General features: G+C 43.6%; 2 protein-coding genes across 2 annotated transcripts in view; both read right to left on the bottom strand.

Moving 5' to 3' along the window:
* The window catches only part of LOC110488013 (electrogenic aspartate/glutamate antiporter SLC25A13, mitochondrial), a 115,817-nt gene extending 95,703 nt beyond the window's left edge, over positions 1-20,114 (bottom strand). Inside the window, 5 exon segments of the mRNA XM_036971473.2 lie at positions 6,714-6,853; positions 9,024-9,139; positions 18,289-18,431; positions 18,910-18,957; positions 19,943-20,114. Coding sequence (XP_036827368.2) covers positions 6,714-6,853; positions 9,024-9,139; positions 18,289-18,431; positions 18,910-18,957; positions 19,943-20,008 — 513 coding nt within the window. The 5' untranslated portion in view covers positions 20,009-20,114.
* Positions 20,115-40,185: 20,071 nt separating this feature from the next.
* On the bottom strand, positions 40,186-49,422 carry dss1 (26 proteasome complex subunit DSS1). Its single transcript, NM_001160587.1, is given in 3 exon segments — positions 40,186-40,473; positions 44,908-45,001; positions 49,314-49,422. Coding segments are annotated over 3 exon segments (213 nt in total). The 5' UTR covers positions 49,390-49,422; the 3' UTR covers positions 40,186-40,430.
* Between the last annotated feature and the right edge of the window lie 22,667 nt (positions 49,423-72,089).

The following is a 72,089-nucleotide window of genomic DNA, read 5'->3' as shown; positions in this document are numbered from 1 at the left end:
ACTTGGTAGGGAGTGCTGCAACCAACGACAGACGGCTTCAGCAGTCAGGGGCCCTGTTCTGTGAGCTTGTGTGGCCTACCACTTCGAGACTGAGCCTTTCTTGCTCCGAGACTTTTTCACTTTACTATAACAGCACTTACAGTTGACCGGGGCAGCTCTAGCAGGGCAAACTGGCTTGTTGGAAAGGTGCCATCTTATGACAGTGCCATGTTGAAAGTATAGGTCGACCGATTAAACGGAATGGCCGATTAATTAGGGCCGATTTCAAGTTTTCATAACAATCAGAAATCTGTATTTTTGGGCACCGATTCTCCTCTCTCCCTTCCTTTCCTCTCCTCTCTCCTTTCCTTTCCTCTCTCCTCTCCTCTCTCCCCTCTCCTCTCTCCTTTCCTCTCTCCTCTCCTCTCTCCTCTCCCCTCTCCTCTCCTCTCTCCTTTCCTCTCCTCACTCTGCTGCTGTGGGGTGACTGTTGTGTTTCTCTCACCAGCCCAAATCCCCCATTAAGGCACTCCAGGGGATACACACACACAAACTGACTGGCTAATCACCTAAGTGGTCACTATTTCACAACACACACACATACACACACGGCACGGCAGCTTCCTCCTCTGTGGTCCACAGAGACAACAGACAGGCTCATGGGAAGACTCCTGTGGGGCTTTGAAATTAAAAGCCATTATCACTACCTGTGACCACATGTCTGGTGAGACACACTGTAAACAAACCTCAAACACAATACCGCTTCGTCATGGCTCATACTACAAATAGCAAAATTCAAACAACTGTAAAACTACCATAAACATATGCTACTTACTGACTATATTTGAGTCAATTAGAGATATTATTGAATAATACATTCATATGGATTTTGGGACTTCCTCTCTACCATTCTTTATCATAAGAATAGCCTGCAACACAATATGCAAAAAGTACTGCACATCAAAATCTGTTAGCATGTATTCCTGCGTCTAAGTGTTTGTGACTGACATTTAGAGGCTGGTAACATAACAGGCCTTCGGCTACACTCACCAACCCCAGAGAACACTTTCAGGAGATTGACACCTACAAAAAGCTTAATAGAAAGGGGGAGAATTGCTATTGACATTTCTCCCAAAAGAGGTGTAATCCGCAAAACAGGTTTCAGTGAGAGCAGGGTGTCAACAACACTTTCTGCATATGAGCTCGTCAGCTACCTACCGCCATTTAACGATCAATTAGGAAAATCATCATTAGGGGTGGTTATACTAAAGGTACTGAGGAGGTCCAAAATGGAAGCCATCCAAAGGAACATATTGCAAATAAACATAAATAACTTGTGAAAGAGACATTTTCATAATCAGAATTTTTTTCAGTCGTTTTTTTTTTTTTTAACATTCTGATGAATAGGTTCAAATTGGGGGGTGGGGGGGTGGGGACTACCACAGAGAAAACATCAAATGAAAAGAGAGCTGGAGCAGTATAGTCAAAAGAAGAGAAGGGTGGGAAAAATATCCCTGAGCTACAGAGACTGGAGCAAGACAACACTAAGCAGAGTTAGGAGCTGCCTGCCACAACCACATGGAACAACAGAACAATTGCGGCCCAAAATGTAGCAGATTACGGTTTTAGCCGCTTTTAGCCTGTTAAAACGTAACTTATTACAACTGTGAGTGTTTTAGAGACATGGTTTTCATTTCAGGAGGAGAGATGAATGACCAATACCCAGACTACCACGGCATTTACACTCACTTCAATTGTCTCTGGATTGGATGGAATAAAAAAACATTTGACGAGCCTCCTCTGTTTTGGGTTTCAATACGAGAGGCATTGGCGTCTTTCCCGCTGTTTAAGGTCTTTAAACAATGGAATACCTGCAGGAGAAATACTGTACAGATTCCCTCGAACTGTTCCCTCTGGTTCCGATCAACACAAACCAGGTTAAAGTCATTACTGACCCTTAAAGCTACAGACTGGGATTCAGGTTTTTTGCAGCTACGTATGTGAATATCAAGCGTTGAAATTACCATTGAAAACACAACCCAAATCGTAGACTGTAGCTTTAAAAAGCTCAGACATAACATAACAAAGCCACTTTAATGCCCTCCATCCATGTTCAGTGTGCCAGCCAGCACATCTAACATAGCTATTGGCTACCATGTGCCACCTCTACGCATGGCATACATCACCAAACCACACTATGTACACAACAATGTGAAGTCACTCAGCCCTTGGTTGGCATCCACGACACAAGAGGGTAAAAAGAATGTCTGCATCCCAAATCACACTCTATGCCCTACATTGATGCACATCAAGTAATTCTGGAGAATTTCTGGCTTCCACAGTGACAGTAATTGGTGAGAGAGCCCTTATGAGAAATTTGCAGCGCAAACGTTTTCCGGGGTAATCCCATCTTGTTTGCATCTGGCCCGTCATCATTATGGATGAATACAACACACATGTAAACACAAAGTATAAGGATGAGAAACCCCATAGAGAACACCACTGAAAACTAACCTCATTATTTACAGTGCGTGTTGTATGAGAAGCATATTGCATTTTCCGGTGATTAACTGTGAGATACATTACTTCAATCTGTATTATCTTTACCATTCACAACACAAATAGGAACATCATTTATAGTCTTTTCAAATAGCAGTGTTGTCAAATAATTGAGGAATATGAATAATAGTTTGTTAAAGTCTTAAAGATCTTCACGCAGGTCTCAGTGGGTTCATAACAGCACTGTTCTCCTCTACTACTGAGAACACACTTCAATCACAAGCCCTGAATTAAATAAATTGACTAAATGAACTGAGTGAAATAGGAAATGTGTATTTCATAGTTGAGCTATGAACATTACTGCTGTACTCCTGGTATGAAGTATTGGAAACCAGTGGAGTGGAACTGGGCAAGCCATGAATGCAAAATACATTCTCTACTCTAACTGGCTGCACCTCACACAGACACAGACACACGCACATTAACACACACACACACACACACACACACACACACACACACACACACACACACACACACACACGCACATTAACACACACACACACACAAAGACACACGCACATTAACACACACACACACACACACACACTTACACAATATCAGTGTGTTCTTCACAGTGTGTAACCCATCTGGTCCAAGTTAAGTATAACATAGAAAGCTCATTCAGATATAGTGAGTGTAGATGAAAACTTGGCACGGCCGAACCCCCACTCTCCCTCTCCTCCACTCGCCCTCTCCCCTGATTTCACGTCTAGACATCATATTGGAAAATGGCTCGCACACCACAAATACAGAAGGAATGCGGCAGCAGCACAGATTATACTACGGAGGAGAAAATGTACCCTGTTTTGGATAGAAGGGTATACAGTGGGGAGAACAAGTATTTGATACACTGTCGATTTTGCAGATTTTCCTACTTACAAAGCATATAGAGGTCTGTAATTTTTATCATAGGTACACTTCAACTGTGAGAGACGGAATCTAAAACAAAAATCCAGAAAATCCCATTGTATGATTTTTAAGTAATTCATTTACATTTTATTGCATGACATAAGTATTTGGTACATCAGAAAAGCAGAACTTAATATTTGGTACAGAAACCTTTGTTTGCAATTACAGAGATCATACGTTTCCTGTAGTTCTTGACCAGGTTTGCACACACTGCCGCAGGGACATTGGCCCACTCCTCCATACAGACCTTCTCCAGATCCTTCAGGTTTCAGGGCTGTTGCTGGGCAATGCGGACTTTCAGCTCCCTGCAAAGATTTTCTATTGGGCTCAGGTCTGGAGACTGGCTAGGCCACTCCAGGACCTTGAGATGCTTCTTACGGAGCCACTCCTTAGTTGCCCTGGCTGTGTGTTTCGGGTCGTTGTCATGCTGGAAGACCCAGCCACGACCCATCTTCAATGCTCTTACTGTGGGAAGGAGGTTGTTGGCCAAGATCTCGCGATACATGGCCCCATCCATCCTCGCCTCAATACGGTGCAGTCGTCCTGTCCCCTTTGCAGAAAAGCATCCCCAAAGAATGATGTTTCCACCTCCATGCTTCACGTTTGGGATGGTGTTCTTGGGGTTGTACTCATCCTTCTTCTTCCTCCAAACACGGCGAGTGGAGTTTAGACCAAAAAGCTCTATTTTTGTCTCATCAGACCACATGACCTTCTCCCATTCCTCCTCTGGATCATCCAGATGGTCATTCAGACGGGCCTGGACATGCGCTGGCTTGAGCAGGGGGACCTTGTGTGCGCTGCAGGATTTTAATCCATGACGGCGTAGTGTGTTACTAATGGTTTTCTTTGAGACTGTGGTCCCAGCTCTCTTCAGGTCATTGACCAGGTCCTGCCGTGTAGTTCTGGGCTGATCCCTCACCTTCCTCATGAGGTGAGATCTTGCATGGAGCCCCAGACCGAGGGTGATTGACCGTCATCTTGAACTTCTTCCGTTTTCTAATAATTGCGCCAACAGTTGTTGCCTTCTCACCAAGCTGCTTGCCTATTGTCCTGTAGCCCATCCCAGCCTTGTGCAGGTCTACAATTTTAACCCTGATGTCCTTACACAGCTCTCTGGTCTTGGCCATTGTGGAGAGGTTGGAGTCTGTTTGATTGAGTGTGTGGACAGGTGTCTTTTATACAGGTAACGAGTTCAAACAGGTGCAGTTAATACAGGTAATGAGTGGAGAACAGGACGGATTCTTAAAGAAAAACTAACAGGTCGGTGAGAGCCGGAATTCTTACTGGTTGGTAGGTGATCAAATACTTATGTCATGCAATAAAATGCAAATGAATTACTTAAAAATCATACAATGTGATTTTCTGGATTTAGTTTTAGATTCCGTCTCTCACAGTTGAAGTGTACCTATGATAAAAACTACAGACCTCTACATGCTTTGTAAGTAGGAAAACCTGCAAAATCTGCAGTGTATCAAATACTTGTTCTCCCCACTGTAGGTGGAGTAGGTCTATGTTGGTGGTTACGTCACTTAACTGTAATAGAAAACTAATTCCAGCGTGTTCTAAAATATACCCTCAGTGTTTCATTGATGACTAATCAGGTTAATATGGCTGGCTGTGTTGGGGAAACAGGACCAAGTAGAATCAGGTTAATATGGCTGGCTGTGTTGGGGAAACAGGACCAAGTAGAATCAGGTTAATATGGCTGGCTGTGTTGGGGAAACAGGACCAAGTAGAATCAGGTTAATATGGCTGGCTGTGTTGGGGAAACAGGACCAAGTAGAATCAGGTTAATATGGCTGGCTGTGTTGCGGAAACAGGACCAAGTAGAATCAGGTTAATATGGCTGGCTGTGTTGGGGAAACAGGACCAAGTAGAATCAGGTTAATATGGCTGGCTGTGTTGGGGAAACAGGATCAAGTTGAATCAGGTTAATATGGCTGGCTGTGTTGGGGAAACAGGACCAAGTAGAATCAGGTTAATATGGCTGGCTGTTTTGGGGAAACAGGACCAAGTAGAGGAACCTGGGAGTGTGTATCAAGCCAAGGCTGGATAGGCATCCCCAACACTGAATACAGACACACACACATCATGGGCATCACACACACTGAATACAGACACGCACACATCGTGGGCATCACACACACTGAATACAGACACACACACCATCGGCATCACACACAGCCTAAATACAGACACACACACCATCGGCATCACACACAGCCTGAATACAGACACACACACCATCGGCATCACACACAGCCTGAATACAGACACACACACCATCGGCATCACACACACTGAATACAGACACACACACCATCGGCATCACACACAGCCTGAATACAGACACACACACACCATCGGCATCACACACAGCCTGAAAACAGACACACACACCATCGGCATCACACACAGCCTGAATACAGACACACACACCATCGGCATCACACACAGTCTGAATACAGACACACACACCATCGGCATCACACACAGCCTGAATACAGACACACACACCATCGGCATCACACACAGTCTGAATACAGACACACACACCATCGGCATCACACACAGCCTAAATACAGACACACACACCATCGGCATCACACACAGCCTGAATACAGACACACACACCATCGGCATCACACACAGCCTGAATACAGACACACACACCATCGGCATCACACACAGCCTAAATACAGACACACACACCATCGGCATCACACACAGCCTGAATACAGACACACACACACCATCGGCATCACACACAGCCTGAAAACAGACACACACACCATCGGCATCACACACAGCCTGAATACAGACACACACACCATCGGCATCACACACAGTCTGAATACAGACAAGGAGGTTATAGTAAAGGTCAAACACGAAAACTGATGTGGTTTCATTGACTTTGTCAGAAGAAAATTCCATACCATAATTAATATACAGGGTCTGAAGGCAAAATGAAAAAGACTTGACAGACAGATAGACAAAGTCTGACACGAATGGAGAGGATGAAATTGAGAGCGAGATAGAAACATTGACAGAGAGATAAAGAGGGAGACGCATATTTAAACGGACATCTGACTGACAGAGACACATTGACGTGGACAAAGAATTTGCTCAGACAGAAAGAGAGAGAGCGAGAGAGAGAGAGAAAAAGAGAGAGAAAAAATTAGAGAGAGATTTGCGAAAGAGAAAGAAAGAGAGAGAGAGACAGTCTATGTGACTGCAAGGTGATATAGAGAATTTTAACCCACCAGGAGGAACTGGGTGAACTCTCCATAGCTGAGGTGCTTGGTCCTCTCCATGCCGAAGTGCAGCCGCATGAACTCAGAGTCCCAGTTAAAGGGGATGTGCTGATGGTTTGTGGTTTGGCTGAAGACCTGCTTCACGTCCTCTGAGGAGAGACGAGACAAGCACCTTTAATGAAATCAGTCCCCTTTTCATTCAGACAATGTTGACAGACTACTGTAGATGGCTGGTTAGCTGTAGCATTGCGTCACAAGACTCGGTTACTTGCAGACATGGTGGACATTGTTGTGTATTATGTCAAAGGGTATTATTTTGTATCAAGTCATTGGAATGATCATTGACCAGTTTTTTAAGAGATTTCATATTAGAAAAGTATGTGTTAATAACGATGAAAGTTACAGGTTCCTGAAGCCACAGGGCTCAACAACGATGATGGATTGACATCTGATGGAAGCATTAGACAGTACTGTAGGCATACTGTAGCTATAAAATATGTGAAGCTATGTGATTACACACTTTTAAAATTCTGTATCAGTCTCAGCCAATAGAGGTAATGTAGGTGGGAGACATTGAACACCAGCCCAAATGATTACACCCTTATCAGAGAAACCAAAACAAACAGAGCCAGAGGAACCTACTCCTTATTACGCCACGAAACCAGAAACGTGTTTCAAACCTGCTAGTATGTATCAGTGTAACTAAGAGGGGAATAAATAACTTAAAGAGAAATGAGAGAGGCATTTGGGCCGCACACTAGAAATATGGAGTGTGATTTTTCCCCCTACCTTTTGGAACAAGACAGCTCCAACAGGTTTTACACTTTAATGAGGCAATAAAAATGCTGCATTTACTCAACAGTGTAACACTGCCGTGCCATTCCCCATTCCAGACCTGCCGTTTATATTATCAGCCTTTATGGACCTGTCGACACCCAGGCAACCTTTTATCCTCTTTTTTTATCTCTTTGGCTGCAGTACAATCCCGTTTTAACATGCATTCATGTCACGGTTTGTGGAACTCTATTCCACCAAATTATGGATGTATTTTTATGAAACACTAAGAAATAACAGTGTATTCATCCCTTCATGTAAAAATATATGTTTTTCCGTGTTCACTTAATATAAATTACACAGGTTACTAACAAACAAGAAAAGAGAGTACAAAAATGTTTGAAAAGAAATAAGAAATCAGAACAAGCCATTGATGTTGAAAAACAAACTGTCTTTAATGCAGCTAAGCCGCAGCAATGAATGCTTTTAATAAGTTATAAAGGAGTGACTTGTTATAGTGGTTGAGATGGAGAAGGCCATTTCATCTAATGAAAAAGCAAAGAGAAAAGAGATGAAATGATGGAATAGATCACAAAAAAGTGACTTTGACAAGACCATAATCTCAGACACATGAGGTACAGACAGCAGTGTATGTGAAATATTTGACTTCTTATTGCATCTCCTAGCGTAGCCACAGTAGCATTCAGGTAGGCTACATTCATTAACCTTTCAGAAGGCAGAAAAACAACAGACCTTTCAATTACTAAACCAGATATACCAAGCCACAGATAAATAGTCTAATTGAGCTTTTAAAATATGAAAATTAACATATGTGCATATATAATGAACCACAATGATCTTACTCCCTGCCGACGAGCAACAATTAGAATGGAATTTAGTTTCTCTCTGTTTGTGCCCAAGATATGTGTGCTGCATTTCAAATCAGTCCTAATGTGCTAATGTGGCACACCTACAGAAGGCAAAATTAGGGTTGTTTAAATCAATTAGGGAAATGTGAAATGAGCAACACGTACAAATGTCTCCTCTTCTAACCTCTGGGCTCGGAGGCTTCTGGGTAATGGTGCCAATCACACACACACTCTCCTCCTTTCCGACAGACATGTCTTCTCCCCCTCCACCCCTCCACCCTTCCAAAACCAATATCTGTCATCCTGTCATCTCCATAGGGGTGCTTACACTGTCACCTTCATAGGGGCTAAGGTTACTGCCATTGACTCTGATGGTTATGTTTGACAATATAATTTTTTGTCATTTTGAGAGAGTAAAACATATTTTATTATCAACTTCTTCCAAAATAACAAAATGTCCAATGAAATTTACTTTCAGTAAATAAAAGACCTCACAGTGTACTAAGAATTCTTCCTTCACTTACATATTAAAAGCCTAGCTATAAGTGTAAACATTTTGTACTTCAACGGTCACCTGCATATCACAGGTCTCTCATATGTCACAAATCATACCAGGGGATTAGAGGGTTAGAGCTAAAATAGAGCTGTCAATCAAACCAGAGGGAAGGTTAGGTACCGTAGGTGGCTGCTCCTTTGCCAGTCTTGTCAAACAGCAGGAAGGCGACCATGTAGAGAGCATCTGGAGCACACAGGACCGACTCAAAAGCCACAAACTCCTGGAAGGAGATCAACCTGAAGGAGAGAAAGAGAGAGAGAAGGAGAGGGAGAGAGAGCGAGAGAGAGAGACTGTTGTGTTGATGGTATCCTCAATGAAATTATAAAGTATACAGACCACAAATTCCAATCTGCTATACTTAAACTCTTTAACATCATCTTCAGCTCTGGCATCTTCGACAATATTTGGAACCAAGGAATAATCACCCCAATTCACAAAAGTGGAGACGAATTTGACCCCAATAACTACCATAGGATATGGGTCGACAGCAACCTTGGGAAAATCCTCTGAATTATCATTAATAGCAGACTTGTACATTTCTTCAGTGAAAACAATGTACTGAGCAAATGTCAAATAAGCTTTTTACCAAATTACCGTACGATAGACCACGTGTTCACCCTGCACACCCTAATTGACAAACAAACAAGCAAAACAATGGCAAGGGCTTCTCATGCTTTGTTGATTTCAAAAAACCTTTGACTCAATTTGGCATGAGGGTCTGCTATACAAATTGATGGAAAGTGGTGTTGGGGGTAAAACATACCATATTATAAAATCCATGTACACAAACAACAACTGTGCGGTTAAAATTGGCAAAAAAACAGGGATGCAGCTTAAGCCCCACTCTCTTCAATTTAGATATCAACAAATTGGCAAGGGCACTAGCACAGCCTCCAGCACCCGCCTCACCCTACTAGAATCTGAAGTAAAATGTCTACTGTTTGCTGATGATCTGGTGTTTCTGTCCCCAACCAAGGAAGGCCTACAGCAGCATCTAGATCTTCTGCACAGATCCTGTCAGACCTGGGTCCTGACACTAAATCTCAGTAAGACAAAAAAGGTCCAGTTCCCAGGACCACGAATACAAATTCCATCTAGACACCGTTGCCCTATTGCACACAAAAAGCTATGCATACCTCGGCCTAAACAATCCACGCCACTGGTAACTTCCACAAAGCTATGAACGATCTGAGAGACAAGGCAAGGGCCTTCTATGCCATCAAAAGGAACAGAAAATTCGACATAACAATTAGGATCTGGATAAAAAATACTTGAATCAGTTATAGAACTCATTGCCCTTTATGGTTGTGGGGTCTGGGGTCTGCTCACCAACCAAGAATTCACAAAATGGGACAAACACCAAATTCAGACTCTGCATGCAGAATTCTGCAAAAATATCCTCAGTGTACAACGTAAAACACCAAATAATGTATGCAGAGCAGAATTAGGCTGATACCTGCTAATTATTAGAATCCAGAAAAGAGCCAATAAATTCTACAACCACCTAAAAGGAAGTGATTCCCAAACCTTCCATAACAAAGCCCTAACCTACAGAGAAATGAACCTGGAGAAGAGACCCCTAAGCAAGCTGATCCTGGGACTCTGTTCAAAAACACAAACAGACCCCCCAGGACAGCAACACAACCAAATCATGAGAAAACAAAAAGATAATTACTTGATACATTGGAAAGAATTAACAAAGAAACTGCGCAAGCTAGAATGCTATTTGGCCCTAAACAGAGACTACACAGTGGCAGAATATCTGACCACCGTAACTAACCCAAACTTAAGGAAAGCTTTGATTATGTACAGACTCAGTGAGCATAGCCTTGCTATTTAGAAAGGCCGCCGTAGGCAGACCTGGCTCTCAAGAGAAGGCAGGCTATGTGCACACTGCCCACAAAATGAGGTGGAAACTGGGCTACACTTCCTAACCTCCTGCCAAATGTATGACCATATTAGCGACACATATTTCCCTCAGATTACACAGATCCACAAAGAATTTGAAAGCAAACCCAATTTTGATAAACTCTCATACCTACTGGGTGAAATACCACAGTGTGCCATCACAGCAGCAAGATGTGTGACCTGTTGCCACAACAAAAGGGCAACCAGTGAAGAACAAACACCATTGTAAATACAACCCATTTTTATGTTTATTTATTTTACCTTTTGTACTTTAACTATTTGCACATTGTTACAACACTGTATATAGACATAATATGACACTTGAAATGTCTTAATTATTTTGGAACTTCTGTGAGTGTAATGTTTACTGTACATTTTTATTGTTTATTTCACTTTTGTATATTATCTATTTCACTCGCTTTGGCAATGTTAACATATGTTTACCATGAATTGAAAGAGAGAGAGAGAGAAATAGTGAGAGAAATAGTGAGAGAAATAGTGAGAGAAATAGTGAGAGAAATAGTGAGAGAGAAGTGAGACAAATAAAAAGAAAGTTGAATGTGAGGCTATCTGGTAAAAGTATACTCAGATAATGTCATGTTCCACAATGAGAGAGCAGAGAAGGACTATCAGCATCACTAGAACACATTTTACAGCACTTGCTGTGCAATCATTTAGAGCAGAACTATAGAACACAAGTTTCATCTTATACAACACTGGATGACAAAACCAATTTACAGAACAGCCGATCAATCTATGAAAATCTTAATAAAGGTAGGCTACTTCTCAGCTGAGTGAAATGTCAAACTTAATGAGAATGATTTCATGTCAGTGTTGTGTCTGAGTTGACTGCTATAACGTTGACGGGCAACTTTACACATGTAAAAATGATTTAATATGAAGTTACACATTTTCCCCTCTGCCATGATAAACAGGTGTATATCTATATACAGTGGGGAGAACAAGTATTTGATACACTGCCGATTTTGCAGGTTTTCTGACTTACAAAGCATGTAGAGGTCTGAAATTTTTATCATAGGTACACTTCAACTGTGAGAGACGGAATCTAAAACAAAAATCCAGAAAATCCCATTGTATGATTTTTAAGTAATTCATTTACATTTTATTGCATGACATAAGTATTTGATCACCTACCAACCAGTAAGAATTCTGGCTCTCACAGACCTGTTAGTTTTTCTTTAAGAATCCCTCCTGTTCTCCACTCATTACCTGTATTAACTGCACCTATTTAAACTCGTTACCTGTATAAAAGACACCTGTCCACACATTCAATCAAACAGACTCCAACCTCTCCACAATGGCCAAGACCAGGGAGCTGTGTAAGGACATCAGGGATAAAATTGTAGACCTGCACAAGGCTGGGATGGGCTACAGGACAATAGGCAAGCAGCTTGGTGAGAAGGCAACAACTGTTGGCGCAATTATTAGAAAACAGAAGAAGTTCAAGATGACGGTCACTCTCGGTCTGGGGCTCCATGCAAGATCTCACCTCGTGGGGCATCAATGATCATGAGGAAGGTGAGGGATCAGCCCAGAACTACACGGCAGGACCTGGTCAATGACCTGAAGAGAGCTGGGACCACAGTCTCAAAGAAAACCATTAGTAACACACTACGCCGTCATGGATTAAAATCCTGCAGCGCACACAAGGTCCCCCTGCTCAAGCCAGCGCATGTCCAGGCCCGTCTGAATGACCATCTGGATGATCCAGAGGAGGAATGGGAGAAGGTCATGTGGTCTGATGAGACAAAAATAGAGCTTTTTGGTCTAAACTCCACTCGCCGTGTTTGGAGGAAGAAGAAGGATGAGTACAACCCCAAGAACACCATCCCAACTGTGAAGCATGAAGGTGGAAACATCATTCTTTGGGGATGCTTTTCTGCAAAGGGGACAGGACGACTGCACTGTATTGAGGGGAATGGATGGGGCCATGTATCGCGAGATCTTGGCCAACAACCTCCTTCCCTCAGTAAGAGCATTGAAGATGGGTCGTGGCTGGGTCTTCCAGCATGACAACGACCCGAAACACACAGCCAGGGCAACCAAGGAGTGGCTCCGTAAGAAGCATCTCAAGGTCCTGGAGTGGCCTAGCCAGTCTCCAGACCTGAACCCAATAGAAAATCTTTGCAGGGAGCTGAAAGTCCGTATTGCCCAGCGACAGCCCCGAAACCTGAAGGATCTGGAGAAGGTTTGTATGGAGGAGTGGGCCAAAATCCCTGCTGCAGTGTGTGCAAACCTGGTCAAGAACTACAGGAAACGTATGATCTCTGTAATTGCAAACAAAGGTTTCTGTACCAAATATTAAGTTCTGCTTTTCTGATGTATCAATTACTTATGTCATGAAATAAAATGCAAATGAATTACTTAAAAATCATACAATGTGATTTTCTGGATTTTTGTTTTAGATTCCGTCTCTCACAGTTGAAGTGTACCTATGATAAAAATTACAGACCTCTACATGCTTTGTAAGTAGGAAAACCTGCAGAATAGGCAGCGTATCAAATACATGTTCTCCCCACAGTATATCTTTCTATCTCTCTATATTTTTTATATCTTTCTTGTGGTCTTTCTCTCTCTCTCTATCTTTCTCTCTCTTTCTTTCTTTCTATCTATCTCTCTCTCTTTATTTCTCTGTCTCTCTGTCTCTCTCTCTCTCTCTCTCTCTGGATGTGTAACCTGCAGCATGTATGTGTCACTAATATCGTTGTATTTCACTTCTTTATGATATTACTACAAATGGCCATACATCATCTACAAAAACAGGACAAAGATACCAACAGGGTCATTTGAACTCCCATGGGAGCCCCTGGGGACAACGGCGCAATCTAGTCTTAATTCATGCGCGGTTCAAAGTTGCCTGAAGTCCATTATGAATTTCACAAATGGATACAATAATTATGCGGGGTCAGTTCTAATGAGCAATCCCCTGAGCACACATCTCTAATCTATTTCAATTTCCAGGGGAGAGATGATTACATTTTCCTGGCAACTCTAATTAATTTTGTTACTGATGAAATTCAAAGAGGGATTAATTGGGAATCTGTAGGCTTGTAGGTATGCTCTGCTCTGTCTGCCTTGCGGTGTAGAAAAATCGGAAAGAGTAATTGTTTTATTGACTTAGCTAGCTGGCGGTTTTCAAACAGGGGCCTGCTGGTGGGGTTTGGGTGGAGGTGCACAAAAGTGCCCTGCTACAAGCTAATATGGGTACAGCTCTTGTGGCTGGAACCATATTAAATGTTGAAAATTAAAATAGGTTGAAACATAAAAACTCTTAGAAGGTCATTTCGTGAGTTACTGTAGACAAACTTCAGAGGAATGCAGGAGAGAGAACAGAGACTGCCTAAAATGCAGTAGGGAAGTGCAGTAGGATTTTTTATGTGCATCTGTTTACGTTGGTGAGCATTTCAGTAGTTATGAAGCCATGGATTATGACAATGTTACTGTAACTTGTTGATTATCAGGGGTTGATTATCAGGGGTATTAAGATGACTTTGGGAGATGTGAGAGGGTTCAGGAGGTATTACACACACTATGGTGAATGTGCCAGGGATGAGGATTATGATAGTTGATTAGCATTCCTATGACTAGGGGCTCCCGAGTGGCGCAGCGGTCTAAGGAGCTGCATCTCAGTGCAATAGGTGTCACTACAGTCTCTGGTTCAAATCCAGGCTGAATCACAGCTGGCCGTGATTGACAGTCCCATAGGGCGGCGCACAATTGACCCAGCATCGTCCAGGTTTGGCCAGAGTAGGCCATCATTGTAAATAAGAATTTGATCTTAACTGACTTGCCTAGTAAAATAAATAAAAAAACAACTAGAAAACAATTACCCCCCAAAAAGAGATGCCAGCATGTTGTAATGCAAACAAACCATCTACCAACTAATATGGCATGTGACCAGATTGTACATTGTCTGAGTGCACAAAAACATATGCATTTACAAACATGAGACTACAGTATGTGTCCAGGAAATGTAAGATATAAATCCCAACATGTGCAGTTAATGCTATACTAAATAGAGAGGATTATTTTTCATTTGAAATCAGTAGCTATTCAGTCAATATGATCATGCAGTACATGTGGCCCTTTCTTAGTCCGAGTGAGAGGTCAACAAAGGTTGAAAGTGTATCTCTATACAAAGTCGATAAGTAGGTATACATCCTTGATGTCTTTGTTTGAGGGTGTATATGATGTCTACACTTTTTTGTCATCTTCAGCTGGTAAACACAGCTCCTAGAAGAGCTATCCAGGACCTACAACACTGTTTACAGCATAAACATTTGGGCGGGTTAGGCTGGAGCGACAGCTTTTATCCCTGACAGTAGAGGGGTAAGAGGACACCTTCAATGATCCCCTGTCCCTGCTATTGTCACTGACAGCCTTCCACCCAGAGGTGACTGCTGGCTAGCTGACTGGCTGGCTGGCAGTCCGGCTGTCTGTTTCGCTAGCTGTCCGGCTGGTGGGCTGGATGCTTTGGGTTCTTCCAAGCAGGCACACCAAAATACACATGTCTGGCTGGAAGGACTGCTATTTTCCCAGCATGCTCTCTTTACAAAGTTTTAACCCCCAAGAGACTTGGGAGGGTTTCACACTTGGAAGAGTTTTCCATCGAAAAAGAGAGAGAGGGGGGGGGGGGGGGAGCAAGAGAGAAAAAGAGAGAGCAAGAGAGAGAAAAAGAAAATGAGAGAGACAGGGAAGGAGGGAGGCAGGAAAAATCTCTGACACATATTTCCGACAGCAGCAGGGATGTCTACATAGACAGAAAGGGAGTGTATCTATCTCAGCCAGCCAAGTCTGGGGAGGCTGAATAACAAGAGAGAAAAGTGATTTCAAGGCAGAGAGAGAAACTGTGATGGCCGTCAGTGAGTGTATCACCTAATTTACACAGTCACAGAGGGAGGCAGAGAAATGCATTACACTGTTTACGTACACCCAAACCCCCTCTACTCCGAAAAAAACAATTACACCTCCCTGACTTATCTCTGTGAAATGGAATCCTACCTGGGGTAAAAACAGCAGCAAGACGCATTAGAGAAAAAAATGTATGCAGTATGCACATCCTGAAAAATACTGTAATTTAAGATAGAGGGAGTATATGAAAATACAATAGACTCTGTGGATTATTTTCTTAGTTTATTTTCTTTCAGGGAGCTCACTCAACAGGTTCTTGTCAAAAACAATGTATTTCTGTTTTCTGTGAACATAAAAGGGGGTGTTGTTGACACGCGCAACCATTGTCTGTTCTCTCTTCCCGCGCTAGGCATAATCATCCATCTCATTGTCTAACGGAAATCAAAACATCTTTTTAGGGTTCACTGGCAAAAAATAACAAAATACATGGCGACTAACCTACAATGTCAACTGTAAACAAAATGGATGCATTCAAACAAAGGTCTCTGATTTTGTGGCTTTGATCAAACTATCAAACCAGACATTTCTACTCCCTTGTCATTTCCTATCCCCTCCCCACCACCCCATCTCACCAAATGAGGTTTAGATACAGAGACCAAGCCATGGTTTCCTAATAGATTTATCCCTTAATAGCAGTGATGCCGTCGCCATTTATCTGGCTCCCAAATCCACACAATGCAGGAGTGCTGAATGGCACGGGCAATTACAGTGCATGTGTGCAGCCAGCCAGCCTCCACTCCATTTTAAAGCAGGCCTTCATAATGTGAGCAACATGACCGCATGCACTCTGCTCTTTGCTGGAGCCCAGGTGGTTGCCGTGGCAACACGCTTTTTCTTTTTGACTTACCCTAACATTTTATTGCCCGTCATTATGTATCATTAAAAACATACATATTAATGTAAAAAATAGGGGTGATGGGGGGAGAGGGGGATAAGATGAGATGAATTAGGCTAGCAACAACCAACAGAAGGAAGGGAACAACACCTGACAAATGGGCTTTGAGGATTTGTAGGATTCTCTTTTTCTACTAAATAAATCAGATACATTTGTGGTAGAATAAGTGGTTAGCAAAACATTATTAATTGTTTCTTGGATTGAATCCTGTGTATTAGAAAATAAGGGCTAGGGGAGTACACAGGATCAAAGCCAGATACAGTATATACACGCACTGGCCAGTTTATTAGGTACACCACCACGTTCACGAAAATGATTCACTCCTACAGACAGTGAATCATGTGGCTTGCAATATAAAGCAGGCAGGCAGGCAGGCATCGAGGCATTCAGTTACTGTTCAATTGAATGTTAGAATGGGCAAAATGAGTGACCTAAGCAATTTTGAGTGTGGTATGATCTTTGGTACCAGGCATGCCAGATCCAGTATCTCAGAAACGGCCACCCACCTGGGCTTTTCACGCACGACAGTATCTAGGGTTTCCCCAGAATAATGTAACAAAAAAACATCCAGCCAGCAGCAGACCTGTGTGTGAAAACAAGCAGTATTCAGAACGGCATCTCCAAACACACAACTTGTCGATCCTTATCACGGATGGGCTATTGCAGCAGACGACCACACCGGGTTCCACGCCTATCAGCTAAATACAAGAAGAAGCGGCTCCAGTGGGCATGCGATCACCAACAATGGACAATTGAGGAGTGGAAAAACCTTGCCCGGTCTGACAAATCCTGGTTCCTGTTGGGTCATGCTGATGGCAGAGTTAGGATTTGACTCAAGCAGCATGAGTCCATGGACCCTACCTACCTGGTGTCAACTGTACAGGCTAGTGGTGGTGGTCAACCGCTGTCCAATCTGCATCAACTGCGTGATGCAGCATGGACTAACATCCCTGAGGAACGTTTCCGACTTGTAGAATCCATGCCCCGGAGAATTCTGTCTGTTCTGGAAGCAAAGTGGGGTCCGACCCGGTAGTAGATTGGTGTACCTAATAAACTGGACATGTATATATACTGTATATAGATATATATATATATATATATACATATATATATATATATGTGCTTAATGCAAGTAATGGTGAATAAAAATACTAAAACAATCCCTGTTGTCCTGTGTTTTTCTCCACAATGTTAAATTCATACCTAGGGCTCTACATTTTCCTGACCATGTGACTTATACAAAAACCTCTAGGGCCCTTGCTAAAAGGACAGCAGGTAGCCTAGCGGTTAGAGTTTTGGGAAAGTACCCGAAAGGTCACTAGTCGAATCCCAAGCCGACACTGTGAAAAATCTTGATCTTGGCGAACCCTGGCTGTTACCCCATTCTCGGGGGGAGTTGGGATATGCAAAAAACACATTTCCAATTCACATTTGAAATATGACAAACATGACCACCCACCAAATTATCAAAATACTCCAGGTCCTTGTCATAACCAACCTATAACTAGGCCTAATGCCTATGCTTCTCATAGTCAGAGCCTGTATTCACAAATTGTCTCCTATTCATTATGATTAAAAAGCTAAACTGATCCTAGATTAGCACTCCTACTCTGATAGGCTTTGTGATAAGAGCCCTGATATTCTACACACCCATCTTTCTTCTGGTCCACTACCCCAGCCAGCAGTGAGGTGGCCTCATCAGACAGCCTGATGTCAGTGTGTGCGTGGAGGAACCGGGTCACAAAGTCCTCCGGAGACATGTAGTGCTCATCATTTTTCTGGATGCTGGCATACTGCAATGGCAAACGCATACACACACAAAAACGCATGCACATGCACACACACACAGACACACACACAGACAGGCAGACAGACAGAGACACACACAGAGAGACACACAAACACACACAGACAGAACTCATTGTTGATTTGGTAATATATGATCTACTGATTGAGGAAGACACTGTACACATGTTCAAACCTTTGGGCTGACACCTAACTTGAGATCATTCGCATGTAACTTGAGACTTTCGCATAAATCATGCATTGATGTCAATGGTAGAAATTTGAGTTGTGTGCAGGGATCTCAAGTTAGGATTCAGACAACAATAGGGAAAACCATGAATGTGCTATTGACTCTTGTTTAGGTGACTTGAGCCAGAAGAAGGCCACAAATTAATGCATTATTAACAATGGCTTTCCAGTACATGAAGTTGTCTTGTATGCAGAGTGCTAAGGCAACATTGGTGAATATATTTTTACACAACTCACCTTTAAAAAAATAGCTTTCAGCTCAGTAGGGTCAGCCCTCCTTTGTCCCTGGAGAAATTAAACAAAATTACATGAAATTACAACAAAGACCACAGTTACCTATCAACATAATCAACAACCAAGCTCTCATTAGCTCAATATTGTAGTAATAACCTGATAATAATACACTTTTTTTTTTAAATTACAATTCTATTAACAGGCATATTAGGAGAATGTTAACTTAGCCTACATGTCTTGTTAACAAGATATTTTACTCACTTTGTAGTAAAAGTGAGACATGCTATTTTGACCATGTTTAGGATTCAACAAGTCAATATTAGGCCTACTCTCTTTTTTATATACAGTGATCTAATGAAATGGGCTGGTCATACTAACAGAGGATCCAGCAGTATACAGGTCATTGGGGGAGGGGACACTTCATTCAAAACAGTGGCACGAGGCACATGACGACACAAGGCACGTGCTGAATGTATCTTGTAGAATGTTGATACATTTTCACATTATGTGAAATATCTGCGGCAATGACGCGAGTAACAACAGTAGCCTGCCTATATTACTGTATGTATATTGGGAGAATCGTCATATAGCATAAGGCTACGCAAGGTTACCAGCACTGAGCGTATAAAGCTTACCAGGCTAGAGCCGGCTTCACGTCAAATACGTGCTTGCTAATCAGCCAGTGGCTCGAGACGTGTAACGGACAGAGACCACCGGTTTCAGTGGCAGGTCAGTCTGATAACCGGATTCCGCATAGTGCATCACAGGGAAAGGCTGTATCCCATTACCACCTTGCCCCGTCCTCCTCGCTGTAAAGCCCCAATGTCATTGCCACTGGCTAATGTTAACCTCGAACATCCTCTTATCCGGCTAACTAACGTTAGTAGCTAGCTGGCTAGCCATCTGTCAATACATGGGGGAGGAAGTCAGTGTGTGAGAATGTGGTCCATGCGTTCGGAGGTGTCGTTGTATGTTCTGCCATTGCCTATTTCACCTACTGACAAAATGTTTTTTTCCTCGTACAAGGTGAACTTACCTTTGCAGCCATAGCAAGATTACTGTCAACCAACCAAGCCCACTCTGACCAAGCAAACCCGGTCATTTTATTTTGCTTGACGACGTTCCCATGGAAATCACGCGCGGCTGTCGGATGGTGCAGAGAGGAGCTTAAAAAGGCGGCTCAAGTGTTCACGTGGTATAGAGCGGTCAACAGGTAGCGTGGTATGTAGCTGTTAACCGGTAGAGGTTGTCAGTTTGGCATCGTCATCATGTAACCATCCATATTACTGTTCATTAATACACTGTTACTACACAGGTATTAGAGGAATGTGTTTCCAATGAATTACCAATTGGCCCTATGCCTACACAAGCCCTGATGCATTTAGTTAAACATCTAAAAAAAAAAGTGTCACTCCATAATAATACAATCATTATTTATGGTAGCCCATTCCTACCACTCCCTTCCAAAAAAAGTGATACGATCTAAAACTGTTGAGATATTAAGTCAACATTTTGAGATACTAACTCCACATTTCGAGATACATACAGTAGGGTATGTGTCTTCATTTGTATCATTATGTGGGGATTTCCATCTGTCCATGTTGCAGAGATCAGTACAGCAGGGCCGCCCGCAAACGTTTTGATAAAAATATTGCCACCAAAGCGTTGAAAATAGGGACAACATACTGTTCTTTAGATATGATTTGTCAACTCATGCACAATTAATCTGTGCTTCAGTCTGACCAACTCTAGCCTACTGATAACAACCACAACTGCAGGTAGCCTAGAGAAGCCAATTTTGTTTTTACCTTTATTTAACTGGGCAAGTCAGTTAAGAACAAGTTCTTATTTACAATGTGGGTTAACTGCCTTGTTCAGGGACAGAACAACAGATTTTTACCCTCAGCTCAGGGACTCAATCTAGCAACATTTTGGTTACTAGCCCAATGCTCTAACCACTAGGCTACCTGCCTCCGGTCAGGCCAGGGGAAAGTAACAGGCTGACAACACTGCTCGTGTCGTGTGCACGAGTGTTGCAAAATACATTTAGAAATCTATATTATTCAATTATTGCACCCACACTGCTCGCGTGCGCCAACGAGCGTCTGCGTTGCCAAGAGCTAAAGTTGGCAATCGCAATATAAAGTCAAGAAAAGAAAAAGCCTAGAAGGAGGAGAGATGACTAGAAACAATTCGTTTGACCTTTTTATGTGTGGATTAATTGTCGGAGTAGAGGACCTTGTGCATTTCAGGTAAAATAACAACTCAATGTTTATATCCCAGGACAAATTAGCTAGCAACAGCAAGCTATCTAAATAGGACAAATTAGTTAGCAAGTGCAAGCTATCTAAATTGCCATAAAGGTTTAATGCTTTTCGACCTGTCCCCAAATTAATGTAATTGGTTCAGAGTTTGTTTTGATATTTTAACCCGCGTGTCGTGATCGCGTTTGGTGTAGGGGGACAAAATTCATTTATGCATAATGGCGCAGTTTGGGTTCCGTGTAAGCGGTAACATCATGTATTTATAGACTAAAATAGGCCTATTTATTTTTGTTGAGAAAATGTGGTTTATTTTCAAACTTCGGGTGGCTAGGCTACCTAGACCTTATCAATCCAAAATGATTGACTGGCATTCACAATCAACACAACAGTAATGACATACTGTGTGAATAACTTTTTAATTACAGATGCAAAGGCCTACACAATGCAACCCTGCATAAAGCAAACTCAGCCATGTTAGTTATATTGTGCAATCGCAGTTGGTGTCTTTAGAAAAAAAACTAAAAAACATATGACCTGATTAGAAAATATCTAGTCTCATCATAGCCCATATAAAACCATTTTACAGTAGTATTTTTTTACAATGTTATACCCTCCAACTAGGATCCGGAGTTTTACCTAGTTAGGTTAGCCCAGTGGATCTCAAACCTCTTCTCAGGAACCCCCAGACATTTCACAATTTTGTTTTAGCCCTGAACTAATTCACCTGACTCACCTAATCAAGGACAAGTTGTGCTAGTTCTGGAATAGATCAAATGCATGAACTGGCTGGAGGTACACGAACAGAGGTTTGAGAACCACTGGGTAAGCCAACCAGATTAGGAAATCTCCAGGGCCCCAGGAAAATAAAAATAATACAAGTTAAATGGGTTTCCATTGCATTTTCAACTCTACTGATGGTTTTGTCACAAAAAACTGTTGCGATATATAGCAAATGTGCCCACTCTGGCCTTGCCACATGAGCTCTAGCCAACAGCTATTGCAGCAGATACAGTGTGGGCAAGCATAGCCGCGGGAAGCAGGGGTGCTGAGGGTGCTGCAGGAACCCCTGAAAAATCAGGAAAATAAATACATATTTTTGTTTTGTTTTGCACAAAAGTAGTGCACTGAGCCTTTACTAGTCCTGTATTAGGGAACGATATAGCCATCTGTAGTGTGGGCAGAAACAATCTCAGCACCCACCGAACATCTTCACACTACTGTGTGTGTAGGCTACCTATATTATGAGATTATTATGGATAAGAGCGATAATATTTGTATTTGTCAAACGGCAGCCAAGCATCGATCACCATTTCACCAGAATAAGACCCTCAATATTTATTGGAAAGGAGCATCAAGCTCATCACCTTGCACTTTCACCACCATGTGAAGTTCATCATAACTTATTTCATCTGCAGACTAATAATTAAACGGATAAAAGCGCATCCACCGCCATTTTTCGCATAATCCATTTTACAGACATAAAATGATCCCACCATGTCCAATGAACAAATTGACTGTCAGCATTTAAAAAATGATTCTATCAACCCGGTTGTGACTTTTTTCATCCGTCAGGTACTTCAATTAATCCATCAGATGATTAATTTTTTTAAACCACATTGTGGACCTCTCAAATTGAGTTTTGAGACACTAAAAACAATGATATTCAAACATGGTACAGGCCTCATCAATAATGCATTACATCATCTATACACATGCATAAACAAAAACAAAACAAGGTACAATGTAGTGATGTAGTATGTCATAATGGTCTTCTATTGGCTATTCCTCCCATGAGTGTAGTAGCTCTTCAATCAGTCATAAAGCTTCTCAAGTTTCAAGTTTTATTAGTCGTATGTACGGGATACGCATGGTATACATCTTCTAACTAAATGTTTACTTGCAGGTTCCTTCCTCGACAATGTAACAACAATAAGAAATAATAAAAAAGAAGAATACGAACATAAAGTAAATGACAAGGAACCTGACAAAGAACTTCTCACAGAACCTCATCTAAAGATCTGAAAAGGGGCATTTATGGAAGAGAGCATACAAGGTTTCTGCTCCCACCTCTTCCCCAGAGTAAATGGTTCCGCTACTTTATATTTCCTTTCCATTCCATCCCTCCATGCTTTGTGTCAGGGGGAAAAATAGAGGGAGAGAGGAAGAGAGAGAGAGAGAGAAAATTCCATGACTACAATAGCAAAGGTTAACATTACTCACAGCATAAAAACAATTTAAAAGGGAGCAAAAGGGCCCTAATGGCACATGGTCTTCAAAGAAAATGCATTTTGCGCTCAAAATAATTCATAGCTTTTTGCTGGTGGCTTTTCGGATTCCCGGATCACCAGCATGAACCACTGTATTTTTCTCAGCAGGCTGTCTGCTCCTCTCAAAATGGCCAACGCAGGGAATAGCCCACATCCCCCCCAAATATTGATGGCACAGTCTACCCTTTATTGGAAAATGGCTGTGAGTAACATTTAATGAGCTAATCTCATAACCTGCATTTCATTTGGTTGTATAACAATATTTAAGAAGATTTAAACATGAATGATTTGGTCCTTTGACATAGCATTACTGGGTGGTATTAAATGACTACTGGCGGTAGCACACAGAGGTGTGCTATTGTTTGTTGAGGTTATGATTTGCAGCATTTGTGAGCCATGAGACCTTGTTGTTTTGCATATGCATCCACTCTTTCTTCATTTGAAAAAACTTTATCCATAATCATTGTGAGAGATTTACATGACAAATAGGCCTTTGGGAAACAATGATGCTAAATCATTTAATTCCCTGATCTGATTTCCCTGTCTTATTTTTAGGAACAGAATTTGAGAACTAAAACTAATTTGAAAGGCCAACTGAATCAAGGATGTGGTCCTGGACTGGTCCAAGGTCCCATGAGAGATTGAATAATGGGGATAAACCCTGGAACCTCTGACCCCTCCTGGCCTGGGGAGTCACTGGGTCACCTCTCTCGGCCTCTCGGTCCCCGAGGACCCACGCGTTCGGACGGAATGAGCGATGAGTGAATGACGACCATCTTCTATTTTTAACCATCTAAACAGTGTTTTAAAAATAGACCCCCTCAGTTATAAACAAATGATTAGACCACTTTGGGCCTCTTCACCGACCACACAGTCTCTATTAACTGTCAATAACTGTAGACCCTAGAGGTCAAAGGGGGTTAAAGACTTTCTATTAAAAGTAACGGACACAAGGGATGTGTTCTTGAAAAATTGTGTCTTGGATTTGAAATGCTGACAGCTTAATGGCGGCCTCTCAAATAGCGCTGTAAATGACCAGTTTGGTCTTACTTTTATTGCCGTCGTCTGTCAGTCACTCAAAGGTCTTTTTTTTCTCTTTAAGTGGTTTCACATAGTTTTGTAAGTCATCCGTTGAAGACTTTATTCTGTTTTTGTCTCTCCCCTGGGTTATTCTCTTGTAGGATGTGACTTTGGGTTGTATTTTTCTGACGAAAGATGACATGGAAGATGTATTCATGATAAGATAATGTGATTCTGAGGGGTGTGTGGTGGATGTAGACCTGAGAGAAAGGGTCACCTTCCGGCAACAGTTTTTCCATTAATTAAGTTAAGGAACCGTTGTCTTTACACCTAGCCATCTCAATCTCTACCAGTCAGAGTGTACATACCTCATAGAAAAAATAACATTTTTGTTAAAGTGAATATTTATACCCAGATTAATTTGTCCAAGGCCTTTTAGTATATATCACTTGGAAACGTTTTAAAACCCTCTATAAGTCAAGGCCTCGCCAATTCCAGTCGTGTTAGCTATGTGACACGCAAAGCAAACATCAAGTGTCTGCAAACAGCTAAGCCTTGCATTGTACAACAACAACAAACCCTGCAAACCCACGGCTTGCCAAAATAGGTTTTATATAACTTGTGACTTGTTGGACCAAACCACAATACAAACACGCTGTCCAGATAGTGTGGGTGGACTGAGAGAGACAAATGTGTTTTGCATTAAAATAAGAAACTTATGAGAATAGACATTATAAAGCATTTTACATAATACAATATTTTACCATGCTTATCAAATTACATTTACAGTATCTATAAATCGAAAAACACATTTAAGATGAGTACATCATCCTTACTGTATACAGTATCTTACAGTGGTGAAAAAAAGTAATCGGTTGCATTACTTGAGTAAAAGTAAAGATACCTTAATAGAAAATGACTTAATAGAAAAGTAAAAGTGAAACTCAACCAGTAAAATACTATTTGAGTAAAAGTCTAAAAATATTTGCTTTTAAATGTACAGTGATCGAAAAAGTAGTGTGATGGAAAATGATGGAAAAAGTACTCAGTTGTCATACTTAAGTAAAAAGTTAAAGTAAATGCTATACATCAAATTCCTTACATTAGCAAGCAAACCATTTTCTTGTTTTGATTTATTCACGGAATGCCAGAGGAACACTCCAACATCATCTGCAAATGCAGTATTTGTGTTTAGTGAGTCCACCAGATCAGAGGAAGTAAGATCACAATGCGTTATATTGCTAGGTGCGTGAATTTGACCAAATTGCTGTCCTGCCTGAGCATTCAAAATGTAATGAGTATTTTTGGGTGTTAGGGAAAATGTATGGGAGTAAAATATTTTTTTAAATATCTTTACGAATGCGGTGAAGTAAAAGTCAAAATTGTCAAAAATATAAATAGTAAAGTACAGATACCCCAAGTAAACTACTTAAGTAGTACTTCAAAGTATTTTTCTTAGTCACTTTACACTACTAGTATCTTATTACTGTATACAATAAGACTTGTGCAATACTTTAGTATCCAAATATGTACACTTCTTTCTGCCTAGCAACTAACAATGTATATTTTCATCTATCTCCATATCTAGCCAATCAGAGGGATGTCAAACACAATGCAGGAACATCATCTGTAACACGCGGTGCTTTAAAGTGGCACCGCTGTAAACACTGCACCGGTAATAGAGCATGACAAGCGCTTTCTTGTTTACGCTGAAATAATTCTGTGTTTGAATAACATCCCAACGACTTACTTAGCCAATCAAACTCACTCTGGTTCCATTCATAGACCAGACTGATAAATAGTTCTGACATTAGACATGGGATGGGAGATGGAATAGGAACGTTTTCTACTCACAGTTGTCCGGCTCATAGAGATTGGTTGCTAAGACCTGACCCCAGAGCAGATTATTTTTTCTTTTAAAGACTATAAGAGGGAAATAAGGTGAATTGACCTGCATAGTTGAGGACGTTATTCCTCCATTATGGATTTACTACAAATTTATTTACTATACATTTTTCTACTCATTCAATATTCCACTCACGTCGCTAACCACACGCAAACTCAGGCATGCACACACACACGCACACACATTCACTTGCAGCCGAAGTCCTCCCCCACCCCTTACCACCACTGTCCACCCACTCCTTCTCCTCCAAACCTCAATGAGACTGCTGGCTTCTGGATGAATCTGTTTAACATCTTTCAGTTCAGATGAAGAGCTACACTAAACATGCTCAGGGGCATCTGGGATGGGCTGAAATTGGCCTTCTGGAGGGCTGGGCGGATGCACCCGCCGGGGTGGTTTGAGAAGGTCCAGGCGGTCAGTGGGGCTTGAACCCCTCTCCAAAAAAACAAGGGCCCACACTCAGGCCTGCAACACGAGAGGGCGTAGGGTCCCCCTCCTAGGCTAAATGAACCCAGATGCTGCCCACAAACACAGGGTCCGGGCATTCTGGTTAGAGAAGGATGGATGGAGGGAGTGAGAGAGAGAGGAGAGCGGTGTGTGGAGGCTTTAGGCTCTTCTCTTCCCTTGGCTGAGTCAGTTGTCTCTCAGATTCCTGGGCTTTCTCATAATCGGTGATCACAGGGGCCCCGCAAGGAGCATTGTGGGGAATTATCAGAGGGGCATTTGTCTTTGAACTAAACAAGTACACCAGCAAATCTTTAAGTCTTTTCCTTTTCATCTCCCTGAGGAGTTGGCCATCTGGTCCTATAGAGTGAAGACCAGGAGTGGTGTGGAATGTGTGTGTGTGTGTGTGTGTGTATGCAGTCCCCACATTGATTACATATTGGAATTAAGGGATTACACCAGGGAAAGAAGATATTGATCTGTAATCACAATTGATTGGGGACCAGGGTTGACTATGCACCACAGATTAAACACTGTCAATAAAGTTACTATTTTATCTTAACTAAATATTTGTATTACATCAACAAATGTAAGTTAGAGATACATTAAGTAAAGTAGGCATATATCCTTTGTTTATTTTAGCTTAGCCCCAAAAAGGCAACCTGCAAAACACAGCTCGGCTACTATCAATAGTGGGTGGGATGATTTTAGAAAAAAATACCATTTGGAAAAAGAGGGGAATGCCCATGTATGCATCCCCTCACCCCTCCCTCTTCTAGCCTGGGATTCAAAGCTACTTTTTCCTAGCAGGCTTTGGCGGTGTTTCTCAGTTGAGACCCCTAGAGTAACCTGTGTCAGTCCTAATTGGTCAGCCTCGCCTGATGCCATCCAGACACCCAATCGTGAAACACACACCACTTTGTTTGCATTTATGTTTTTTTCTCCGAACCCTCCCCTTTCCCCCAATCCCAAGCAGGGGAATAAACAACACATTTCCTATTTCATTTCGGTAAGCCCTCGCCTGCTTTAGTTCATACCTAAATCACTTTGCCACTCGGAAGACAAATAGTTAAATTAAGGACGACTAAACTTCCCTGAGTGAGTGAAATGAAAAAGCTCACTTCAGGTTTTGTCCCTCTGTAATTTTGAGAGTAAGAGAAACATCAAAAACTCTCTGTTTCGATTCAGAGTAGCAATAAATATGTAGTAGGCCTTCAACGCTTGAAATTGCTCAGTGAATGCACATGGCAATATCCATCAATCTCTATTGAATGTGTTGGACGTGCTAGGTGATTATGATCTGTTTGAGACTTGAAAAGAGAGCCAGCACAGTACAGCTTCTTTGAACATCGTCGTGAATAAGACATTGGCACTGAGGTGATGACATTTGTCTGATATACCTGATATAGCATAAGCACATCCGTGTGTGTGTGTGTGTGTGTGTGTTGGAGAGTGTGCGTGCGTGTGTGTGTTTGTGTGTGCATGTACTGTATGTATGATTATGTCTGTCTTTATGCTAGCCTGTCTGTGTGTGCTCATCTGTGTGTGGGGGACTGCATGCCTGTGTAGATGGCTGGTGTGCAGCCTCAGGCTCAGGCAGAGATTTGGAGCGTTGTTGTCGTCTAGCGAGCAGACAGACGCTCACACATGATTAATCGTTTCCTTGTTGGACCCAGCACCATTGACCGTGGCGGTGCCAGGCCTCCCAGGCTCTCCAACCCACTGCCGCTCGCAGCAGCTAATAATTTGCCTGTGTTTGTCTGTTTTTCTCCCATTTTATGTGTTTGTCAGTCAGTAGGATCAGTAGGATAATAAAAATAGAAAACAAACCCTAATTGTTGGTATTGGTGTCTGTGTGGATGGTGACACAGTGGGGAGTTTGTTGGGGACGTCATTGTAAACATATTGATTTACATGTTCAGAAAGCCCATTCAGGCCTATTGCACATTGAGGTTTAATGATAGCATGAAGATAATTCTTATGGAACACTGGATAAGAGTTTTTAGTTAGCTCTTAATTAAATGTCACCCTGTGTAAATAAATACAGCAATATGATAGGCCTACATGCTGAGGATATTGTAGCGAGATCCTCCAAAAGTTGTTGGCTTGACCTATTTCAACCACTTCTATCTTTTGTCCTGATACTACTGCTTTCATTGACACACAGGTTGAGACTCAGTCAATACTACTGTAGTGATCCGTTACTTACAGTATGTGACACATTCACATTCAAATATACAGTGCCTTGCGAAAGTATTCGGCCCCCTTGAACTTTGCGACCTTTTGCCACATTTCAGGCTTCAAACATAAAGATATAAAACTGTATTTTTTTGTGAAGAATCAACAACAAGTGGGACACAATCATGAAGTGGAACGACATTTATTGGATATTTCAAACTTTTTTAACAAATCAAAAACTGAAAAATTGGGCGTGCAAAATTATTCAGCCCCTTTACTTTCAGTGCAGCAAACTCTCTCCAGAAGTTCAGTGAGGATCTCTGAATGATCCAATGTTGACCTAAATGACTAATGATGATAAATACAATCCACCTGTGTGTAATCAAGTCTCCGTATAAATGCACCTGCACTGTGATAGTCTCAGAGGTCCGTTAAAAGCGCAGAGAGCATCATGAAGAACAAGGAACACACCAGGCAGGTCCGAGATACTGTTGTGAAGAAGTTTAAAGCCGGATTTGGATACAAAAAGATTTCCCAAGCTTTAAACATCCCAAGGAGCACTGTGCAAGCGATAATATTGAAATGGAAGGAGTATCAGACCACTGCAAATCTACCAAGACCTGGCCGTCCCTCTAAACTTTCAGCTCATACAAGGAGAAGACTGATCAGAGATGCAGCCAAGAGGCCCATGATCACTCTGGATGAACTGCAGAGATCTACAGCTGAGGTGGGAGACTCTGTCCATAGGACAGCAATCAGTCGTATATTGCACAAATCTGGCCTTTATGGAAGAGTGGCAAGAAGAAAGCCATTTCTTAAAGATATCCATAAAAAGTGTTGTTTAAAGTTTGCCACGAGCCACCTGGGAGACACACCAAACATGTGGAAGAAGGTGCTCTGGTCAGATGAAACCAAAATTGAACTTTTTGGCAACAATGCAAAACGTTATGTTTGGCGTAAAAGCAACACAGCTCATCACACTGAACACACCATCCCCACTGTCAAACATGGTGGTGGCAGCATCATGGTTTGGGCCTGCTTTTCTTCAGCAGGGACAGGGAAGATGGTTAAAATTGATGGGAAGATGGATGGAGCCAAATACAGGACCATTCTGGAAGAAAACCTGATGGAGTCTGCAAAAGACCTGAGACTGGGACGGAGATTTGTCTTCCAACAAGACAATGATCCAAAACATAAAGCAAAATCTACAATGGAATGGTTCAAAAATAAACATATCCAGGTGTTAGAATGGCCAAGTCAAAGTCCAGACCTGAATCCAATCGAGAATCTGTGGAAAGAACTGAAAACTGCTGTTCACAAATGCTCTCCATCCAACCTCACTGAGCTCGAGCTGTTTTGCAAGGAGGAATGGGAAAAAATTTCAGTCTCTCGATGTGCAAAACTGATAGAGACATACCCCAAGCGACTTACAGCTGTAATCGCAGCAAAAGGTGGCGCTACAAAATATTAACTTAAGGGGGCTGAATAATTTTGCACGCCCAATTTTTCAGTTTTTGAATTGTTAAAAAAGTTTGAAATATCCAATAAATGTCGTTCCACTTCATGATTGTGTCCCACTTGTTGTTGATTCTTCCCCAAAAAATACAGTTTTATATCTTTATGTTTGAAGCCTGAAATGTGGCAAAAGGTTGCAAAGTTCAAGGGGGCCGAATACTTTCGCAAGGCACTGTATGTCAAGCAGAGGTGACTGTGCTGTACCATAGCAAAGTATTGTGGGTAATGAATACTGGCAGTAATTTCTACTTTGATTTTATTACTGCATTTTTGAGGAGACCCTCACCTTCAAGTCTTAGTAAAGTAGTCCCATCAGCAGCCCCATGATGCTTACACTGAATTGTACTGTGTGCGTACCAAATAGCACCTTATTCCCTATTTAGGCTCTGGTTAAAAGTAGTGTACTCTATTCAGAATAGAGTGCCATTTGTGATGCACACTGTTTTCTAATCATTGTCTATGCAGGACCATGCATGTCCATATCACATTCACATTAGGCTGAGAGTGGCCTTTTGCTCAATGTCTGAGAGATTATACATTTATTCCACTCAAAATTCTATCCAGACCAAAAATAAGAGGAATGCTAAACTGCTCTGCTGCAGCAGGGAAGTCCATAATCCACACTGACATTAAACTAAAGGCTGTGTTTTCATAGTGACTCAACCACCACTGATGGCGTTAAAAAGAAGAATTCCTTTTGCTTTCTCTCTGTGTGAGAACATGTCAGATGTGTTTAAGGCCTGTCCGTCCTGAACGACACTGAAGCTCCAACAAGATTCTACTGTCTGAACTGTCCAGTGTCGTGTTCTACGGTCTATGACGAGTCTATCCCCTTTTAACTGAACTTTAATATGTGTGATGGAGAAACAGGTGGGAACTAGACAGGGTATAGTGTAGTGTGATAGAGAACAGGTGGGAACTAGACAGGTTATAGTGTAGTGTGATGGAGAAACAGAAGGGAACTAGACAGGGTATAGTGTAGTGTGAACTAGACAGGGTATAGTGTAGTGTAACGGAGAAACAGGTGGGAACTAGACAGTGTATAGTGTAGTGTGAACTAGACAGGGTATAGTGTAGTGTGATAGAGAAACAGGTGGGAACTAGACAGGGTATAGTGTAGTGTGATAGAGAACAGGTGGGAACTAGACAGGGTATAGTGTAGTGTGATGGAGAAACAGAAGGGAACTAGACAGTGTATAGTGTAGTGTAACTGAGAAACAGGTGGGAACTAGACAGGGTATAGTGTAGTGTAACTGAGAAACAGGTGGGAACTAGACAGGGTATAGTGTAGTGTAACTGAGAAACAGGTAGGAACTAGACAGGGTATAGTGTAGTGTGAACTAGACAGGGTATAGTGTAGTGTGAACTAGACAGGGTATAGTGTAGTGTGATGGAGAAACAGAAGGGAACTAGACAGTGTATAGTGTATTGTGATGGAGAAACAGGTGGGAACTAGACAGGTTATAGTGTAGTGTGATTGAGAAACAGGTGGAAACTAGACAGGGTATAGTGTAGTGTGATGGAGAAACAGAAGGGAACTAGACAGGTTATAGTGTAGTGTGAACTAGACAGGGTATAGTGTAGTGTGAACTAGACAGGGTATAGTGTAGTGTGAACTAGACAGGGTATAGTGTAGTGTGATGGAGAAACAGGTGGGAACTAGACAGGGTATAGTGTAGTGTGAACTAGACAGGGTATAGTGTAGTGTGATGGAGAAACAGAAGGGAACTAGACAGTGTATAGTGTAGTGTAACTGAGAAACAGGTGGGAACTAGACAGGGTATAGTGTAGTGTGATGGAGAAACAGGTGGGAACTAGACAGGGTATAGTGTAGTGTGAACTAGACAGGGTATAGTGTAGTGTGATGGAGAAACAGAAGGGAACTAGACAGTGTATATTGTAGTGTAACTGAGAAACAGGTGGGAACTAGACAGGGTATAGTGTAGTGTAACTGAGAAACAGGTGGGAACTAGACAGGGTATAGTGTAGTGTAACTGAGAAACAGGTAGGAACTAGACAGGGTATAGTGTAGTGTGAACTAGACAGGGTATAGTGTAGTGTGAACTAGACAGGGTATAGTGTAGTGTGATGGAGAAACAGAAGGGAACTAGACAGTGTATAGTGTATTGTGATGGAGAAACAGGTGGGAACTAGACAGGTTATAGTGTAGTGTGATGGAGAAACAGGTGGGAACTAGACAGGGTATAGTGTAGTGTGAACTAGACAGGGTATACAGGGTATAGTGTAGTGTGATGGAGAAACAGGTGGGAACTAGACAGGTTATAGTGTAGTGTAACTGAGAAACAGGTGGGAACTAGACAGGGTATAGTGTAGTGTGATGGAGAAACAGGTGGGAACTAGACAGGGTATAGTGTAGTGTGAACTAGACAGGGTATAGTGTAGTGTGATGGAGAAACAGAAGGGAACTAGACAGTGTATATTGTAGTGTAACTGAGAAACAGGTGGGAACTAGACAGGGTATAGTGTAGTGTAACTGAGAAACAGGTGGGAACTAGACAGGGTATAGTGTAGTGTAACTGAGAAACAGGTAGGAACTAGACAGGGTATAGTGTAGTGTGAACTAGACAGGGTATAGTGTAGTGTGAACTAGACAGGGTATAGTGTAGTGTGATGGAGAAACAGAAGGGAACTAGACAGTGTATAGTGTATTGTGATGGAGAAACAGGTGGGAACTAGACAGGTTATAGTGTAGTGTGATGGAGAAACAGGTGGGAACTAGACAGGGTATAGTGTAGTGTGAACTAGACAGGGTATACAGGGTATAGTGTAGTGTGATGGAGAAACAGGTGGGAACTAGACAGGTTATAGTGTAGTGTAACTGAGAAACAGGTGGGAACTAGACAGGGTATAGTGTAGTGTGAACTAGACAGGGTATAGTGTAGTGTGATGGAGAAACAGGTGGGAACTAGACAGGTTATAGTGTAGTGTGATGGAGAAGCAGGTGGAAACTAGACAGGTTATAGTGTAGTGTGATGGAGAAACAGAAGGGAACTAGACAGGGTATACAGGGTATAGTGTAGTGTGAACTAGACAGGGTATAGTGTAGTGTGAACTAGACAGGGTATAGTGTAGTGTGATGGAGAAACAGGTGGGAACTAGACAGGGTATAGTGTAGTGTGAACTAGACAGGGTATAGTGTAGTGTGAACTAGACAGGGTATAGTGTAGTGTGATGGAGAAACAGGTGGGAACTAGACAGGGTATAGTGTAGTGTGAACTAGACAGGGTATAGTGTAGTGTGATGGAGAAACAGGTGGGAACTAGACAGGGTATAGTGTAGTGTGATGGAGAAACAGGTGGGAACTAGACAGGGTATAGTGTAGTGTGAACTAGACAGGGTATAGTGTAGTGTGAACTAGACAGGGTATAGTGTAGTGTGATGGAGAAACAGGTGGGAACTAGACAGGGTATAGTGTAGTGTGATGGAGAAACAGGTGGGAACTAGACAGGGTATAGTGTAGTGTGATGGAGAAACAGAAGGGAACTAGACAGGTTATAGTGTAGTGTGAACTAGACAGGGTATAGTGTAGTGTGAACTAGACAGGGTATAGTGTAGTGTGATGGAGAAACAGGTGGGAACTAGACAGGGTATAGTGTAGTGTGAACTAGACAGGGTATAGTGTAGTGTGATGGAGAAACAGAAGGGAACTAGACAGTGTATAGTGTAGTGTAACTGAGAAACAGGTGGGAACTAGACAGGGTATAGTGTAGTGTGATGGAGAAACAGGTGGGAACTAGACAGGGTATAGTGTAGTGTGAACTAGACAGGGTATAGTGTAGTGTGATGGAGAAACAGAAGGGAACTAGACAGTGTATAGTGTAGTGTAACTGAGAAACAGGTGGGAACTAGACAGGGTATAGTGTAGTGTAACTGAGAAACAGGTGGGAACTAGACAGGGTATAGTGTAGTGTAACTGAGAAACAGGTAGGAACTAGACAGGGTATAGTGTAGTGTGAACTAGACAGGGTATAGTGTAGTGTGAACTAGACAGGGTATAGTGTAGTGTGATGGAGAAACAGAAGGGAACTAGACAGTGTATAGTGTATTGTGATGGAGAAACAGGTGGGAACTAGACAGGTTATAGTGTAGTGTGATGGAGAAACAGGTGGGAACTAGACAGGGTATAGTGTAGTGTGAACTAGACAGGGTATACAGGGTATAGTGTAGTGTGATGGAGAAACAGGTGGGAACTAGACAGGTTATAGTGTAGTGTAACTGAGAAACAGGTGGGAACTAGACAGGGTATAGTGTAGTGTGAACTAGACAGGGTATAGTGTAGTGTGATGGAGAAACAGGTGGGAACTAGACAGGTTATAGTGTAGTGTGATGGAGAAGCAGGTGGAAACTAGACAGGTTATAGTGTAGTGTGATGGAGAAACAGAAGGGAACTAGACAGGGTATACAGGGTATAGTGTAGTGTGAACTAGACAGGGTATAGTGTAGTGTGAACTAGACAGGGTATAGTGTAGTGTGATGGAGAAACAGGTGGGAACTAGACAGGGTATAGTGTAGTGTGAACTAGACAGGGTATAGTGTAGTGTGAACTAGACAGGGTATAGTGTAGTGTGATGGAGAAACAGGTGGGAACTAGACAGGGTATAGTGTAGTGTGATGGAGAAACAGGTGGGAACTAGACAGGGTATAGTGTAGTGTGAACTAGACAGGGTATAGTGTAGTGTGAACTAGACAGGGTATAGTGTAGTGTGATGGAGAAACAGGTGGGAACTAGACAGGGTATAGTGTAGTGTGATGGAGAAACAGGTGGGAACTAGACAGGGTATAGCGTAGTGTGAACTAGACAGGGTATACAGGGTATAGTGTAGTGTGATGGAGAAACAGAAGGGAACTAGACAGGGTACAGTGTAGTGTGATGGAGAAACAGGTGGGAACTAGACAGGGTATAGTGTAGTGTGATGGAGAAACAGGTGGAAACTAGACAGGGTATAGTGTAGTGTGAACTAGACAGGGTATACAGGGTATAGTGTAGTGTGAACTAGACAGGTTATAGTGTAGTTATAGTGTAGTGTGACTCAGTTTTGACATGAAAAAACAAGGTCCTCCTTGAAACTGATGCATGCCTGTCTGTCCTGGGGGGTCTCTCTGTGGGAACACTCAGGCTTTTGATAGGGTTTTCCTCCAGTGTCCTCTGAGGTCGTGTCAGCCTCACAATAAACAGGCGAGCCATTCTCACATGGGGAGCCCTCCTCGTTATTTTCAAAAGTAATTACACCTTATTATCGGTGTTTACTTTAGCGAGGGCGAATACAGGTGTGGGACGACACTTGGCCGTGGGTGGTAGGCAGTGATGGGTCTCTCTCTCTCTGGTGAACGACTCGCCCCCTCGTGTCTCTCTCTCTCTGGTGAACAACTCGCCCCCTCGTGTCTCTCTTTTTTTTAAGAGGTTTGTGGGGGCATTGTATGTAGCAGTACTCTGCCACTAATTTCATCCCCACAAAAGAAACGTGCAATTAGGCCTATTATTGTAGCAGCTGTGTGCTCCCTGCCTGCACGACTACGACGGCCCCGTCTTTCTTGGCTGGCGGTGGAGAGGCCTGCTGCGGTCACAGAACCCTGGAACGACCGCAGTACCCACCATTGTCTGAGGGAGAGGGAAGTAAAGTATAGCCTGGGAGGATGCTGTGTGTGTCCTCTCTTCAGTGTTGAGACAGTGGGATGGATCCATCCATCACACACAGCCACAAGGCCAGAGGAACAATATAATAAATTATATATCTAAAATGTTACAAAATATGTTCTTTTCACTGGATTTATATTGTGACATGTCTTGCTGGTTATATTTTTTATATTATCAGCAAAGAAAATGGTCAAACCCTAATCTGGGGTTCCATGTAGAGATGCTTTAGACAAAGTGGACAAAAGCAATTGTAGCAGTCTATTGATGAAACCCAAAATGAAATCATATTGCCTTCCAAAAATAAATCCTCATTGGGTCTCAGTTCAAACTATAAATGTGATTGAGTTGATACATCAATATTGGTCAAAGTGGGCAGATTGCCCATGTCAAGGTGAATCATGCGGGTCATAAATGAATGACAAAAAGTTAGGTAAATGAAAAGCAATTCTAGATGGAGATATTATAGAGAAGAGTGAAAAGCTGTGAGGCCTGTGAGGCTGAATATTGGGGGAGCCACAGAGGCCCTCCTCAAGCCCCAATACAAGGGGACAATCTTCCGCTCTCAGCACAAACAAAATGGCTGTGTGTTCTCCTCCGTTTCTCTCACTTACCGATTCTCTCACTCCGCTGCCTTTCCAACAATTAAAATAATGATCCAGCTCCTGGCACTTAGCTTCAAGGGCATAGTTAGATGTGCATCTTTGTGCAATGTGTCAGTCTTGGTTCTGCATCCTCCATTTGATCATGTGACAAATACAATTTTATTTTATTTGACATGTAAAAACCCTTAACTGCAAGACAAGAGTAGTAATGTATACAAGTACAGTGCCTTGCGAAAGTATTCGGCCCCCTTGAACTTTGCGACCTTTTGCCACATTTCAGGCTTCAAACATAAAGATATAAAACTGTATTTTTTTGTGAAGAATCAACAACAAGTGGGACACAATCATGAAGTGGAACGACATTTATTGGATATTTCAAACTTTTTTAACAAATCAAAAACTGAACAATTGGGCGTGCAAAATTAATCAGCCCCCTTAAGTTAATACTTTGATGCGCCACCTTTTGCTGCGATTACAGCTGTAAGTCGCTTGGGGTATGTCTCTATCAGTTTTGCACATCGAGAGACTGACATTTTTTCCCATTCCTCCTTGCAAAACAGCTCGAGCTCAGTGAGGTTGGATGGAGAGCATTTGTGAACAGCAGTTTTCAGTTCTTTCCACAGATTCTCGATTGGATTCAGGTCTGGACTTTGACTTGGCCATTCTAACACCTGGATATGTTTATTTTTGAACCATTCCATTGTAGATTTTGCTTTATGTTTTGGATCATTGTCTTGTTGGAAGACAAATCTCCGTCCCAGTCTCAGGTCTTTTGCAGACTCCATCAGGTTCTTCCAGAATGGTCCTGTATTTGGCTCCATCCATCTTCCCATCAATTTTAACCATCTTCCCTGTCCCTGCTGAAGAAAAGCAGGCCCAAACCATGATGCTGCCACCACCATGTTTGACAGTGGGGATGGTGTGTTCAGCTGTGTTGCTTTTACGCCAAACATAACGTTTTGCATTGTTGCCAAAAAGTTCAATTTTGGTTTCATCTGACCAGAGCACCTTCTTCCACATGTTTGGTGTGTCTCCCAGGTGGCTTGTGGCAAACTTTAAACAATACTTTTTATGGATATCTTTAAGAAATGGCTTTCTTCTTGCCACTCTTCCATAAAGGCCAGATTTGTGCAATATACGACTGATTGTTGTCCTATGGACAGAGTCTCCCACCTCAGCTGTAGATCTCTGCAGTTCATCCAGAGTGATCATGGGCCTCTTGGCTGCATCTCTGATCAGTCTTCTCCTTGTAAGAGCTGAAAGTTTAGAGGGACGGCCAGGTCTTGGTAGATTTGCAGTGGTCTGATACTCCTTCCATTTCAATATTATCTCTTGCACAGTGCTCCTTGGGATGTTTAAAGCTTGGGAAATCTTTTTGTATCCAAATCCGGCTTTAAACTTCTTCACAACAGTACCTCGGACCTGCCTGGTGTGTTCCTTGTTCTTCATGACGCTCTCTGCGCTTTTAACGGACCTCTGAGACTATCACAGTGCAGGTGCATTTATACGGAGACTTGATTACACACAGGTGGATTGTATTTATCATCATTAGTCATTTAGGTCAACATTGGATCATTCAGAGATCCTCACTGAACTTCTGGAGAGTTTGCTGCACTGAAAGTAAAGGGGCTGAATAATTTTGCACGCCCAATTTTTCAGTTTTTGATTTGTTAAAAAAGTTTGAAATAGCCAATAAATGTCGTTCCACTTCAGGATTGTGTCCCACTTGTTGTTGATTCTTCACAAAAATATACAGTTTTATATCTTTATGTTTGAAGCCTGAAATGTGGCAAAAGGTCGCAAAGTTCAAGGGGGCCGAATACTTTCGCAAGGCACTGTAAAGGGACTGCTGAATTCACTGGTGTCTATAATGATACCAATATTCCTTTTGGGCATGTTGAAATTTCATTCTGAATGGTTGGAGAAATCAGGATGGGTGTTAGGGCTTTATACACAAGGGAGAAGTTGGATTGTGGTCTGCAGACAACAGTGTTTGGTATAATCACTGGAGAAGAGGGAGCTATAACCTCTTAGGAGATACTCTCTCACCATGAGGACTTACACCTGCACAACCTCAGAAACATCAGAGAACATACCTTAGAGAAGAGAGAACATAACGAACATCAACGCACAGTGGATCACCTGCTGGCTGTCGATGAACAGCGGCGGTTCAACATAGAATGTCAAAGTAGAATCTTTGGGAAATGTGGTAAGACTATTGGACTGCCATCCGCTGCTTTAAACGTTCATCAACACGTTCCGTTTTGTGTAGAGAGGTGGTGGTTCGATAAATGAACCCTACATGTTGTTTTGAACTGAAAATCAGGATTGCATCTATAATAATATGTCCATAAATAAAAAGTACTATGAAGAGAAACAAAACAGAATGTGTATAAAACATATCTGATTCCTATTCCAACAGGAGCTATAGCATGCCTACCAGCAACACAAAGGACAATGAGACACAGCCAAGTGCCAGGCAGAGGGGGGAAAACAGGAGGAGGAAGCAGCTCTTCTCTGCTACAGTAGGCTGGCAGGCAGCAGGTCTTACTGGCATCAATTTCAGCTCATCAGCACCCTGAGTAAGAGTCCACAAATGCAGAGAAATCATTTTGCCGGGGGAGTGTGGCTGTGGTAAATTGGCCTCCGGTTCAGTGCGGGGGTCCCTGCTGTGCAGAGCCGGAAGAGTAGGGCCTGGTCGGGAGTAGGGCAGGCCCAGGCAGGGCAGGCCGGGGGCCCCCATGCTGAGACCACCTCCCTGCCCCTGACAAACATGGCAGTGGATAATCTCTCCTTCAGAGACTCAGCCCCAACCCCATGGGCTCAGAGGGAAGGCAGGGGTTGTTATACAGACAGCAGAGAGGAACTCTTCACTGTGTGGCTGGCAGTATGTGTGTGTGTGTCAGTCATACTTTAGACACAGACAAATATGCACGGCACACACACACAACTTCGCATATCTCCCTGTGTGCGCGTCTCTACCCAGTCTCTCTCTCCGACACACACCTGCTCATTTAAATGGTTTACTATGGGAGAGTGACCATGTGAAAAGTGGGTGGTAGTTTTCAAACCAAGAGCATCACAATGGAAAGATGAGTGATGCAGCACTTGACTCTTACTAACATCATGCAACATTCATATTGTGGATTGCAATAGATGTGGAGAGTGTCACACAGTCCAATAATTACTGGACCATTAAAACGTAGGTTAAGTGTTGTGCTGGCAGAAAAGCTACGTTTCAAATCAATGGCTCTAACAAAAAGTGGTATTTAAACGGATGTTAAACCCAAGCCGTGGACACAAAGTGGTCTTTATAGTAAAACAAAACATTGGAAAATATGGATTTATATTAAAACAGTAACTGACCAGCTGTTTTATGCCCAAAGAGATGGAAAATGTACATAAATAAAGAGTATGTCAACGGGTACGTGAACTGAACCACCTTTAATGTTTAGATAACTCTTACATTATCTGAATCAATACAGATCATTAGAACAATGAAAACATCCAAAGGGGGACATTTTCAAACACTTTACTCAAGTCAAGGTTTTTTGGGAAAAAAGGAGCGAGTTTAGTTATAAACATCCTCCATCGTAAGTGTGAAGTTTTAACATTCAGAACATCAAAGTCCATCCATATCTAATCCTAGCAGCTGTGTCCACTAGGCAGCTACTACGACGTCTCCATCTTGGAACCATGTTTCTCCAGCTCCGCTCTACGGAGAGAAAAAAAAGGACCAGTCAATTGAGATGATTACAAAGTGTGCGTTCCAACTGGCACTTTTTTCCTTATCTCTAAGTGCACTACTTTTTACCAGAGCCCTATGGGAAGAGTGGGTGCTGTGGTCTTAAGTTGTGCACTATATAGGGAATAGTGTTCCATTTGAGACACATCCAAGCAGTCCAATGGTTAAAGCACAAGTGTCCTTCTATGTTGATTGAGAAAAGCATTATGAAATCCAACTGAAGAAATATAATGCAGACAGCTACAGATTTATAAGGAAGTAGATCTACTTGTACAAGGCTAAATGCTTAAAACATAAATCATACCCCATGTCTTCTATAAATGTCTTAATAGCAGCCATCAAAGGTTTGAATGCCCTATTGTCTGAAGGATACTATAAAAAAAAAAATGTGTACAGACTGGCCACTTCAAGTCAATAGACTAGTTGATTATTCAACAAGCGTAGCCTACGCATGCAACTGCATAGAATACATATTACTGACAATAAAGCACACATTGTAGACTGTCCGTATCATTCAAAGCCTGCATAATAATTTACAAATGACATGCAATAATGCTGACTAATGTCTCCCCAGGTAAGAAAAGCTCTCAGTTGGTGAACTCGGAAAGACGTCAGACAACTCTTCAACCAATTAGCTTAAATTTAGCTAGACGATAAAGCTAGCAAACATTGCTAATAGCCTAATCGTTCAGTTGGCTTGCTTACTTTGCTCAATAAGTCAAACAAAATATTGTATGTAAACTAACAGGGCTACATTATGAAGGTTGTAAACGGCTTTGTTTTATCATCTTTTGGTTGGAAAGGTGAAAGGTCAGTTGATGAAACGACAAAACTCGTAAACTCAGGTACCCTACTTGGAACACAGACTTAGGAGGGTAATTCTAGTGGTCATTTCTGACCTTGAAACTATGGTCTCTACGATAACATTCGAAACACCACTATTCAATGAGGATTTTTTTGTTGATGAGGATTCCATCAACTCAATGGTCAATGCTTTATAGATGTCCGCACTAAACCATATGATCACCACTGTGGGAGAAATGAAAAGCATTTATTGAGCATAAAAAAAAAACTAGGCCAATATGTGTAGCCATAAGACAATTTTTAAGAAAGCTGCCATCCTGTAGGTTCTCACTTCAACCCTGTTCCTGGAGAGCTACCATCCTGTAGGTTCTTACTCCAACCCTGTTCCTGGAGAGCCTATTGTTTGAATCTCCTAATAACTGACGTTATCTGTGCTTGTTATTATTGCCAACTAGTACACTCAAAAGCCTGATTACATTTGCTGTGCCTAAACATTCAGCATGACAATTTTGACTGTTTTAGTTACCATTTAGCCATTTCCCCTTTGTCAAATCTTATAGCCCTACTTAAAGATCAAAGCATCACATCCCTTTAACTGAGGGCTTCATCTTATTTCTAGGGGCGTGAAGCTGAGTGGGGCACAATGATTTGTCATAAGTAAAAGGTGATCGGTGTAGCTAGCTGGCTACGAGCGCTTCGCCCACGGCCGTGTGATCTACAATTCCAACGCCGTTGTTAGAAAGGTCAATAATCATTGCTGGCTAAATGGTTTTCGAAATATATGTCCCTTATCTTTCAAAACAGCAAGAAAGAATGTTTCCAATAAAATAGATACTGCTAGCTAACGTTACAGTAAGTTTTGAACAGATCCATACTGTGTGTGCCTCCAGTTGAAGAACTACACTTCCTCCCCAGTTAGCTTACACACAGGTCTTCAAAGCACGCTAGATAGCTAATTAGCACAGGTGACTGCCTCAGTCTTCTGTAAATAAACCATGTGACATGGAGAGATGGCCATGTGGGAACACTAACCCTATAAAGTAGGGTGTCCAATCAAAAATGCAACTTTTGAATAATGGGTAGAATTATACGTTAATTGTGTAGATCAGGGTTGTCCAACCCTGTCCTGGAGAGCTATCATCCTGTAGGTTCTCACTCCAACCCTGTTCCTGGAGAGCTACCATCCTGTAGGTTCTCACTCCAACCCTGTTCCTGGAGAGCTATCATCCTGTAGGTTCTCACTCCAACCCTGTTCCTGGAGAGCTACCATCCTGTAGGTTCTCACTCCAACCTACAGGATGGTAGCTCTCCAGGAACAGGATTGGACAGCCCTGGTGTAGATAATCCTCAAAGAAAACCAACGGTCCAAACCTCATGTCTCTAGCATAATCTGTTCAAGAAAAAAAAAAATGTTTTACCCTTGTAGGATAGAAAAAATTAGAGCAAAAATCCATAGAGGCCAGAGAAGATAAAAAAGTGGTCATAAAAATCAGGAAGATAGCATCGTGTCAGCTAAGCTGACTGCTGTGTGAGAATGAAGGCTACCTGACAGGCTTATCATTGAACTCATCTTCTCAAATGTAGAGGATATAAAATAATATAGAGGTAAGATAGATTGAGACATGACATGTAGTATGTTTATATTTTAGTACACACTGTTCATATCAATGCAAAGTTACTGTTCTTTTTTAAAGATAAAAAAAAGCATCTCTCTGAACTGTCAAGGGAGCACTGAGTGTACCCACAAGCTTTTTATTTTCAAAGCCTTTTACATTCAATTCAGATCGTGTCATGCAAATTTAGCTATTTTCACCAGCAGAAGCAACTTGGAAGCCATGACTACAAATCCTCAAAAGTTGCTGGGATAAAGCTGCCGCTCTGTCAGAGCTCGGTGCTTATTATCAGATGTATTAGGTTAGAAATCCGACTTTTTGGATATGATGTTAATGATATGTTAGAGAAAGACCCCACTGAATGAATCAGGACATTAAAAATTATATTGGTGTAAATTTAACTTGATTTTTTAATTATCATTTTTATCATCATTGTAAAGGATTTAAACACTGTTTCCCATAATTGTTCAATGAACCATAAACAATTAATGAACATGCACCTGTGGAACATTCGTTAAGACACTAACAGCTTACAGACGGTAGGCAATTAAGGTCACACTTATGAAAACTTAGGACACTAAAGAGGCTTTTCTACTGTCTCTGAAAAACAGAAAGATGCCCAGGGTCCCTGCTCATATACGTGAACGTACCTTAGGCATGATGCAAGGAGGCATGAGAACTGCAGATGTGGCCAGGGCAATAAATCGCAATGTCCGTACTGTGAGACGCCTAAGACAGCGCTACAGGGAGACAGGACGGACAGCTGATTGTCCTCGCAGTGGCAGACCACGTTTAACAACTCCTGCACAGGATCGGTACATCCGAACATCACACCTGCGGGACAGGTACAGGATGGCGGCAACAAAAACTGCCCGAGTTACACCAGGAATACACCATCCCTCCATCAGTGCTCAGAATGTCCATAATAGGCTGAGAGAGGCTGGACTAAGGGCTTGTAGGCCTGTTGTAAGGCAGGTCCTCACCAGATATCCCCGGCAACAACGTTGCCTATCGGCACAAGCCCACCATCGCTGGACCAGACAGGACTGGCAAAAAGTGCTCTTCACTGGCGAGTCGCGGTTTTGTCGAACCAGGGGTGATGGGCGGATTCTCGTTTATTGTCAAAGGAATGAACGTTACACCGAGGCCTGTCCTCTGGAGCAGGATCGAATTGGGGTGATGGGTCCATCATGGTCTGGGGCGGTGTGTCACAGTATCATCGGACTGAGCTTGTTGTCATTGCAGGCAATCTCAACACTGTGCGTTACAGGGAAGACATCCTCCTCCCTCATGTGGTACCCTTCCTGTAGACTCATCCTGACATGACCCTCCAGCATGACAATGCCACCAGCAATACTGCTCATTATGTGCGTGATTTCCTGCAAGACATGAATGTCAGTGTCTGCGAAGAGCCCGGATCTAAATCCCATTGAGCACGTCTCGAACCTGTTGGATCGGAGGGCGAGGGCTTGGGCCATTCCCCCCCAGAAATGTCGGGGAACTTGCAGGTGCCTTGTTGGAAGAGTGGGGTAACATCTCACAGCAAGAATTGGCAAATCTGGTGCAGTCCATGAGGAGGAGATGCACTGCTGTACTTAATGCAGCTGGTGGCCACACCAGATACTGACTGTTACTTTTGACCCCCTCTTTGTTCAGAAACACATCATTCCATTTCTGTTAGTCACATGTCTGTGGAACTTGTTCAGTTTATGTCTCAGTTGTTGAATCTTATGTTCACACATGTTAAATTTGCTGAAAATAAAAGCAGTTGGCAGTGAGAGGACATTTCTTTTTTTGCTGAGTTCATGTTCCTTATGTTTCCAAAACCCTGCCGATTTGTCTCCCGTGAAGAAGATACAGTGAAAAATAAGTTGATGTCCCCTTGAGCAAGGCGCTTAACCCTAATTGCTCCTGTAAATCGCTCTGGATTAAAGCTTTTGCTAAATAATAACACAAATGTAAATATATGAATGGTGTGGCTGGCTACCGGAGTTGATTAGAGAAGTCATCCTCTACGTTGTCATCATCCCAGTTGTCTTCCCACACGTGGGCATCTTCATCCTCATCCAGACCCGTCCAATCTGAACACAGAGAAATACAATGAAGAGAAATTATGAAACACCGTTAGCTAGCTAACAAGTAACTCTACAGGGCCGTCCATGTTAAGGACGATACCTAGAATAAAAAATGTATTATTCTAATTCAAGTGAACATGAGCGTTCACAACTGCAATAACTACAAAAATAGTGGAGAACGATAACGAGAGCCATCGTTTGGATCACTTTCAGAGTGATATTTTCCCTATCCCTCCAACGAGAAAACATTGATAACCACTTCGATAAAAGGTGAAGGCAGAGCGTACAGTGAACTTGCCTAAATACCTGTGCATATGTGAGCATATTGGTGGCCACATAAATTATAGGATGACTTTGGAGAATGATGTCGACAAACAGCGCATGAGAATGCCATATTTTCCAACGGTAGGCCCTAGAGGTCGACCGATTAATCGCTATGGCCGATTAATTGGGGCCAATTTCAAGTTTTCATAAGAAAATCGGTATATTTGGACGCCGATTGGCCGATAAATATATATTTTTTTACACCTTTACTTAACTTGGCAAGTCAGTTAAGAACATGTTCTTATGTTCAATGACAGCCTAGGAACAGTGGGTTAACTGCCTTGTTCAGGGGCAGAACGCCAGATTTTTACCTTGTCAGCTCGGGGATTCAATCTTGCAACCTTACAGTTAACTAGTCCAACGCTCTAACCACCCGCCTCACGAGGAGCCTGCCTGTTACGTGAATGCAGTAAGAAGCCAAGGTAAATTGCTAGCTAGCATTAAACTTATCTTATAAAAAACAATCAATCAATCATAATCACTAGTTAACTACACATGGTTCAAATCATCAAATCAAATTTATTTGTCACATACACATGGTTAGCAGATGTTAATGCGAGTGTAGCGAAATGCTTGTGCTTCTAGTTCCGACAATGCAGTAATAACAAGTAATCTAACTAACAATTCCAAAACTACTGTCTTGTACACAGTGTAAGGGGATAAAGAATATGTACATAAGGATATATGAATGAGTGATGGTACAGAGCAGCATAGGCAAGATACAGTAGATGGTATCGAGTACAGTATGTACAAATGAGATGAGTATGTAAACAAAGTGGCATAGTTTAAAGTGGCTAGTGATACATGTATTACATAAGGATACAGTCGATGATATAGAGTACAGTATATACGTATGCATATGAGATGAATAATGTAGGGTAAGTAACATTATATAAGGTAGCATTGTTTAAAGTGGCTAGTGATATATTTACATCATTTCCCATCAATTCCCATTATTAAAGTGGCTGGAGTTGAGTCAGTGTCAGTGTGTTGGCAGCAGCCACTCAGTGTTAGTGGTGGCTGTTTAACAGTCTGATGGCCTTGAGATAGAAGCTGTTTTTCAGTCTCTCGGTCCCAGCTTTGATGCACCTGTACTGACCTCGCCTTCTGGATGATAGCGGGGTGAACAGGCAGTGGCTCGGGTGGTTGATGTCCTTGATGATCTTTATGGCCTTCCTGTGACATCGGGTGGTGTAGGTGTCCTGGAGGGCAGGTAGTTTGCCCCCGGTGATGCGTTGTGCAGACCTCACTACCCTCTGGAGAGCCTTACGGTTGAGGGCGGTGTAGTTGCCATACCAGGCGGTGATACAGCCCGCCAGGATGCTCTCGATTGTGCATCTGTAGAAGTTTGTGAGTGCTTTTGGTGACAAGCCAAATTTCTTCAGCCTCCTGAGGTTGAAGAGGCGTTGCTGCGCCTTCTTCACGATGCTGTCTGTGTGAGTGGACCAATTCAGTTTGTCTGTGATGTGTATGCCGAGGAACTTAAAACTTGCTACCCTCTCCACTACTGTTCCATCGATGTGGATAGGGGGGTGTTCCCTCTGCTGTTTCCTCTGCTGTTTCCTGGTTGATGATATTACTAGTTTATCTTGCGTGTCCTGCGTTGTATATAATCGATGCGGTGCGCATTCGCAAAAAAGGACTGTCATTGCTCCAATGTGTACCTAACATAAACATCAATGCCTTTCTTAAAATCAATACACAGAAGTATATATTTTTAAACCTGAATATTTAGCTAAAAGAAATCCAGGTTAGCAGGCAATATTAACCTGGTGAAATTGTGTCATTTCTCTTGCGTTCATTGCAAACAGAGTCAGGGTATATGCAACAGTTTGGGCCGCTTGGCTCGTTGCGAACTAATTTGCCAGAATTTTACGTAATTATGACATAACATTGAAGGTTGTACAATGTAACAGCAATATTTAGACTTAGGGATGCCACCCGGTTCCGGTTGCGTATTTCACTGAAAGAATAAACGTCTTGTTTTCGAGATGATAGTTTCCGGATTTGACCATATTAATGACCTAAGGCTCGTATTTCTGTGTGTTATTATGTTATAATTAAGGCTATGATTTGATAGAGCAGTCTGACTGAGCGATGGTAGGCAGCAGCAGGCTCTTAAGCATTCATTCAAACAGCACTTTCGTGAGTTTTGCCAGCAGCTCTTCCCTGTGCTTCAAGCATTGCTCTGTTTATGACTTCAAGCCTATCAACTCTCGAGATTAGGCTGGTGTAACCGATGTGAAATGGCTAGCTAGTTAGCGGGGTGCGCGCTAATAGCGTTTCAAACATCACTCGTTCTGAGACTTGGAGTGGTTGTTCCCCTTGCTCTGCATGGGTAACACTGCTTCGAGGGTGGCTGTGTCGATGTGTTCCTGGTTCGAGCCCAGGTAGGAGCGAGGAGAGGGACGGAAGCTATACTGTTACACTGGCAATACTAAAGTGCCTATAAGAACATCCAATAGTCAAAGGTATCTGAAATACAAATCGTATAGAGAGAAATAGTCCTATAATTCCTACAACCTAAAACATCTTACCTGGGAATATTGAAGACTCATGTCAAAAGGAACCACCAGCTTTCATATGTTCTCATGTTCTGAGCAAGGAACTTAAACGTTAGCTTTCTTACATGGCACACACACACTTTTACTTTCTTCTCCAACACTTTGTTTTTGCATTATTTAAAACAAATTGAACATGTTTCATTATTTATTTGAGGCTAAATTGATTTGATTGATGTATTATATTAAGTTAAAATAAGTGTTAATTTAGTATTGTTGTAATTGCCATTATTACAAATAAATTGTAAAAAATAATTAAATCGGCTTTTTTTGGTCCTCCAATAATCGGTATCTGCGTTGAAAAATCATAATCGGTCGACCTCTACTCTCTTCCAGCTGTTCTCATGCGCAATATAGGCTATAGGCTACGCAAGACTCCCCGCTATTCCTTTTCACGTGAAATCCCAGAAAAGCTATAGGACATTTATTTGTATACTTATTTTTGTTTAATGCTAGGCATTTGTGGAGTGAAGCAGGCTTGCTCTTGTTAATTGCTGAATATAAAATAGGCCAAATTAACATTCGGGGAAAGTTAAATAGTGTGAGTGTTGGTGTGATCACTTTGGCCAGTGATAACATTGTTGCACTGATGCGTTGCAAAACGTTTCAACGGAGAGATGAGCACAGAGGAAAAGAAGATGCAAACGAATTGACAACTTACAAACCACTTCAGCAACGAGGCATGATGTAAATGATACCCGGGATAAACAGGGATTATTGTTGAATTGTTAGATATAAATATGAGTTTATTATTTTTCATTAGGCATACATGTACATTGAAGTATTATTTGCAGTTGTCCCACACTGAAGCAGTGAATGGTCTGTGTTACCACCTTATTAATAGGCCTGCAGTAAGATGCGTTGATCAGTTGACTGACAGGTGTACGTGTGGAACAGTGGAACGATAAACGGTCTGCTGTTGTGGAGCCCCCACCCCAGCGTTTAGGTTATAGTTATGTATATTTTATCGTTCAAGTTATCAAACTTGGTGTGGATGGCCCTTTACTCAACTAGCTACTACTCTAGCTAGCGTTGTCTAAGTAACGTAGCTAGCTAGCTACAGTAACTAACGTTAATTAACGCTAGCTGGCTTTTAGCTAGATGCTGCGCGTTGTTGTTTACATTACAGCTAATGTTAGTTAACTAATGTTTAACTATGTAAAGTTTACACCAGCGCAATCGCTAATTAGCTAACGTTATAAGTTCAATCAGGTGAATAATACAATTCAAAGTGGTAGCTACTAAGCTAGCTAGCCGCTGCTGCTAGCACACTAGCTATTTACTTTTACTTCATTCAATGTTGTTAACATAGCTTGCTAAACTAGCTGAGTCACTGTCGGGCCCGGTTTTGTCACTAAAAGTTGTCACTAAATGAGACAATTCAGTAAAAAACGGGTGAACAATAGTAACGTATGGAAATATAATGAATTTACCCTCGGCTGGGAATTCTTCAAACTCATCGTCCTCCTCTAATAATCCCAAATCCACAGTCTGTTTCTTGTCTGACATGTTTGCTATCTTTTCGTTGCGCGTCGCTGTGATGACAGAACGGATTTCCAGTGAGGGTAGTTATGGGATAGTGGTGGTAGTGCGCATTGGCAGAGAGTGTTCCGCAAACACAATGAAGCTGTCCGCATCACCTACGCTCCACTGACTGAAGCCAGGGTCTTCTTCTTCTTTGACTGAAGCCAGGGTCAGTGCTATCCGGAATCCTTGGGACGTTCCTAACCTTAAACCTTACCCTAACCCTAACCATTTTACATTTAAACTTCAATGGAGTAGGGACCTCCCAAGGATTCCGGATTCGGACGTTGAAGCCAGCCAGGTATGTTGATGTTGGAATGATTTAGTATTCGTTAAAAAAACAAGAAATCAAGACAAAAAAAACATTAATAATATATATATGTGTGTTATAATAGGCTACAACTACATAATTGGCTACAACTACATTTAAAATCTTCCATCTTAAATCTCTTAATTTATGTCAACACATAATCTTACTCAAATCCTTCCTACTTAAAACACAAAACCCTGCACAGTCCTTCAGTCCCACAAAACATACAGAAAAATTATCCAAATTTAAGTCAAGATTTTTCATTGAGGAACAAATGTGCATTATGATCCTTGTGGCCTGTTTAAATAATGAACCAGCAGCCACAGCTTAGTATGTAGTTTAGATGAGAGCATATCTACCACAAAACCACATGCACCACAATGAAAATTGCCCCTGCAGCTGTCACTATGCTGACAGAGGGTGAACCTCAACATAGGCTCTGCTTACTTGTTCTATTTTCACATTATTTTGTAATCATCCTAAACCCTTAAACATGATGACAATGCCACAACATTAGAGGGGAGTAGAGGGAGGGAGAACAGAACAAGGAAAAGAAGAAGCCAATACTGTACTACACAATAAATTGGAGGAAATACTTTCATTATGTTCAATTTGATGTGAGAATTATTAACGTTTGATGTGAGAATAGTGTATAGGAATTGGGGAACAACAATCGAAACTTGGTATAGAATAGCTCAGATAATACAGTAGGATGATCACTCCTCTGATCCCAGCTAGGCTATAGAAGCCTGGGGAGATTGTGTAGTAGTGTCTTGCAGAAGCATACCTGAGACTGCAGTTACACTGTGGCGCCTGGAGTCTCCCAGATATTGGACTGAGGGAGGGAAAGAAAGAGGAATAAAGGGTAAGACAGCATGGCTGCCTGGCCAGAGTCAGACTGACTCCCAGACTTTCTTCTCTCTGTGTTGCGTCTCTGAGAATGCATGCCTTTCATACACCCCTTCAGGACAGGCTGGCTGGGCCACCAAGTCCTCACCTCACAGAGACAGAGGGGTTTGACTCCAACCCTGCCTGCCCAGCCAGTCTGGCATTCTGTCTCTGTCACTGCCTGGACCTTTATCACCACCCAGATCACACTATGGTCCTGAGGGTGTGCATAGAGAGAAAAGTATCTAGGGAGATTGGAGGGGGCTACCTAGTCTGAACCATCATCGCCTAGTCTACCCCCCCCCCCCCCCCACCTGACTGCCACCCCCCCACCACCTGACTGACCCCCAGCTCCCACCTGACTGATCCCCTTCAGATTAGGAACAGACTAGACCTCTTCTTCCCTGCCATTGAAAGTGACAACACACAGGAACATGAAGCTGTCTAGTCAACCTGTCCCGGGGCCCTTTGTCTGACCATCAATCCATCCCCTCCAGTCATTCAGACATTGTACTACTTGCCAGAAATGCTTCACTTCCTAAAGAATAGACCAACTCAAAGATGAACAGGAATAAGAAGATGACAGCCTGGCATGGAAATTCTGTCTTTCTTGTTGCTGCCTCGTCTGCATATTTAATAATTTCTCTTCTTTTTTTAATCTTGCTCTTTTGTGTGGATAAAATAACAGTTTAGTTGCAATAATTATTCAGTTTAATGTCATCTTTTGTTTTGTTTAGACATTCTAAGAAAATTGTGGTAGCTTAAATGTGTTAAATAAGCAATAGAATATGCCCTGAGACATAGTAAGTGATCAGTGCGGATTAGCTGTATTTAACTATCCAGTTAATACAATCAATCCCAGATTTGTCTTTGGAAATTTGAGGGACTGATATGCTTCCAGGATATGTCTGTCAAGATTCGGTATTAAACTTAATCCCATCCAGTCACTAAGTCTGGGTCATTGTGTTTTGTATGGCGACTCTCTATCTGTTAATAAACCAGGACAGTTCTTTTCAAAGGAAAATATGTGATCAAATAAAGACAACAAATATACATTTGAGTACATTTATGCTAGAGAGGTAAACATAAATGTTTGCTTTTGTCTGTTTTATTATTTTATCATTTTTTGACTTATTCATTCAAGTTTCTGTCATGAAGAATTTAAGTTTCATATTTTCTCCCCTGTCTGTCTTGAAAAGGCCTGTCATCTGGGGCTTGAGGTACAGTTTGCCAAGAGGCTAATGGTCCCTTTATGACAATACAATCTGATGTCTGTCCCAGCTAGCCCCCAGGTAATCCTGTCCTCCTCGGCGGCTTAGCCATGCTCAGGCTTAAGTTGCATATTTTGTTTTTATCAAGACGAGGTAGAAATGAAATATGGGGGGTCTATCTCGATTTCCTAAAAACGGACAGAGGTACAGGAGGACCCCCGGTTCCTCGTTTCAGATTTGTAAACATTGTGCAGGGGAACAATGACACCTCTATTACAGGGGGCTCCCTTTCCCACTGTGCAGTTTACAGTTCACATCTTGTACAGTTGACAATTTAAACTCTGTACAGTTTACAATTCACATATTGTACAGTTTAGAAGTTTAACCCTGTACAGTTTACAATTCACATATTGTACAGTTTAGAAGTTTAACCCTGTACAGTTTACAATTCACATATTGTACAGTTTACAATTTAAACCTTGTACAGTTGACAATTTAAACTCTGTACAGTTTACAATTCACATATTGTACAGTTTAGAAGTTTAACCCTGTACAGTTTACAATTCACATATTGTACAGTTTACAATTCAAACCTTGTAAAGTTTACAACTTTAACCTTGTAACATTTACAATTCACATCTTGTACAGTTTACAATTTAAACCCATGATATGGATGTCTTCAACATATTACAAATGTCACGCCCTGACCATAGAGAGCCTGTTATTCTCTATGTTGGTTAGGTCGGGGTGTGACTAAGGTGGGTCATCTAGGTAATTATATATCTATGTTGGCCTGGTATGAGTTCCAATCAGAGGCAGCTGTTTATCTTTGTCTCTGATTGGGGATCATATTTAGGCAGCCATTTCCCCTTTCGTTTTTGTGGGATTTTGACTATGGATAGTAGCCTGTTAGCACTATTATAGCGTCACGGTTTGTTTTTCTTGTTTTGTTTGGTGAGTTTATTATTTATTAAACATGTGGAATTCTACAAACGCTGCGCCTTGGTCTAATCATTATGACGATCGTGACAACAAAAGACTCATTACCCTGAATCAAATTTTAGCCAATAGCCTGTAATGTCACATTGACTTTACATCCATGCTGCTATGCTATGATCCTGGACAAATATGCTTAGCTCTGCAGTATGTGAAAAGCACTTGGACCCTCTTACCATCTTACCAGAGGTGATGTCCCCTTCTGTGAACAGCGCTCTCAGTGAGAGTACCCATTAAGCAACATGAGTCATTCCCTGTGTGTGGGTACATGGTTAATGTCTATGCAAATATGAATGTTTAATTTGAAATGCATTAGATCCTATGATTCTTTATAGTTCATTAGTTTTTAAATGTACTGTACGTCAACCACATTTCTGGTTCCATTTTTCAACTACTCCTCTCTACAGAGTGGTCAACCAAAAATAATTGTAAAACGATACACATTTTCTCTCCCTTTACTCAGTGAGACAGCATTGATCCAGGCCTGGAGTGCATCTATTGTAGGATAAGGTGTCCCATGGTCACCAGTACAATGGTGGTCTGTGTGGTGACGTGTCACATATCTGTGTTGATATCCTGGCTACCTGGAACAACCATTAATTCTATGGTTATAGTTCTCACATCATGTCCCAATAGAATATACTATACCTCTCTCTCTCTCTTTCGCTCTCTCTCCCTCCCATTGGGCCCTGGTATGACAGCGTAAAGTGGTCGTCCCTCTGCACAGGGGCCCAGTGAGGGGTGACGAGCTGCTCTGCTCTAATACCTGCTCCTAACCCGCTCCTCCTCATCTGTCATCGCAGGGGGAAAAAGAGGAAGAATTACACATGCTTCAGGTGACGGTGGCGGCTCTTTTTTCTACATACCATGGATGCATCCCAAAAAGCACCCTATTTCCTATATAGAGATGTAGGATCTTAATTTGACCAGTTTCTGCCAGGAGGAAAATAATCCTGCAGCAACAGGAAATGTGAAATTGTGGATTATAATAAATGGGCCTTTTTAGTTAGGGCAAATCAATTCAGACATTTAACGTGGAAATTACAACAGGTTGATCAAATTAAGATCCGATATCTGTAGTGCAATACTAGGACACACAGAGTAATGAACTATGTGAAAAAGTTTGCCATTTGGGACGCATCGCTTGTCTTTTAGCTACGTTGACTTCCCATCATCAGCGTGAAAGCAGTCACACACCAAGCTGTGCATCACATAGCCCTACTGTGTGATGTCATTTAACCATCCATTCTTCAACCATCCACTTTAATATGATGTCATGTTAAATACATACATTTCAGACATTTCAAGCATATATTATCTCGCTCGATTGTAACCAAGGTGTGAATTGTACAATTTTTTTTACTGTATCTTTTATGAATCAAGCATCAAATGTATCAATTATTTTAATCTAATCAATAACTCTACTGTTAATTTTATTCAGGTGGTTTTACATCATTGTGGAATTCCGACATGTAATCCCCAACATGTGGCTTTCCGATTCGTCCCTAACCAAGGAAGTGGCCTCCTGATTGGTCTGATTGATAAATGAAGCTCTCCTTGTGTTCCTGGGGGTCTGCAGCAGCTCTGAGGGCCTCTGTAGGGTCTGGACTATGTCCAGGAAACCTCTAACAGCTACTTATTAAGTAATTAGTCCCACTAGGCGGCGAGACGGCCGAGGGTGCAGGGACTGATGGTGGTCACCTGGGTTCGGAGTTGCCCCAGTGTCCAGATCCCATTGGTCACATTTTAGTCTTGTTTCTCCTCTTCTCTCCTCTCCTCTCCGCTCCTCTCCGTTCCTCTCATTTCTCATCTCTAAAGAGGTCAGTGCTCCTGTGTTTTCACAGCTTGGCTGGGTTATTTACAGAGTTGTAATTATTAGTATTTTATCAAAACCAACAACTGCCATCCCCCACACCTCTCCATGCCACCAATGTGTCTTTGTCCCCGACCCTCTAGAGCACATATGTCAGAGTCAAGGCCCGCGGGCCACATCCGGCCCGCAAGAAGGTTTTTTACGGCCCCTGGGATGATCTTGATTTATTATTAGAACCGGCCCGCAGCAAGCCGGCAGCCCGCAGATCTTTTACACGCACCAATACTACATTTCCCACAATGCAAAGGTGACGCACCGAGCAGTAGGCTGCTTCATTTCAATATTTATTGGCACAGCAGTCGTCAGCATCACAGTAAAATTAACTTTCAGATACCCATCAAAAATGGCAAAACGGAAGGTGGATACTGAGAACCGGGGGTTTCAAACAAGGTGGGAGTCGGAGTATATGTTCACGAAGGTAGCTGGAAAACCTGTGTGTCTTCTGTGTGGAGAAAGTGTGGCGGTACTGAAAGAGTATCATCTGAGACGACATTATGAAACGAAACACGCGGACAAAAACAAGAATATGGACATGGAACAAAGGCTACAAAAGGCAGAGGAATTAAAACGAGGCCTCAAATCTCGACAGGCTCTGTTCAAAAAAGCCAAATCACAAGGCCAGGCTGCTGTCAAGGCCAGTTTTATTTTGGCAGAAGAGATCGCTAAATCAGCCCGGCCATTTACGGAGGGGGATTTCATCAAAAACTGCATGATTAAAGTTTGTGACGAAGTTTGCCCAGAAAAAAGGCAACTCTTTTTAAATGTGAGTCTGAGCAGAAACACCATTGCCGAGAGAGTAGACCAGTTGTCCATCAATCTAAAAGAGCAGCTTGTGAAAAAGGGAAAAGATTTTATTGCATATTCCTTGGCTGTGGATGAGAGCACCGACATTTCTGACATTGCCCAGTTGTCAATTTTCATCCGCGGAGTGGACTCCAACCTAAGCGTGACAGAGGAGTTTTTGGCTTTACGTCCTATGCATGGCACAACTACGGGGCATGATTTGTATGAAGAGGTGTCAAGATGTGTAAATGAGATGGAGCTGCCTTGGGAAAAACTCGTGGGTTTGACAACCGACGGAGCACCTGCGATGTGTGGACACAGGAGCGGACTGGTGGCGAAGATACGGGAAAAGATGCAAGAGGAAAACGCGACAGGTGAGCTGACAGCTTATCATTGTATCATACACCAGGAAGCGTTGTGCGGTAAAGCCTTGAAAATGGAGCATGTAATGAGCATCATCACGCGCACAGTTAACTTTATCAGAGCCAAAGGTTTGAATCACCGCCAGTTCAAGGCATTTCTGACGGAGTTAGAAACGGAGCATGGTGATTTGCCTTATCACACAGAGGTGCGATGGCTAAGCCAGGGAAAGGTGCTTCAAAGATGTTTCGAGCTTCGTGAGGAGATTTGTCTGTTCTTGGACAGCAAAGGGAAAGACACAACACAACTCCGAGACGAAATGTTTCTGTGTGAAATGGCTTTTCTGTGTGACATTACGAGTCATCTGAATGCAATAAACTTGCAGCTGCAGGGTCGGGATCGTGTCATCTCTGATATGTACAGTACAGTGAAGGCATTTAAAACCAAACTGACTCTGTGGGAGACGCAGATGCGGAAAGAAAATTTGAGCCACTTTCCCAGCTGCCAGACCATGAAAGAGAAGCTCTCTACCAGTGCGTTCCCGAGCACACAGTTGGCTGATAAAATAGGTATGCTTGCCGCTGACTTTCGACGCCGATTTGCTGACTTTGAAGCACAAAAAAGCAGGTTGGAACTGCTCGGTAACCCATTTGCTGTTGACGTGGAAAGCTCACCACCAAACCTCCAAATGGAGTTGATTGACCTCCAATGCAATGATGCACTGAGGGCAAAATATGCGGCAGTGGGTGCTGCGGAGTTCGCCCGTTTCCTCCCCGGCACAATGCCCCAGCTGCGCATCCAGGCTGCTCAAACGTTGTCTATGTTTGGCAGCACATACCTGTGTGAACAACTGTTTTCTTTGATGAACCTGAACAAAACATCACACAGAAGTCGACTTACTGCTGAACACCTCCACTCAATTCTGAGGATTTCTTCAGCTCAGAGCCTTACCCCGAACATTGATGAACTTGTGGAAAAGATGGGACACCACCAAGTATCACCCTCAACCTCAAACAAGTGAACATTACTGTGCAATCACATATTTAGAGTTTTTACTCAGTTCAAGTTTAAAAGTTAAAATTTAATATTTGTTTTCACTGCATGTTACTTCTCCTTAAACAAAGTGTTGTTTTTGATTAATAGATTTTTGCACTTTATTTTTTTGTATTTCAATCCAATTATATTTTAAAAATATTTCAGTTGAGTGGATGATAGAAAATTGCTATTATTGTTTTTTCTTTGAAGTAAATTTAGCCCACTTTTGCTAAAATAGAAAAAATAGTCTACTGATGGTGCCTTGAATACCGGTTTCTTTCATTTAATGTTCATGTTATGGGGATATTTATATAAAGGAAATTTGTCTTTTGTGTCTGTTGAAAATTAAAGATTACTGACAGAGCCATAAGAAAATATTGCTTTATTTATCTGATCATATTGTAATATATTTGTTAGGTTTTCAGTAGGTTCAATTAGGTTCACTAGACTATATGCGTCATTTAAAAAATTTTCAATTAACATTCGAACAGTCCGGCCCTCGTCTTGTAGCTGATTTTTTTATTTGGCCCTCCGTCCATTTGACTTTGACACCCCTGCTCTAGAGCAATGGTTGCCAGGGGGGGAACTCAGTCCGGCTTTAAACTTACTCTTGAAAGTTGTAATAGTGGAATGCACAAGATACACTTTCTATTATTCAATCAGAAATGTCCAGATCAACTAGTGTTTTTTTATTTATTTAAAAAAAAAATGCCAATAGATGTTGTAATTTTTTGTCACTCAAATATCACATGAATACACATGTTGTAAATTTTGTATCAAGACCGTCCAAATGTGCCTAATGGTTTATTCATACATTTTCAAGTTCCTAACTGTGCACTCTCCTCAAACAATAGCATTGCATTCTTTCACTATAATAGCTACTGTAAATTGGACAGTGCAGTTAGATTAACAAGAATTTAAGCTTTCTGCAATGTCAGATATGTCTATGTCCTGGGAAATGTTCTTGTTACTTACAACCTCATGCTAATCACATTAGCCTACGCTAGCTCAACTGTCCCGCGGGGGACCCACTGATCCTGTAGAGGTTTTAAAGGCAGTCTGCAGGAATCAAATGAACACAAGTAGTCAGTTTCCTCTATGTTTCTATCTTGCAACAATATGTAAAGTTTACCATATAAAATTTGGATTCACCTCACAAGTTATTTGCACTGAGGTGGTTAATTATAAAAAGGAGAGGAAGTATGCAAGAGTAGGCATGCACGGAAGGGGCTTCCCCCAGCGCAGCAAAGTCATTACTGTTCAATAATTGTTTCTTCTCCTTCATTGAGTTTTTGAACCTGAATGCACCATGTGTGTTTACAATCAATTTCAGAATTCTCAAGCAGACAAAAAGAGTCATTTTTGCATAAACTACCTCAATTAAGAAAGTGGGGTGGATTGAATGAGCTTTCAGATTGATTTTCTGACCTGCAACATAGGCCTTCAGCTTTAAATGTGTCTTTATAACAGTGAGAATGATGGTTCGCTCTCACACTGCAACCCAGGGAGAGTGGAAAGAGTTAAGATGTGTATGATTTATCGTGTTGGCCAGATTGTGTGCACAGCCGTTAGTAACACTGAACAAACCCGTCCACTGCTGCAGAACCCACTACAGCCCACATAGACCTAAACTGTGGACACAGCTCTGTCTGGGTTCTCAAATTGATCACAAAGGAGGAGTACCCACTTATGTGTATGGAAGTCCAGGGCAAGAAACCAACAATAATTTTCGAGAGTATGGCCAAAGGCAAAGCTTAAATGGCTCGGCCAATGACAAGCGTTTAGGCAGGCCTGAGCACTCTGTGTAGACTACAGATGAAACACTAGGAGGTGAAAGGTAAAGTGATGATTTGCCATTAAGATTTTTCAAAGAAAGAAGAATCGGGTCCATTTTGTGCTGGTTATAATTATACTCCCCCCTCTCCCACCAGCACCCCTTGTTCTATAATTGAATGCTTGCAAATACACAATAGGGTTAAGCTCTGGAAGATAGACATTCAAAGTGTTTGTGTATTTTATGGGAAGTAGATTGAATAGGGCAAAATCTGATTTAGAAAATAAGATATCAATCATATTATCCAAAACGAGCACATTCTATTTTGAGCATTTTAATATTTTATTATACCTTAATAGACCTATGAAATGCTTGCCTGTGTTAATTGAAACAGCTGAGCAGAATGCATGTAACGAGTCCTGTATGTTGCTGGTGAGAGAGTCAGGCGCAGGACAGCAGATACGAGTAAAAAAAACGTGCTTTCCTCAAAAAATACAAATATACAAAATTATTCTCTATTTTGGTTAGGCCAGGGTGTGAATAGGGTGGGCATTCTAGTTTCTTTATTTCTATGTTTTGGCTAGGTATGGTTCTCAATCAGGGACAGCTATCTATCGTTCTCTCTGATTGGGAATCATACTTAGGCAGTCTTTTTCCCACCTGTGTTTTGTGGGTAGTTGTTTTCTGTATAGTTTATGCATCTTACAGAACTGTTTCGGTTTTTCCACTTTGTTATTTTGTTCAAGTGTTTTGGTTAATAAAGAATCATGAATCATGGCCAGGAGGAGCGGGGATCCTGGGCCCGGGAGAAGAGGGAATGGAGGACCTCATGGACATGGGAGGAGGTTATGGCAGGGGACAAGACCCTGCCATGGAAACAGGCGGAAACAGCAAGGGAGGAACGGTAGTGATACCAGGAGTCACGGCAACAAGGTAAGCACGAGAGGCAGCTCCAAATCATTTTTGGAGGGGGCACACGGGGAGTGTGGCAGAGTCAGGGTTCAGACCTGAGCCAACTCTTCATGCTTACCGCCGCATTGGACGGGCTAGAGTAGGTATCCAGCCAGGACGGATGGTGCAGGCTCAGCGCGCCTGGCCTACAGTGCGTCTCTTCGGCCCAGGATATCCTGGTGCGTCTGCACAGCCCAGTGCGTCCTATGCCAGCGCCCCGCATTTGCCAGGCGAAAGTAACCATCCAGCCAGGACGGGTTGTGCCGGTTATACACTCGAGACCTCCAGTGCGCCTCCACCGCCCAGTGTATCCGGTGCCTGCTCCAAGAACCAAGCCTCCAGCATGTCTCCCCAGCCTGGTGAGTCCTGTGCCTGCTCCCAGAACCAGGCCTCCTGTCTGTCTCCCCAGCCTGGTAAGCCCTGTGGCAGCTCCACGCACCAGGCTGCCTATACATCTCCTCACTCCAGTGATGATCCATGGCACGAAGCCTCCAGTGATGATCCATGACACGAAGCCTCCGGTGATGATCCATGGCACGAAGCCTCCAGTGATGATCCATGGCACGAAGCCTGCAGTGATGATCCATGGCACAAAGCCTCCAGTGATGATTCATGGCACGAGCCTCCAGTGATGATCCATGGCCTGGAGCCTGCAGTGAGGATCCATGGCACGAAGCCTCCAGCATTGATCCGCGGTCCGGAGCCTCCAGCAACAGTCCCCAGTCCGGAGCCTGCAGCGACGATCTCCAGTCCGAAGCCTCCAGCGACGGTCCCCAGTCCGGAGCCTCCAGCGACGGTCCCCAGTCCGGGGCCTCCAGCGACGGTCCCCAGTCCAGGGCCTGCAACGAGGGTCCCCAGTCCGTTGCCTGCAGCGAGGGTCCCCAGTTCGGGGCCTGTAGCGAGGGTCCCCAGTCCGGGGCGTCCTCAGTCCAGAGGCGCCACCAAAGTGGAGGGAGCCAGAGGTGGAGCGGGGTCTGCGTCCCGCACCGGAGCCGCCGCCAAAGTAGGTGGGGGGGGGGGGGGGGGGGGGTACTGTCACGCCCTGGCCATAGAGAGGCTTTTATTCTCTATTTTGGTTAGACCAGGGTGTGACTAGGGTGGGCATTCTAGTTTCTTTATTTCTATGTTTTGGCCGGGTATGGTTCTCAATCAGGGACAGCTGTCTATCGTTGTCTCTGATTGGGAATCATACTTAGGCAGTCTTTTTCCCACCTGTGTTTTGTGGGTTGTTGTTTTCTTTATAGTTTATGCACCATACAGAGGATGAGGCGCAGGGCGATCCGGATGGAGACGGTGGAAATCCCACAGCAACGAAGGGTCCAGAACGTCCTCCACCGGCACCCAGCATCTCTCCTCCCGACCGTACCCCTCCCACTCCACGAGGTACTGAAGACCCCTCGCCCGACGCCTCAAGTCCAGTATGGCTCGAACAGCATACGCAGGGGCCCCCTCGATGTCCAGAGGGGGCGGAGGAACCTCCCGCACCTCAGCTTCCTGGAGTGGGCCAGCCACCACCGGCCTGAGGAGAGACACATGGAACGAGGGGTTAATACGATAATCTGGGGGAAGCTGTAAACTTTAATTGGCCCCGAAAACCGCGGACCCAGCTTCCGGCAGGGCAGGCGCAGGGACAGGTTTCGGGTCGAGTGACAGACCCGGTCCCCCGGTGCGAACACCGGGGCCTCGCTGCGGTGGCGGTCAGCACCCTATTTTTTCAGCCTCACGGCTCGTTGTAGGTGCACATGGGCAGCGTCCCAGGTCTCCTCTGAGCGCTTGAACCATTCGTCCACCGCAGGAGCTTCGATCTGGCTCTTATATCACGGTCCTAGATCCGGCTGATACCCCAGTACGCACTGGAAAGGAGAGAGGTTAGCGGAGGAGTGGCGGAGTGAGTTTTGGACCATCTCTGCCCAGGGGATGAACACCGCCCGCTCCCCCGGTCGGTCCTGGCAATAAGACCGCAGAAACCTACCCACATCCTGGTTGACTCTCTCCACCTGCCCGTTACTCTCAGGGTGAAAACCTGAGGTGAGGCTGACCGAGACCCCCAGACGTTCCATGAACGCTCTCCAGACCCTGGACGTGAACTGGGGACCTCGATCAGAGACCTCAGGCACCCCGTAGTGCCGGAAGCCATGAGTGAACAGGGCCTCCGTAGGGAGACCGGGCAAAGGGAGGAGACGGCAGGACTTAGAAAACCGATCCACAACGACCAGGATTTTGGTGTTGCCCTGTGAGGGAGGAAGATTGGTCAGGAAGTCCACCAACAGGTGCGACCACGGCTGTTGTGGAACAGGTAGGGGCTGTAATTTCCCTCTGGGCAGGTGCCTGGGAGCCTTGCACTGGGAGCACACCGAGCAGGAGGAAACATAAACCCTCACGTTCTTGGCCAAGGTGGGTCACCAGGACTTCGCACCATCCGCCCGATGCCAGGATGACCAGAGGAGGGTGACGTATGGGCCCACAAGATCAAACGGTCGCGGACAGTAGACGGAACATACAGGCGCACCCAGCTGGACACTGGGGAGGAGTGGGATCTGTGCGTAACCCCCGCTCGATGTCCGCGTCCAGCTCCGACACCACCGGTGCCACCAGGCAAGAGGCCGGAAGTATGGGAGTGTGATCCATAGACCGCTCCTCTGTGTCATACATCCGGGACAGTGCGTCTGCCTTAGCGTTCTGGGAACCTGGTCTGTAGGAGAGGGTGAAAACAAAACGGGTAAAGAACATAGCCCACCTTGCCTGGCGCGGGTTCAGTCTCCTCGCCGCCCGGATGTACTCCAGATTGCGGTGGTCAGTCCAGATGAGAAAAGGGTGTTTAGCCCCCTCAAGCCAATGTCTCCACACCTTCAGAGCCTTGACAACAGCCAACAGCTTCCGGTCCCCCACATTATAGTTTCGCTCCGCCGGGCTGAGCTTCTTCGAAAAGAAGGCACGGGCGAAGCTTTTGGTGGCGTGCCCGAGCGCTGAGAGAGAACAGATCCTATCCCAGCCTTGGACGGTCCTCCCTTCAGCAGTGAGGTAATGCAGTGAGGTAATGGGAGCTGCTACCTGACCAAACCCCTGGATAAACCGTCGGTAGTAGTTGGCAAACCCCAGAAACCGCTGCACTTCCTTTACCGTGGTGGGAGTCGGCCAATTACCTTGAGATCCAACTTTGTGAAGAAGCGCGCATTGACTCGATCGCACTGGCGATGAGAGGCAGCGGGTATCGATACCTCACAGTGATCTGATTTATACCTCAATAGTCAATATACGGGCGCAGACCCCCATCCTTCTTCTTCACAAAAAATAAACTAGAGGAGGCAGGTGAAGCGGAAGGCCGAATGTATCCCTGCCCCAGGGATTCAGAGACATATGTTTCCGTAGCCACCGTCTCCTCCTATGACAGAGGATACACGTGACTCCTGGGAAGTGCAACATCTGCCAGGAGATTTATCGCCCTGTCGATGAGGTGGTAATTTAGTCACCCTCTTCTTACAGAAGGCGAGAGCCAAATCGGCATATTCTGAGGAGATGTGCACGGTGGAGACCTGGTCTGGACTTTCCACCATAGTCGCACCGATGGAAACCCCCACACAGCTCACTGAGCACTCTCGTGACCACCCCTTGAGAGCCCTCTGATGCCACGAAATAGTGGGGTCATGACAGGCCAACCAGCGTAAGCCCAGCACCACAGGAACGCAGGAGAATCAATAAGGAAGAGACTTATTCTCTCCTCATGACCCTTCTGTGTAACCATATCAAGTGGAGCGGTGGCCTCCCTAATCAGCCCTGACCCTAATGGTCGACTATCTAGGACAGGGAAAGTCATATCCACAGGAACAAAGGGAATTCCTAAACTATTAGCAAATGAACGATCAAAACAAATCCCAGCTGCCGACTCACCTGGGGTGACACAATAGTGCCCTGCCTGCTGCCTCGACTCCCTGGGGGACCCCTCCTGCGCCGACCAGCAGTGCGCCCTCTGCGGCCACAGTTGGTGCAGGGAATGGCCCCTCCTCCGGTCGCCCTAAGTGCAGCACCCCCTAGCTCCATGGGCGTTGGAGCGGAAGTGCTGGGGGATGGAACTGACAAGTCCCCGGTCTGGAAGTCCAAGGCAAAATCCTGCGCGCTCCTCGTCCCCTGCCTATGGTGGAACAGACGTTCACCCGCCGCTCGACCCTCAGGTGGGTGGTCGAATATTGCCCGAAAACGGCGGGTGAACTCTGCGTAATGATCCAACGCCACATCTCCCTCACACCATACGGCGTTGGCCCACTCCAGGGCTTTGCCTGAGAGGCAGGAGACGAGACACACTCTCATGCCCCGAAGGAGGCGGGTGGACGGTCGCTAGGTAGAGCTCCAACTGTAGTAGAAAACCCTGGCATCCGGCAGCCATCCCATCATACTCCCTCGGGAGTGCGAGTCGAATCCCGCTGGGACCAGGGGAAAGAGGGGTGGTCAGTGGAACCTGTTGTAGTGGAGCTGGTGGAGGCACTGAAAAACCTCCTCCTCTCTCCAAACGATCCATAGTCTGCAGCACGCGATCCATAGCAGTGCCAAGATGTTGCAACATGGTTGCGTGCTGCTGAATGTGCTCCTTCACTGGAACAGGGAGGGCGTATGCTCCTGCTGACTCCATTCTTCGGGTGAGTGATTCTGTAACGAGTTCTGTGTGTTGCTGGTGAGAGAGTCAGGCGCAGGACAGCAGATACGAGTAAAAAAGTGCTTTCCTCAAAAAATACAAATATACAAAGTAACATCTTGAGCACACACAGACAGACTGAAAATTACAATAAACAATCACTCACAAAAACCATGTGGGGAACAGTGTTAAATAATGAACAAGTGATTGTGGGATTGACAACAGGTGTGTGAAACAAAGACAAAACAAATGGAAAATGAAAAATGGATCGGCAGTAGCTAGAAACCGGTGACGTTGCGAAAGTCATGACGATGCAGGGCAGCAGGTAGCCTAGTGGTGACAGCGTTGGGCCAGTAACCGAAAGGTTGCAGGATTGAATCCCCGAGCTGACAAGGTAAAAATCTGTTGTTCTGCCCTGAGCAAGGCAAGGTTCTGCCCCCCACTGCTCCCCGTGCCCAAGACGTAGATGTTGAGTAAGGCAGCTCCCCGCACCACTCTGATTCAGAGGGGTTGGGTTAAATGTGGAAGATACATTTCAGTTGAAGGCAACTGACTAGGTATTTCCCTTTTCCATGTATTTATTTCTGTTATTGGGCTCATTATTTTCAGCCTAGCAGCTGTTTTTCTTTTCATAGAATATTGCTGTATTCAAATCAAATCAAATCAAATTTTGTTTGTCACATACACATGGTTAGCAGATGTTAATGCGAGTGTAGCGAAATGCTTGTGCTTCTAGTTCCGACAATGCAGTAATAACAAGTAATCTAACTAACAATTCCAAAACTACTGTCTTGTACACAGTGTAAGGGGATAAAGAATATGTACATAAGGATATATGAATGAGTGATGGTACAGAGCAGCATAGGCAAGATACAGTAGATGGTATCGAGTACAGTATATACATATGAGATGAGTATGTAAACAAAGTGGCATAGTTAAAGTGGCTAGTGATACATGTATTACATAAGGATACAGTCGATGATATAGAGTACAGTATATACGTATGCATATGAGATGAATAATGTAGGGTAAGTAACATTATATAAGGTAGCATTGTTTAAAGTGGCTAGTGATATATTTACATAATTTCCCATCAATTCCCATTATTAAAGTGGCTGTAGTTGAGTCAGTGTCAGTGTGTTGGCAGCAGCCACTCAATGTTAGTGGTGGCTGTTTAACAGTCTGATGGCCTTGAGATAGAAGCTGTTTTTCAGTCTCTCGGTCCCAGCTTTGATGCACCTGTACTGACCTCGCCTTCTGGATGATAGCGGGGTGAACAGGCAGTGGCTCGGGTGGTTGATGTCCTTGATGATCTTTATGGCCTTCCTGTGACATCGGGTGGTGTAGGTGTCCTGGAGGGCAGGTAGTTTGCCCCCGGTGATGCGTTGTGCAGACCTCACTACCCTCTGGAGAGCCTTACGGTTGAGGGCGGAGCAGTTGCCGTACCAGGCGGTGATACAGCCCGCCAGGATGCTCTCGATTGTGCATCTGTAGAAGTTTGTGAGTGCTTTTGGTGACAAGCCGAATTTCTTCAGCCTCCTGAGGTTGAAGAGGCGCTGCTGCGCTGCTTCAGCTGCTGCTGTCTGTGTGAGTGGACCAATTCAGTTTGTCTGTGATGTGTATGCCGAGGAACTTAAAACTTGCTACCCTCTCCACTACTGTTCCATCGATGTGGATAGGGGGGTGTTCCCTCTGCTGTTTCCTGAAGTCCACAATCATCTCCTTAGTTTTGTTGACGTTGAGTGTGAGGTTATTTTCCTGACACCACACTCCGAGGGCCCTCACCTCCTCCCTGTAGGCCGTCTCGTCGTTGTTGGTAATCAAGCCTACCACTGTTGTGTCGTCCGCGTGCGTGGCCACGCAGTCGTGGGTGAACAGGGAGTACAGGAGAGGGCTCAGAACACACCCTTGTGGGGCTCCAGTGTTGAGGATCAGCGGGGAGGAGATGTTGTTGCCTACCCTCACCACCTGGGGGCGGCCCGTCAGGAAGTCCAGTACCCAGTTGCACAGGGCGGGGTCGAGACCCAGGGTCTCGAGCTTGATGACGAGCTTGGAGGGTACTATGGTGTTGAATGCCGAGCTGTAGTCGATGAACAGCATTCTCACATAGGTATTCCTCTTGTCCAGATGGGTTAGGGCAGTGTGCAGTGTGGTTGAGATTGCATCGTCTGTGGACCTATTTGGGCGGTAAGCAAATTGGAGTGGGTCTAGGGTGTCAGGTAGGGTGGAGGTGATATGGTCCTTGACTAGTCTCTCAAAGCACTTCATGATGACGGAAGTGAGTGCTACGGGGCGGTAGTCGTTTAGCTCAGTTACCTTAGCTTTCTTGGGAACAGGAACAATGGTGGCCCTCTTGAAGCATGTGGGAACAGCAGACTGGTATAGGGATTGATTGAATATGTCCGTAAACACACCGGACAGCTGTTCTGCGCATGCTCTGAGGGCGCGGCTGGGGATGCCGTCTGGGCCTGCAGCCTTGCGAGGGTTAACACGTTTAAATGTCTTACTCACCTCGGCTGCAGTGAAGGAGAGGCTGCATGTTTTCGTTGCAGGCCGTATCAGTGGCACAGTATTGTCCTCAAAGCGGGCAAAAAAGTTATTTAGTCTGCCTGGGAGCAGGACATCCTGGTCCGTGACTGGGCTGGATTTCTTCCTGTAGTCCGTGATTGACTGTAGACCCTGCCACATGCCTCTTGTGTCTGAGCCGTTGAATTGAGATTCGACTTTGTCTCTGTACTGACGCTTAGCTTGTTTGATAGCCTTGCGGAGGGAATAGCTGCACCATTTGTATTCGGTCATGTTACCAGACACCTTGCCCTGATTAAAAGCAGTGGTTCGCGCTTTCAGTTTCATGCGAATGCTGCCATCAATCCACGGTTTCTGGTTAGGGAATGTTTTAATCGTTGCTATGGGAACGACATCTTCAACGCACGTTCTAATGAACTCGCACACCGAATCAGCGTATTTGTCAATGTTGTTGTCTGACGCAATACGAAACATGTCCCAGTCCACGTGATGGAAGCAGTCTTGGAGTGTGGAGTCAGCTTGGTCGGACCAGCGTTGGACAGACCTCAGCGTGGGAGCCTCTTGTTTTAGTTTCTGTCTGTAGGCAGGGATCAACAAAATGGAGTCGTGGTCAGCTTTTCCGAAAGGGGGGCGGGGCAGGGCCTTATATGCGTCGCGGAAGTTAGAGTAACAATGATCCAAGGTCTTTCCACCCCTGGTTGCGCAATCGATATGCTGATAAAAATGTATGTTCATTGGATTCCTTCTGACAATTATTGATTTCTTGTTGTGTTCTTTGTTTAATTTGTTTGTGTGCTTGACGTTTTACTGCGTTGTTAGGAGCATTTAGCTGCACCTGCTATAACATCTGTTAAACTGTGTACGTGATCACATAACTTTGATTTTATTTTATTTATGGCTTTGAATTAAAGCTAGTTTTAGTTCATTAGTACAGTGAGAGTGGTGTGCCTTTTTTTGAATGGCTGCCAGTTAACAGTTCGTTTTGGCTTCTGAGGCTTTGTGAAACATGTTCTATTTAAGCAATAAGGCCCGAGGCGTTGTGATATATGCCAATATACCACGGCTAAGGGCTGTTCTTAGGCACTTCACAAGGCCCTAAAAATGGTCAAAGACTCCAGCCACCCTAGTCATAGACTGTTCACTCTGCTACCACATGGCAAATGGTACCGGAGCGCCAAGTCGAGGTCCAAAAGGCTTCTTAACAGCTTCTACCCCCAATCCATAAGACTCATGAACAGCTAATCAAAGGGATACCCAGACCCCTCTTTTTTGCTGTTGCTACTCTCTGTTTATTATCTATGCATAGTCACTTTAACTCTACCTGCATGTACATATTGCCTCAATTACCTCAACTAACCGGTGCCCCCGCACATTGACTCTGTACCGGTACCCCCTGTATATAGCCTCCGCATTGACTCTGTACCGGTACCCCCTGTATATAGTCTCCGCATTGACTCTGTACCGGTACCCCCTGTATATAGCCTCCACATTGACTCTGTACCGGTACCCCCTGTATATAGCCTCCACATTGACTCTGTACCGGTACCCCCTGTATATAGCCTCCACATTGACTCTGTGCCGGTACCCCCTGTATATAGCCTCCACATTGACTCTGTACTGGTACCCCCTGTATATAGCCTCCACATTGACTCTGTACTGGTACCCCGTGTATATAGCCTCCACATTGACTCTGTACCGGTACCCCGTGTATATAGCCTCCACATTGACTCTGTACCGGTACCCCCTGTATAGAGCCTCACTATTGTTATTTTACTGCTGCTGTTTCATTATTTGTTACTTTTATTTTCTATTTTTTACTTAACACACTTTTTTTTTCTTAAAACTTCTTAAAGCAGTGTTGGTTAAGGGCTTGTATTTGGCGCATGTGACAAATACAATTTGATTTGTATATTGGCCATATACCACAAACCCCCAAGGTGCCGTAGTGCTATTATAAACTGGTTACCAACATAATTAGAAGGGTAAAAATAATTGTTTTGTCATACCAGTGGTATACGGTCTGATATACAGCGGCTTTCAGCCAATCAGCATTCAGGGCTCAAAACACCCAGTTTATAATAAATAGTTTGTAATCCAAAATTGTACTTTTTGAATGTGATGTTGTAAAATTATTTACAGGCAAATAAAGTTGTGTGAGACCAAGTGGTCCAAGTTGTGTAAACTGTTCTGGTTAACAGCTAAATACATTTTCATTAAAAATATTAAAGCACCAATTCTGTTATTGTGTGATGTAGGCATGTTTAGGCATATTTAATCATCTCTGTCTCAGTTGAAAGCCGTCTTTTTAACTCAATATACAAAATACTACCTGCGAAGTCATTGTTGAGGATGAGTGAGTGGTGATTTAATACATTTTCTAGAAGGAGTACTACAAATGAACCTACAGTTATCTGACCACACTGGAAAAGAGTAGGGGGGTTGCCGGGTGCTAGTTGGTAGGTGCTAGTTGTGGCATACCCTCAAGTGTCCAAGCCCTTATCAAACACACACACACACACACACACACACACACACACACACACACACACACACACACACACACACAAGGCAGTACGTCCACTTATTCCCTCATTGGCCTAATGATGGTGACCCTCTCTGTCTGCATGTCCCAGGCAGTTCTGCAGCTGGCTGTCTGGGGAGCTGGGATAGTGTCTGTTGGGGCTTGGAGGAGATCGCGTGACCAGTCTGGTCCAACAGACACACTCCCAGCACTGTGCTGCACTTGTTTCCAAGGCAGAGCTGAAGGCAGAGGGAAATGCACAGACTTTTGTTTGGCGTGTTTATACAAATACGTCCTTCTTTCTGCCCCGAGGTCAGGCTCCTCTCAGCCGGCTGTAGAGGGACGAAGAGGAAGGTCTGTAGAACACCAAGGTTGCGTCCAAAATGGCACCCTATTCCCTATATAGTGCACTACTACCATTTGGGCCCTGGACAAAAGTAGTGCACTATATAGGGAAAAGGGTGCCATTTGGGATGTTCGCAGGGCATACATGAGGGTCAAGGAGGAAATTGATGACACATCCCTCCATGGCATCAGACATTCTGACATTGGTGGGGTTTGTTAGCTTCAGTTCCTCTCCTTGCAGTTCTGTCAGCTGCACTGTGCCGTGATATTGCACTGTGCAGTGATGTTGCATTGTGCAGTGATCTTGAAAAGGTAGTTCTGGGTGAATACACTTTCTAAGCTTGCAGTAACAGTCATGATACTTCACGTTTGTGTGCTAGACAGAATTGGTGACATGACATTTAGTAGATACAGCTAATGCTCTTGTGTTGTCAGTTTATGACAGACTTACCTCTTTATTGACCGTGTCCAGTGTTTTTATTGACATATTAACTCCATTCTACTCTAGAATTAGAGTGTATGTGGTCCAAAAGGAGAAATAGGCTAACTTTTTTTCCTGGAGCATACAGAAACTCAAATATTTCTGTTGTTTATGAGAGCGTGGTAACCGTCTTAGACAACATTTTATAGAGCTATGACTCATAGTTTCTCTGTTAAGTGTTTATTTGTTTGTTCATTTGTAGGCAACATTTGCATTTTTTGGTATAATAACCTACAACAGCAAACAAAAAAAGGAAAAGATAACTATTATCAACGTCCTGGATACAAGCACACAGTCAGCAAAAGTGCAGAGAGGCCACCGGGGAAGAAAAAGAGAGTAGCACCTCTTTCTCTCAGCTTAGACAGAGAGCCCCAAGAGAAAGCAGCAGTCTATGTTTTGTTAAGTGTGTCCATACAATCATCTCCTTCCGTAGGGACAGTACTACGAACATTACTGGGGTAGTAGAGGGAAGGGAAAGGGGTAGTAGAGGGAAGGGAAATGGGTAGTAGTGAAGGGGTGAGACAGAGGGGAAAGGGATGAGACAGAGGGTAAAGGGATGAGACAGAGGGGAAAGGGATGAGACAGAGGGGAAAGGGGTGAGACAGAGGGTAAAGGGATGAGACAGAGGGGAAAGGGGTGAGACAGAGGGGAAAGGGGTGAGACAGAGGGGAAAGGGGTGAGACAAAGGGGAAAGGGGTGAGACAGAGGGGAAAGGGGTGAGACAAAGGGGAAAGGGGTGAGACAGAGGGGAAAGGGGTGAGACAGAGGGGAAAGGGATGAGACAGAGGGGAAAGGGATGAGACAGAGGGTAAAGGGATGAGACAGAGGGTAAAGGGATGAGACAGAGGGGAAAGGGATGAGACAGAGGGGAAAGGGGTGAGACAGAGGGGAAAGGGGTGAGACAGAGGGGAAAGGGGTGAGACAGAGGGGAAAGGGGTGAGACAGAGGGGAAAGGGATGAGACAGAGGGGAAAGGGATGAGACAGAGGGGAAAGGGGTGAGACAGAGGGGAAAGGGATGAGACAGAGGGGAATAGGGGTGAGACAGAGGGGAAAGGGGTGAGACAGAGGGGAAGGGGTGAGACAGAGGGGAAGGTGGTGAGACAGAGGGGAAAGGGGTGAGACAGAGGGGAAAGGGATGAGACAGAGGGGAATAGGGGTGAGACAGAGGGGAAAGGGGCGAGACAGAGGGGAAAGGGATGAGACAGAGGGGAAAGGGATGAGACAGAGGGGAAAGGGGTGAGACAGAGGGGAAAGGGGTGAGACAGAGGGGAAAGGGGTGAGACAGAGGGGAAAGGGATGAGACAGAGGGGAATAGGGGTGAGACAGAGGGGAAAGGGGTGAGACAGAGGGGAAGGGGTGAGACAGAGGGGAAGGTGGTGAGACAGAGGGGAAAGGGGTGAGACAGAGGGGAAAGGGATGAGACAGAGGGGAATAGGGGTGAGACAGAGGGGAAAGGGGCGAGACAGAGGGGAAAGGGATGAGACAGAGGGGAAAGGGATGAGACAGAGGGGAAAGGGGTGAGACAGAGGGGAAAGGGGTGAGACAGAGGGGAAAGGGGTGAGACAGAGGGGAAAAGGGTAAGCATGCGAATCAGATGTGCCCCGGAAGACAAATAGGCCTTGCAGATAGACAGCAGAGGTTCAGCCAGCTGCTCGGCCCCTCTGCCTGGGTGATTGATGGTGTTGATGTTTTAAATCGGCCTGGAATACACTGAGTACAGGAATCATAATAGCAGGGCTGTAGATTGGCCCTGCAGATAGCAGGAAGAGGAGAGGGGAGGGGGGTGACTGGGGAGGAGAGGGGGGGGGGGGGGGGGGGCTGGGTATGATCCCTACTGTATGTTCCCATGCACACAGCAATCATGTAGGGCTGTAGTCAGTCAGTGGAGTGGTAGTGGTAGTTGGGGTCACATCAACTAACTGCTGTAACATCCTTCAACATAAATGCTCCCTTAGTCAACATTCCTCAAAGATACATACACTTCTTGACCAAAAGTATGTGGA

This window comes from Oncorhynchus mykiss, chromosome 30 (assembly GCF_057628025.1).
Source record: "Oncorhynchus mykiss isolate SJ-2025 chromosome 30, ASM5762802v1, whole genome shotgun sequence".
Lineage (NCBI taxonomy): Eukaryota > Metazoa > Chordata > Actinopteri > Salmoniformes > Salmonidae > Oncorhynchus > Oncorhynchus mykiss.
This window is presented reverse-complemented; position numbering and strand designations above follow the sequence as displayed.